This window comes from Panicum virgatum, chromosome 3K (assembly GCF_016808335.1).
Source record: "Panicum virgatum strain AP13 chromosome 3K, P.virgatum_v5, whole genome shotgun sequence".
Taxonomy (NCBI): domain Eukaryota; kingdom Viridiplantae; phylum Streptophyta; class Magnoliopsida; order Poales; family Poaceae; genus Panicum; species Panicum virgatum.
In genome coordinates this window covers 59,512,908-59,584,658 of record NC_053138.1, presented here as the reverse complement: position 1 = coordinate 59,584,658, position 71,751 = coordinate 59,512,908, and the positions used below count along the sequence as shown (strand labels likewise).

Below are 71,751 nucleotides of genomic sequence, written 5' to 3'. Positions count from 1 at the left end.
AGATATAGAGGATATTGTAAAGGCAAGAAGTGCAAGTGGAGAATATATGTATCACAACTGCAGGATGAAAGGATATGGCAGATTAAGAAGATGCCTAACAAGCACTATTGCAAGAGCACAAGTAAAGTTGAGAACAATTGCATGGCTAATCAATTCTGGGTTAGGGATAGAGTAATCCAATGGTTGAGGCAAGATCCCACAATTGGAGCTTCTACTTTGAAGACCAAGTTGGAGGAGAAGTACTTGATCAAGTTGTCATACTGGATTGTCTACAATGGTAGGAGATTAGCCCTTGATGAGATCTTGGGCAAATGGGAGGACAGTTTTGACTATGCTTTTGCATTCAAGGTGGAGATAGAGAGAAAGGCCCCTGGCAGCATAGTAGAGATAGATTGTGAAAAGGTTGGGTCCAAGATGAGATTTAGCAGGATGTTTGTTGCTTTGAGGCCATGTATTGATGGATTCAAAAATGGGTGCAAACCATATTTGGGCATTGACTCCACTGCTCTTACTGGAAGGTGGAAGGGGCAGCTAGCTGCAGCTATAGGCATTGATGGACATAACTGGATGTTCCCCGTGGCATATGGTGTATTTGGGTCAGAGACACAAGATAATTGGGGCTGGTTCATGAACAAGCTTGCAATGGCAATTGGATCCCACCTGGACTTGTCATTTCAACTGATGCTGGAAAAGGCATTGACATAGCAGTGACAAAAGTCTTTACCAATGGAGTAGAGCATAGGGAATGCATGAGGCATCTGTACAAAAATTTTAAGAAGAGATATCGTGGAAAGGTCTTTGAGAAGAACCTATGGCCAGCTGCGAGAGCTTACAGGAAGGACATATTTGACAATCACTATAACATCATGAAGGCATCATCTACAAAAGCAATGAAATGGATTGAGGACAATCACAAGAACTTATGGGCAAGATGTTACTTCTCTACAGCTAGCAAGTGTGACTATGTGACCAATAATATTGCTGAAGCCTTCAATAACTGGATAAAACACGAGAAAGAACTGCCTGTGATAGAGCTGATGGATACAATTAGGCAAAAAAAATCATGGAGAAGTTCTATCAGCAAGAACTCTAGCCATGAAGTTAAATAGTAAAGTGCTGCCACACATAATAAAGGCTCTCAATGCAAAGAGTAGAGGACTGGTTGGATATTCAATCCATAAAGGACTTGGTCACATGGCTGAGATAAGTGGTGTTTATAGGGATTTGACATCTTGGAGACACACTGTTAATCTGGAAACAAGAACTTACACCTGCAAGAGATGGCAGCTCACTGGACTCCCATGTAATCATGCAATCAGTTTGATATGCTCTTATAGGGGTCTAGAGTTGGAGGATTATGTCGACAGCTGTTACTTTGTGTCAAAGTTCAAATCAGCATATGAAGGTTGGATGGAACCAATACCAGATAAGAGCATGTGGCCTCAAGTACAACTAGAATTCAAGTTGTGGCCTCCAGTACTCAAGAGGGCAGCAGGTAGACCAAGGAGTAGGAGAATAAAATCAGTTGCTGAGGGTGGCAGCAGGAAAAGAAAGAAATGCAAGAGATGCGGTAAGTTAGGACACATGCAAAAAACCTGCAATGAGACGGTGTATGACTCAGATGATCCACCTCCTGCACAACCAAAACCAAAGAGGGCCAAGAAGGAGAAGGTACCAGCCAGCACAAGTACACCTAAAAATAAGAGGGCCAAGAAGGAAAAAGTACCAGCCAGCACAAGCACACCTAAAAGCAAGAGGACCAAGAAGGAAAAAGTACCAGCCAGCACAAGCACACCTAAAAGCAAGAGGACCAAGAAGGAAAAAGTATCAGCCAGCCCAAGCACATCATTGAAGCTGCAACATGCACCAACAGCACCATCTAGTCCATTTGATCTAAACTATAGTCCTGGGGCACTAACTAGAAGGTAAACATCTATACTTTTTTTTTTAATATCAACACCTGGACTTAATTTTTTCTCTAATCTTTGTTTTCTTTCACAGCCGAGCTAGGAAAATTATAGTGGAGGAGGCTGAGGTGCATGGAAGAATGGCCCTGGACCATCTCATGAATGTATGATGTGTGTGGTTATTTGTGTGGTGTAAACTGACTAGTCTAAAGCTTTTTAACATGCCAAATTGATGTAATTTGTGACATGTTAACATCTTTTGACATGCCAAATTGATATAATTTGTGACATGTTATTGTGCCTACAAATATTGTCTTGAATATTGTGGCTGCACGTCTGTTCTATGGCTACATATATTGTCTTGAATATTGTCAATTATGCTACATATATTGTCTTCAATATTGATACTACATATATTGTCTTTGGAAGGCTCACGTATGCTACATGGCTTTCGAAGGCTCCCTTAAACTGCTAAGGGTATTTTGATCTTTCCACATGATGTTCTCGCACCTCTCAGCAAGCAAAAGAGTTGTTTAATGGGGGTGGTGTGCTACACACAAAATGAGTCATTCAGAGTGTGCTACAGACTAATTCAAGGAGTATAGTGTGCAGCGCACAAAATCATGTTTTCGAAGTGTCCCACGGATAAATTTCCCAGCAAAATATGCATGGATGATGGTGCAACTTGCATTATTGACTGTCTTGTTTGAATGACCTCTCTTCATCACCTGCTCCATATATATATTTCTCTCCATCCTTTTTCAAAACTTGAGTCATGAAATTTCGCCGGCCGTCTCGCACACAGAATGTGCAGTAGTATTGCTGCAGTGCCAGTGCTTGCAGTGGCTATAGCTAGCCGCTAGGTGGTGCAGTGCGGGTACGGGACACACAGAGGCATATGCAGGGGTGCGGCGCGGCTCCAAACGCAAGCCGCCAACCCCCCGGCCGGGGGGCTCGGGATCGGAGGCCGGCCGCTAGCATAGCATGCAGCTGCCTGCGTCGTCCTCATCGGCGCCGGCGTGCATGGCGGCCGGTGCGAGAGCCGAGACAGAGAGGTGGTAGGTGTGGACAAAGGAATACCACTACCAGCTCACACTCAGCCCTGTTTAGTTCTTTATCTGTAAACGCAAAAACACCGTAAACGCATTATTTTGCGAATTTTTTTACTAATTTAAAGTACTAAATAAAGTCTATTTACAAAACTTTTTGCATTGATGGGCTGTAAATCGCGAGACGATTCTAATGAGTCTACTTAATCCATAATTTGCAACAGGGATGCTACAGTAACCATCCGCTAGTTATTAATTAATTATGGATTAATTAACATCATTAGATTTGTCTCGCGATTTACAACCCATCTATGCAAAAAGTTTTGTAAATAGACTTCATTTAGTACTTCAAATGACCAAGATTTCTTTGCAAATTTTTTTTGCAAAATGAACTAAACAGGCCCTCACTCTCTTGAGCCAATCATCAGCCAGCATGTCAGGCTCACCCGCAGGGTGTCGTTGCCCGCCCGCAGGTCTACCCAACAGGGACAAGAAAACAACAAGAAGAAAACAACTGACACCTGGAAACCCCAAAATGTTTGATTTTGAAATTAGCTCCGTTCCATCCATCCATCCAGGCCCAGCTCCCGGCTTCCCTCCAACTGTCCTGTTCCCGTTCCTGTACACGGAAAGGGACAGCACAGTCACGTGGGCCGCATGGGCACCTGGCTGCTGGCTGGGCCGTGGGCCGTGGAATTCAGTCAGGAGCAGGTCTGGCCGGACAATTTTTTTTCTTTGGAAAAGATTGTGGGGGCACGCTGATTTACGGTCTCACGGTCGATCTTTCGACCATTCTCATTTTTTCTTTTTTCAGTAATTTTTTTGTTGTTTTCAGATAAAATTTTGCAGATAATTTTTTCAAGGAAAAAATTGGTGAGAGTCGAAAAAAATTGTTGAGAAAAAATTGAAATAGATATTTTTTTGAGAAAAAAGATTGAAGAATTTTTTTTTGCATTCAAAATAAAAAAAATCCGGGTCAAAAAGTAATGTAAAAAATTTTCCCATCAAAAATAGAAAAAAGTTTTGTAAAAAACTTTTGCAACCAAAAAGAAAAAAAAGCACCGCTACCTCGCGGAGCTCGCCGTCGCCGCTGGGGGCGAGCAGCCATTGGAGCTCGCCGCAGCCACCTCCGGGCTCATCCTGGGGAGCCCGCCGCCGGGCCGCCTCCACCCAACTACGCCGCCGCTGCCCGCGCCTGCGCCCCCGCCCCGCCGCCGTCGCTCCGCCCAGACGCTACGGATTAGTAGATGCAGCAGCGAAAAGAGAAAGAGAGAGCGGTAGACGAAAGAGAAGAGAGAGGACGCAAGGAGTCAGGAGAAAGATAGGGTCTGCCGCCGGAGGTGGGTTCACCACGTGAATCACTGGACTGGAAATTGACCGTGATATTGTTTGCGAACGGGCAACCGTAAAACCAACACCGGGAAGATTAACACTGGGAAGATTGTGGCCGGACAGATTTCGGGCCTGAGGGGAGGTGGGCCGGTGGCCTACCTAGGGGAAGGGGAGGGACGATGGGTTGGGCCAGTTCGGCTCAGAATGGGCAGGACCATGGTAAGGGAGGGAGAAAAGAGATTTTGGGCCCAAATTTCAAATGGGTTCCGATCCAGAATTGATTTCGGACATACATTTATTTACCACTACCGTTTAAGCTTTTTTGTTCTTCCAGATGTGAAACCTAAACGAGTTTGAATGAAACGAAAAACAAAATGTTTTTTTCTTCAAACGTAAATATTGTGCAGGCAACATGCATGCGGCAACAACTGTGACAACCTACGTCCTTCCACCCACTCTTTTTGTTTACAAAATAAAATATCGTATGATTTATATTATAACCTCAGTTGTCGCTTCCGACTGACCGTTACAGATGCATTTTACTCGCACAAATGTACCGTCGGTTCCAAAAATGGCTACCCGCAAAAGAAAAAAAAAGTTACCAAAAATGGCTGTAGAGTGCTCCTCCCAGTCATCCATGTTATATTAAAAGTAATGATATCATAATTTATTCTGTGAATGACAGCTAGTACATGGGTTTCCTCTGCATTTTATTTTGGACTGAAGATTAATACTTTGTACCTTAATGATTGACACTGCTAGAAAACAAGTCTTAGGTCCACCCCAGGTACGAAGATGAACCGGTACCTATGGTAGCATAGGTACCGGTTCATCTTCGTACCGGTACTTTTGGGGTGGATGGAATTTATGGATGAGCCTTAGGTACCGGTTGGTATTATCAACCGGTACCTAAGGCTCATCATAGGTACCGGGTGGTAACTTTTACATTGGTACCGGGTGGTACCACCAACCAGTACTAATAGACGAGCCTTAGGTACCGGTTGATATTACCAACCGGTACTTTAGAAGCCTTAGGTACTGGTTTGTATTACCAACCGGTACCTTAGGCTCATACATGAGTTACTTTAAAAGAAAAATATCTCCTTCTCAATCAGAACTGCTGTGTAGTTGAGATGGTAAAGGAGCAGCACGAGAGGCTAGAGGTCGTGGGTTCAAATCCCATCCAAAAAATATTTTGCGTGATTTAAGAGGCCATAGGCCAATGGAAGCCTAAGGCACCGGTTGAAAAACCCGGTGTCTTAAGGCGAGGCCATTGGTCGCGGTTGCGGGGCACCGGTTGGGAAACCGGTGCCTTTGGCCCTTCTCAGCCGGTGTCCAAGGCCCGTTTTCTAGTAGTGCGAAAAGCAATTTAAGAGGCCATAGGCCAATGGAAGCCTAAGGCACCGGTTGAAAAACCCGGTGTCTTAAGGCGAGGCCATTGGTCGCGGTTGCGGGGCACCGGTTGGGAAACCGGTGCCTTTGGCCCTTCTCAGCCGGTGTCCAAAGCCCGTTTTCTAGTAGTGCGAAAAGCAATTGACATCAGCCTTAACATAAATAGGTCATACTACGCGACGTATTTTTTCAAGTTCCTTTCGTTTTTTGTGCATATATTTTTTTTCTCTTGATGCGATCTACACAGTGACTTAGAGGTAGTTGAGTTGACATGGATGTGGCATGTGAGCTTACAACGACTATGTATATATGTAACTATGTAAGAGTAAGATGCATGCATCATTATTGTCTGTTCAAAGCCATATATATTCTAGGGATCAAAAGGTAGATGTGATCAGCTGAATGGCCCTCTATTGAAGATGCACATGCATGCCACTCGCAGTGATAATATTGTATAAGACGTGGAGAAATATATACAAGTCCTATTGTTGTGATGCGATCTGATGACCGATTGGCAGGTAGTTCAGATCACATGGTTGTGGCTTTTGAGGTGCATTGTCTGAACAGATCTGAACTGAACAAAAGTTAGGGTTCCATGTTTTTTTTAAGTTAGGAAAAAAAAAGGACTCTACTTGCTTGGACCATTGCAAGTGGGCTTTGTGCTCTATCATGCTGTTGGCCGCATCGGGCGGAGGCCAGCTCTCGACTTGTCTATTGAACGTGTATATTTTTTTACTGAAAATAGTCCGATCTCGAACATTCACATGTAAATATTTACGACCACAAAAAACACATATGGCCATAAAACCAGAAGCTTACATAAGTACTTAGACTCCAAATCTCCAATCGAGAAACAGAAAAAAAGAAATAAGATAGAAAGTATGAAAGACAAAGCTTCAAATTTCTTTTACGTCATTTCTTCAACCTTGCTTTGGTCCTTATGCAGTAACAAAAATCTCACATCAACTGTCTTCTTAGAAACTCTTAATGTAAGGATCGGCGATGGTCCGGTGCCGTCCGGTCATCTTGCGATCTAGAAACTGCACTAAGGGCCCCTTTGGCATAGATTCAGCTTCACCTCAATTAGCTTCTGAAGCAGCTTTCTTGGTGAAGCAGCTTCTCTGGTGAAGCTAAAGCTGTTTTGAAAAAAATATTTGGAGAAATAGCTTATTCCTGTTGGCTGCAAAAGAAGCTCGTTGAAGCCACGATTTCCAAGCTTCTCCACCGCAGTGTATTTTGGGGTGGGCTTTATGGTGTGCTTCTTGAGAGAAGCCGTTTAAAATATACCCCTTTGGCATAGCTTCATGTGAAGCGGTCCATGAAGCCTCCCAAGAAGCTATGCCAAAGGGGCCCTAAGTCGATCTGTACTACACACACACAGATCAGGCGTTGCCACTGGCCCACTGCTCCAAGCCGACCAAGGTGTCGTCATCAAGGACTCCAAGACGACACCTCAAGAGGAAAGCAACATTAAGATGCCGCCGCCGCCCGAACCAGTGCGTCGGTTCTTTGGTTTTCACCTGGATTTGTCTAGGTAGGTTGAGGTCCTCACGGTATTGCCTTCAAGAAGGAAAACGATGTCCATTGTTAGAGCAAATAATGCAACGGAAACCGGCCCGGCCCGCTATACTCACAGCCGATGCCCTACCAGGCCTAGGTCCACTGGAGCCCAACCAACCAGGGCATATGGTCTAACTCAACCCAAAAGAATAGCTTAATGGGTGAGGATTGCCCCACCTTATATATTGTGCTCCCGGTCATCAATTTCTGATGTGGGACTAAATCTAACAATCTCCCCCATCACACATCAGGCCCAACTCTTCCATCATATACAACCTGTGTGATCTTCCACGCATCATGTGTGACCTTCCGGAGATGTTCTTTGGCTCCCCCATCACCACCATGACCTGGAGATATTCCAGATTTTCCATTTTTTGGCTCTAATACCACTTGTTAGAGCGATAGTGGGCCGGACTAGTTTTTGCTGCGCTATCCCTCTAACAAGTGATACAAAGTATGACCCAAACTGTATCTCTAACCTACCAAATTACAATTCAAGTCCAGTCCTAACCAAACTGTACGCATATCCAACAAACTCCACCTTGGCGAATATGCACGCCACCTTGAAGCCGTCCATGCTCGAACCTCCCTGTACAGAACTTGAGTCATCTCCCTTTGTTGCTACCTTAGAACAGCCCGACGAGGTTGATTCCGCCATCTCACCAACCTTCGGACAGAGCACCGCCGCTGTTGCAATGACATCCATGACTCCACCTTCAACAATGCTTTCCATCAGTTTGTATTGGTGTGCACTTGATTTCTCACCAACTATGACTGTCTTGCCTTCTCACATGACTCTCAAGGTCCTCTTATCAGGCGCATCTGATACAACCATCTTTCATCATGCAATAGCCCAAGCGAAATTAGATTCCTCTATAGCCCCGGCACATGCTTGAAACCCTTAAGTAGCATCTCATATCCATCACACATATTGAATTTGATATCGCCCATTCCTATGATACGATAACCCGAATCATTTCCCAAGTGAGCAAGACCACCATCCTTCTTAATGTATGACGAGAACCACTCCTTCTTTGGTGGTGTATGAAATAATGAGCTTGCTGAATCCAACAATCAGTCAATCATGCTTCACAAGACGTTTCACTTGATATATCGTGAGAACATCACCATCACTATCCGAGTCATCTTAATTTTTGGCAATCATCACACTTGCGGTTCGTCCACCCTTCTTCATTTTCGGACACTCAGCCTTTTTATGTCCCCATCCCTTCCACTTATAGCACTGCGTCCCCATTTTCTTCATGTTGCCCTTCTTATCTTCATCATTGTGATTATCTTTGACTACAAAAGTACCTTTTTATGTTCCCATCCCTTCCACTTATAGCACTGCGGCCCTGTTTTCTTCCTGTTGCCCTTCTTATCTTCAGCATTGTGATTACCCCTGACTACAAAAGTACCTCCAAAAGAATCTTTAGATAAATTGTTCTTCCTCCTTTGCTCATGACTGAGTAAAGCAGTAAAAATTTCATCCACCTTAACATCCTCCTTGCCATATGTCAGTGTAGTAACCAAGTGCTTATAATACCTCGGCAACGAATACAAAAGAATAGTAGCCCTGTCTTCATCATCAAACTTCACTTCGACCTTTTCAAGATCATGTGGCCTTCTAGTACTCCACATATGACACGTCATGTGCCTCCATGTTGTAACCCCATGCTCCGTCCCGCCGTCTCCACGTCTGGATGCATCCCTATTGATTGCAGCTCATTGATGGGTGTAAACATACCCATCGCACCTCCTCGTGGATCTGCTCCCTAAACATACCCATCGCACCTTTTCGTGGATCTACTCCTCGAATTTGGCTCTGGTACCACTTGTTAGAGCGACAGCGCCGAGCCAACGCCTATTAGGCCTAGGTCCACCGGAACCCAACCAACCAATATCTAGGGTCTAATTCAACTCAAAAAATTAGCCTAATGGGTGAAGACTGCCTCACCTTATATGTTGTGCTCTCCAACTATCAATTTTCGATGTGGGACTAAATCTAACACTCATAGTGTCGTCATCATCTGTAGTCGAGGACCAAACTAGACTTTCACCCTGAGAGGTTGTACAATAAGAAGCAGTGCACGATGACCGGTGACCACAGTAGCTCCACCAGCATGTCCATAGGGCGCCCAACACATCCCAAGCGGGAGGGAGGCGATCGGAGGCATGACCCCACGGCAGCCACCGGTGGCCACGATAACATCCATGTGTGCCAAGCCATGGCCTAAGCGCTAGCTTGCCGTAGCTCTACGATGGAGGAACTGGCCTCGCTCACCAGCAGGCTTGCGCGGCTGCGTTTTGCTGCCTGGATTGAGTGTGTGCGCCCGCACATCCCGGTAGCACTGTGCCCAACTCCGGCGGCGAGGCAAACGCCGGATCCAACCGCTATCGCTCACGACTTGTGGCAGAACCGCCCGACATAAACCGGCTTAAGTGCGCTAACCATCGTTGCAAAGGCAATTAGGTTTAACTCGCACAACAGACGGAGCACATCGGAGGTCTGTCGGGTAAATTCCCGATAAAACCACTTAAACCTGGATCGAACAAAGCAGCATAACTCACGCGAAGGCGAGTCCAGAGATTACAACAATAAACCATAAATTACAACACAGAGTTTAACTTAACAGTAGAATTACAAACCAAGTTCCAAAATTAACAAAGTACTTTTCAAAGCCAACATATAAGACGTTCACCAGAGTCCTTATTTTAGCGGAAAGTAAACACCAGAGCTAACGACGATATGGATGTCTCGAGAAAGCCCGATACAAGACATCACTCATTCTTGTCATCATTGGCCGGGGACGCATCCCACTCCACGGACCAACCAGGCGGAAGATTGCAAGGCCAGGTTAAACTGGCAATCATGTCCTCAAAAGTATTTCCTGAAACAAAATGAGCCACAAGCAAGGCTGAGTATTCTAATACTCAGCAAGGCTTACCCGACTGAGGGTATACTTAGCCCTTTATCTAGACATGCAAAGCTTTTGGCTTGAGGGGTTTGTTTTGCCGAAAAGCAGTAGAGAGTAGATTCTTAATTTCATATTTTAGCTTTCAGGTTCTAGTTCAATTAACCATTCTAGGTGAGCATCTATCCAATAGCATACATGGTGGAAACAATTATCTTTCATCAATCAACCAACCAAATTCATCATCATCATCATCTTCCACTTCTTACTCTATGTGGCAAAAGGGTTAAGCAGTCTCAATAACCGGTGAGAAACGGACGATTCGAATCGAATTTGTTAACCTGGCCAGGCAGACCTAAACACACGTCACGTGGTTACTCACAGAGTCACACGTGCAACTTTTCCCTTCAATTCCCGCTTCACGGAATAGGCCCACCGCCCTCAAGTACAGCAGTACGACGACTCTGTACTCGCCATTAGCTAGATGTGAACGAGTTCAAGACGGTGGGGAGTATATTCCGGTTGTGGTTCAATCCAGTACTTAACCTTACCGATTACCATATTCTCGGCATGTGATTAGTACGTTCAAACGCTTAACCACCACTACCACACACTGCGGCCTTATCACTTTTCACTAAACAGACGGGGCATCCAGAGTATCACGACCCCGCCCGTAGACCTTATAGTGGTAGCAAGTAGTAAACAATCAATTTCTATAATTTCTCGCGAGTGACCGGAAATCACTCGACTTCTACCGAACCATTAGCATAGCTAACTAGCGACCTACACATACTAGTGTTCAAGCATTGGTACCTAGGATCATGCAACTAAGATTTCAGTCAAATCCTGTAACTTAAATGCACAAGTAGATAGGAACAATAATAAGTTGCATAATTTAAAATAGAAGGACATGCTCCGGGGCTTGCCTTCCTGGGCGTAGCTGGATCTGGGCTCTTCCGAACTCGGGTTCGGGTCTTCAGTAACTTCAGTTAGATTCACCTGAGCTTCACGCTGCTCACTCTCGGACTCGAGCACCAGCTCGTATGATCCGTTAGTGAGAGTAGTAGTATCTATATGAGATGCACATGGGTGAGTTGTGATGATAACAACTTATAACTTGCTTCACTATAACATTGTAATTCAAACAAAACCCAAAGTTAAAGAGTGAAACACTTCCATTCATATTTTACTGGGCAATCGTTTATAGAGTAGTAACTCAACATATCTAACTACACAAGACATCAAGATCAACGGCACAAGAAAGCTATACTAACTTCCTAAACAAGTGGGAGTAGTTTCATATAGCAATTAAATCATGGTTGGTTAATAAATCAACAACTCAGCACACATACAGTAGTAAATTCAACAAAAATTACATCAAACAGAATGTAAACAGAACTAGCTATCTTGCAAAACTCATCCCAAAACTTGTAGCCATTTAACCCGAACAAATCATGTAATCAGACAACTCCTAGAACAAGATTGAATTATACAGGTTAGACCAGAGTATAAAACAATCTCAAACTTTAACAGTAGGTCTAAAAATGGGTGAATTAGCTACTGTGAAATTTTCAGGATTTATTATACAAATAATTAAATAGGAGAAAATAAACAAAACATACATCAGTTTAACAAGATAAATTTTTAGATCCTGTTCTAGTCATGAACTGGGGCTCAAACTCCATGGACAGTCTAAACTATTCAAAAAGAACACTCAGAATTATTTTCATGATTTATTATCAACATAAACTATTTATCATAATTAATATCTACTAAACAAACATTAAATCAAAGAAATAGCTACACAAATCTAAAAATATTGAAACTTGGACAGGGATGCTCATTTAGTATTGGAAATACACAAAAAAAGTTTCATACATATATCTAAGTCATAACATCCAGAAATAAAAAGCAAAATATTTTACTAGATCTAGCCAAGACTACGCTTTCATCTAGTTACAAATGTCAACTGGTGCTCAAATTTTTACACAACACTAAGCATGGCATGTACTACCTACCAGCCAAAAATCAGATACAGACACTGAGTAGAACTCCTAGAATAATTATAGTCTATGAAATCTAATCTTTTTCCTAGATTAAAATACAGACAGAAAATAAACATATGCATATAAAGAAAGTTGTAGATCTTGTTGCAAGGATTCCAAAACATTTGAATTTTCATTTTTACGATTTTTCTACGAATTTCTAGGAATTTTCAAAGTTTGCTGTTTTGAGTTCCAGGCGTTTTTGCACTTGCCCCCCTGGAATTTGGCTTCTTCTCAGGGAAAGTCCCTGGCCGCGAAACAGGAGAGATAGGGCGGCGCCATTTCCGGCGTACAGGGTCGCCGGCGGTAGGGGATTCGAAGGGGAAAAGAAAGAGGGGAGCCAGAGCTACCTTTGGAGGGGCTCAGGGCTCGCGGATGTGGGCTGTGGTGGTCTCGCGGCGGAGAGGGGTGGCCGGCGGCGCACTGAACCGGCGGCGGCGGCGTTCCAGCGGGGACAGGAGGGGGTGGCCGGGTGCAGGAGGTTCAGGGCGGCGATGCGGAGCTGGCTGAGGGGTCTGTGGGGCGCGAGAAAGAGCGGAAGAGGGAGCTCCGCGGGAGCCAAGGGGGCGGCGGCGCAAATGGCGGCGGCGACAGCTCTGGTCGCCGCGGAGGGCTCGGCTCGGCGCGTGGAGCAGGGAGGGGAGTAGAGGGGGAGGTAGAGAGCTCGCTTGTGAAGCAAATGGAAGGGAGAAGAGAGGGCAGAGGGTGATGCGCGGACGGCAGACTCGGCACGGCTTCGTCGTGGCGGCTCGGGGTCGAACCTCGGCGTGCGCGCAAACGGACGGCGACGCGTGGCGATGAGAAGCTTCAGGAGGGCACCAGGAGCGCGGAGAGGGCTGGGGCGTGGCGAGGGCGCGACTCGTGGCCAGCGGCCTCGGCGTCCAGCACCGAACAGGGGAGGGCGAGAGGGGAAAAAAATGAGAGAGAGAAAGAGAGTTGATTGATTCAAAAAAATCACTTTTTTTCTCAAAAATTCCTTTTGAAACTTAGAAAACTTCAAATACGAAAGTTGTAGAGAATTTAAAAACCTGCCACTTTTGTTTCATGAAAAAGTTTATTCGAGCAAAGGTTTAAAAGTTATTTTGAAATTTCCGAAAACTATAAAACAAAACACTTATCATTTCATGTAATTTTTGTCACTTTTACCCCTAAAGTTCAACTGGACATTGATTAATCTTTTCATGGTGAACATGTCTATTCATTTTCATAAGCCTAATTGCATTGGTTTGAAAGTTATTTGAGGTTCCTGACCTAGGCACACATACACACATACACATACATATGTTCTTTTCCAAAAAGAAATGCATAAATTAACTTTTTCTTGTTTATTTAGCATCAAACCACATTTAATATTTCTCGCTTAGCATGTTAAAACTATGAGATGTCACACGACTCACCATCACTGACACCATCATCGCCCTGAGGGCCAGCCTCCATGACTCACCGTCATCGACACCATCGCCGCCCTGAGGGCCAGTCTCCATCTCAGTAGATTGCGCGGCGGCGCAATGAGCGCGCCCTCCGGCGGCTCCACTCTCCCCCAATTCCGTAAAGGGAAATGCCGAATCCAGCCGCTGCCACCCACGATGTGCCGTCGCCATCGCCGTTTTGAGGGTCAAGCCTCCATCTTGAGCAAGCAAATCATGTCAGAGGATGAGAGAAAAAAAGTGGGTTGAAGGTGCCTCGCAGCCACCATCCTCACCGCCGCACGGGCTTTCAGCGGCCGGCTCCCTTGATGGCGTGGCAGGGAGGAGGCACTACTACAAAATAGGCCTTTGTTCCAGGCCATTTGTTCCGGCAGCCTTTGGGCCCGGGACAATAGGTGGTTTTTGTCCCGGGTCCAACGGCTAGCCGGGCCAGCGGGGGGGGGGGACAGGGGTCTTTTGTCCCGGTTGGAGGCACCAACCGGGACAAAAGGATGGCCATTTATCCCGGTTGGTGGCTCCAACCGGGACAAAAAGCCCGCGTAGCCTTTTGTCCCGGTTGGTGGCTGTCTCCAACCGGGACAAAAGGCCTTGGCCCCCTTATCCCCTTCCCTCTCACCCCGCCCGAGCCATTCAGCTCACTTGTTTCTTGCTGTTCTTGGCTCGGGAGAGAGGAGTTCTTGCTCATTTCTTCACCACATTTGTGAAGATCTTTGATTCCCCGTCCATCCATCAGTGCTAAAGGTTTGGGGCTTGTTTTTCTCTTCTTCCTTGGCTTGTATAGCTCATTTCATGCTTTAGAAATAGAGAAAATGTGTAGCTAGCTCATTTCTTGGACATTTAGCTAGATTGCATATGTAGGTGTGATTTTCTTTTAGATTTAGATGAGTATGTGGATAGTAGAAATTTTTAGAATGAGTGTAGACACTTCATGTGATGTACTTGTATATATGACCATATTGTGGATAGTTGATTTTTGTATTCATGAATGAATTAATGAAATGAGTATATTAGAATTTTTTTGTATTATGAATGGATTATTTTGACACTCTTGTGATGTATTTATTCAGGCTCACATTGAAACCATCTAGAAGCTAAAAGAATCTTTATTTCGAAACAAGTATACGTCGTTAATCTCCATCCAATGGTGATGGCACTACCTTTCGGGGATACACGATGCGCTATAAGGACGTCGCGAATTGGTTGGTCGCATCACCAGCACTTCCGATTGATAAGAAGACAACATTTGACGCAGTCAGCATGACCGTTGTTGTACTGAGAGCATATCAACGAGCACGCTGCCTGTGCCAAGTGCTGTGCCTATTAATCGTAAATGTTGGTGCTGCGACTGGCCGATTGGTGACATCCTTGTACCGCACCGTGTCCCCCCGAAAGGCAGTGTCATCACCGCAGGGTTGAGGTTATTGACATATACATTTTCAGAAATAAAGGTTTATTTCTCATTCAAGAAAGCGCATTATACTGTTCTTCAACAATCATTCTTGGTTGACCCATATAACGAGGAACACAAGAAAATTCTGCTCTCCAATTTCCCGGAAAAGTCTCAGGCATGGATTACACGTGAGCACATGAACACTTTCTGCAGCTGGTTGCGGAAGCATCTAATGCATAACATGGATATAAGTGAACAACTATTCTTATTGGCTAGGGGACCATCTTGGAATATCTTAACATACCAAGGGTACGAGATAAATGGAAACACATTTTATACGATAGCCCAAGATAAAAAGAATACCAACCAAAATAGCGGTGTTCGTATGGATGCCACGGACAATAATGGAAAAAAAGGACACATATTACGGCTACATTGAAGAGATATGGGAGCTGGATTACGGTCCCAATTTCAAGGTGCCTCTATTTCGTTGCCAATGGGTTAAGCTATCTGGAGGAGGGGTAACAAAAGATGAGTATGGGATGACAATAGTTGGTCTCAACAATCTTGGGTATAGAGACGAGCTATTTGTCCTAGCCCAGGATGTCGCTCAGGTTTTCTACATTAAGGACATGTCCAGCAAGCCAAAGAAGGGGATAAACAAGCAAAAGGATGAGCCTAAGCGACACATAGTTCTGTCAGGAAAGAGAAACATTGTTGGAGTGGAGGACAAGACAGACTTGTCAAAAGAATATAATAATTTTTTTGACATTCCACCTTTCGAAGTAAATGCTGATCCATGCATTCTGCTAGCCAATGATGATGCTCCATACTTGCGCCGTGATCATAATCAAGGGACATTTGTGAGCGCCGAGCTCCCCCGTCCCGAGCGCCGAGCTCCGCCATCCCCGAGCGCCGAGGTCCGCCGTCCCCGAGCGCCGCCCAGAGCTCCGCCGCCCCACCGCGACGTCGTCCCCGATCTCCGCCGCCCCGAGCCCCCACCCCGAGCGCCGACGTCGTCCCTCCTCCCCGCTCGCGCCTGTCATCCACCGCCGTGCCGTTTGCGCCGTCGTCGTCCTCGACCTCCGTCTCGCCCGTGCGCCGCCCCGAGCTCGCCGTCCCGACCTCGCCCCGAGCTGCATTAGGTGAAAACGGCACCGACCGTGGGCCGTTGCCGCCCCAGCCCCCAAACCCTAAATTTTGTGCAAATTTTAGTGAATTAGGTGTTAATTTTATTTATTATATATTAAGTAGAATTCAATTATTAGAATTAGGTGCAAATTTTGTGCAAATATTATTAGAATTCAATTTTGGATACATTATTTGAATTCAATTATAGATATATTAGTAGAATTCAATTATGGAAATATTATTAGAATTCAATTTTGGATATATTATTAGAATTCAATTTTGGATATATTATTAGAATTCAATTTTGGATATATTATTAGAATTCAATTTTGGATATATTATTAGCGACAAATTATGGATATATTATTAGAGAGAATTTAGAGAGAAATTGAGAAGGAAATATAGAATTAGAGAGATTTTCTATTATGATGTATTCATTATTTTATTATGTCATTCAAAGACTTTGCGTGAGTACATAAGCGTTCATCACAACAAGCAAATGATATTATTTCCTTACAACTTTGCGTGAGTGATTCCTTCCGTCTAACTCTTTCTATTCTGTAATCGAATTGTTTAAACCTTAACTACCAAGAACTGCCTCTGTATAATCTTGCAGTGAACACTGGGTCCTAATTGTCATAATTCCCGAGAAGAGCCTACTCATGGTTATGGACTCATTGAGGAGACCTCCAGAACAATACGAAAATCTTCTTAACATGATGAAAAAGTAATTCTACCACTACTCAGTCGATGACCGATAATTTGAATCACTTTGTTACTTGACTATAATTGTTCTAATCATGCACAGGATTTGGATAGAATTCGCTAAAAATCATCCAGGCAAATTTGACAAGGAATTGAAGTTCAAGACAGATTTTGCGGTATGCACTTGGATGATTCGTTGCACGATTCATTAGTTTTATTATATATTCATGCAAATACCTGATAATTTCTTCTCTCTTAAAGTGTATGAGGCAGAAACAAGGCACTAATTTATGCGCATACTATGTATGCGAGAACATCCATGGTCTGGTAGGTCCTCCAAAGGGCTGGACAGATTGGGAGAAGGAAGTAAGTAAAAAACTTATTAATATTTGAACTCGTATTTTAATTAGTCGAAATTAATTATCCCCTTTTTTCCATAGGTCGAGGAGATGCGCGATAAACTCATACTGGAGGAAAAGATTATGGCGATTCAAGAACAATTCTCCGGATTTATTGTGGAGCAAGTCCTTGATCTAAAAGGCGAATTCTACTATGATGGAATATTTAATATTGAAAATCGCAACAAATATGATAATATACGCGTATATATGTAATTAAGAACGAATATACCTATGCAAATATATATATGTGTGTATTTATTAAATTTCTATTTATGAGTATGTATGTATTATATATATAAGCACTCCAATAATATATATGTATATATATATTTATATAATATTGGTCCTAGATATTTTCATATGTAAAGAAATTCACATGTATAGATATGTGTATACATATATATAAGTGAATTAATTTATATATGAAAACTATCTAGGACAAATATTATATAAGTAACTATATATATATGTATATATTAGTGGAGATCATACACACTGAATTCCAATACATAAGTTTAATTGAAATGCAAAAGTATAATTGAAATAGAAAAAGAATTGAGAAAAGGAAAACATGAAAAAAGGGAACTTTTGTCCCGATTGGTAACACCAACCGGGACAAAAGGGTGCGCCAGCCACGTGGGCGCTGGCAGCACCTTTTGTCCCGGTTGGTGTTACCAACCGGGACAAAAGGTCCTCTTTTGTCCCGGTTGCCAGACCCGGGACAAAAGAACACCCCCTTTTGTCCTGGACTGGCGTTCCCGGTTGGGAAACCGGGACAACAGGTGTTTCCCAACCGGGACAAATCAACGTTTTTGTAGTAGTGAGGGTGGGGACCGTACCGGTGGGTTTGCGCCCGTGTTGCTCGATAGAGGCGGTGCGATGGAGATGAAGATGGATGTGACATGCAGTTTAGTTAGTATCATAAGATGGGAAGAAAAACTTTATCTATTCCAAGAAAACAAAAATAAAAATAAGGACTTGATCTACATTATTGTGTAGTGTTGGCGTCACAGGAGCGCAATAATTTTGGATGTCTCCATGTCACCAACAAGGCCCTGTTATTTTGTCTCCTCTGCAAAAAAAATTGACTTGCTAATTAAAATCGTGGCAAAAAATTGTCTTTGGCTGCCATTTGTTTTACTTGAAAACTTGAAGATGCTCACCTTGTTAGGAACGCAGCTTTAACCCTCTTTCGTTAGTAAAGGTACGAATCTCTGCATTTAATTTGTAGTACATGACCAAATTGATTTCTACATGCCTTCTCTGCATTTGTAAGTTCTGTATATTTTTGTTGCCAATGTAATCGAGATCCATGCATATTTCTAATTCAAATTTTGTATATGCTCGATCATTGCACGCGAGTTTTGTTTTCTATCTTGTTGCTAGCATCGGCCACAATAATTAACACTAATAAAAAACGGTTTCTGCAGACACCTCAATTTTTTAGCACCAAATGCCAGTTGTTGCCATTCAACTCACTACCTTTGTTCCATGCATAAATTAACTAACTCGGCCTCGCCCCATCGAGAACAAAGAGTGACGACGTAATGTTTTTTTTATTATGTATCACATGCGAGCGAGCAACATGTGAGGTGGCTCCATTATTATCAGACATAGATCTCCGGTAACCCATAAGAAAGCTATCCGTAAAAAGAAAGTAGTCGGATTCCGATTAGAATTTCTCTATAAAATTTTACTAGGACTCCACCATGTAATTCTACTAGGACTCCTACCTTATTACTGACTAGTATCCCATCCCATAGAGTAAATAAAGAAGGGTAGGAGTAACTAGATCGGTAGAGAGCCAACATGCAATAAAACTACCAAGCGCAAAGCACAATATACAACACCCCAGATAGGACGTAGGATATTTCACTATTCTGGCGGCCCTAATCTATTTAAATCCGTGTTTGTATCCTCGTGTTTACCTTCAAGTTCTAAATCCGGCAGTCCTCACCAAATAATCTCTGCATTTGCCGTGTGCCAAAGAGTTTGCCGTGTGCAATTTCTCGGGCACACGGCAAAAAGCAATTTTGTCGAGTGTCTACAAATAAACACACGGCAAACACGTGGCACACGGCAAATCATGCTTTGTTGTGTGATTTACTTTGGCACACGGCAAAGTTATGTGTTTGCCGTGTGCTTTTTTTTAGCACACGGCAAAGTATTAAATTTGCCGTGTGCTTTTTTTGCACACGGAAAAATAATAATAAGAAATTCCTTCTCTCACCTCGAAACTTTTTCTACTCTTCACATATGACATGTGGTACTTGATGTTAAATTTTGATATATTTTTGTATTAATTTACTATATTTAATTAATTAATTGCATTTCAAGGAATTTTTTGAATCAAGTTGAATTTGAAGTGCAAGTGATTCAAATAATAGAATAAAATAAGTGAAAAATGGTATTCATGTTATTTAATCTAGTTTGAGGTCTTACCCATCAAATGAAAAGAAATTTGGAACATCTTGTGTTGAAAACATGACCACGAACGTGTGTCCGGATGATTTTAAAATTCTAAAAAAAACAAATAAAGTCTAAAATTTATGTGATTTGTCAATATCTCATGATACCATACGTGAAGGCTGTGGTAAAAATTTGAGTGGATTTCACAATTTTGTCACATACGATGCTTACAAATGGAAACATCTATGAAGAACCAGAGAGTTGAGAAGGATGCGGTTAGATTTGAAGTGAAAGTTACGATCCAATTTGGGTTGACTTCAAAAAAATTTCTATAGCCAGCAGACAACTTAGATTGTCTCATGTAAAATTTTGGTTATTTTTTGGAGCTATTTGATAATTTTAGATTTTTTGCAATTAAACAATATCATGTGATATATATTGAAATTGAGTTATAACTGCATGAAATAATGGATTTTTTCATAGAATCATCAAACATGAATTGTTGAGTCACTTTAGCAAGGTACAAATTGTGACAAAGTTATGTAAACATAAAATTGTGGAACAAATTGAATGGTACAAAAATTGAAGCAGGTAAAAAAATATTTCGAACACGCTTTGCCGTGTACCAGATCAAAGACACATGGCAAAGTAGATCAAGGCACACGGCAAATAGCCAAGCTTTGCCGTGTGCCCTAGATCTGGCACACGGCAAAGTTGAATTCAAATTTCGTAAACGACCTCAGATGGAGAAACTATCAAAATGAAAGTTGTAGATCTCGAAATGTTATAAAACTTTGTAGTTGACAACTTTTTGATTTGAATTCTTTTAGGGCCTCAAACAAGCAATTTACCCTCGATTTAGTATAATATGTGGGGAAAGAAAATGGAGTATACACATCTGAATGCCTTACAATTCAAACAGAAAAGAAATTCGCATTATAATAAATGTCAAATAGGGGTGTTTACGAGATGAATGTATGAAGTAGAAAAGTGATGACCAAACAGAAGCCATGCTGCTTTTTGTCATTCCTTTATTTTCTGACACTTTTTTGCTTTGTATTTACTCTATAGTGTTTTCCCTTATTTTTGTTTTGGTCCGTAAACTCTCTAGTGAGCTATGGGTTCTTATATTTTGCATGTGTTTTGCTCACTTATATAGTTTATGCATGCCAAACCGCCAAGTCTTAGAACCAACGAATACATACATACATTACAACTTACTAATTATAGTTCTTGTTTTTACTTTACTTATCAAAATATATATTAGGTTCTCACAAACCGATTTCTATTGATTTCTGAAAATAAGGCTAGTTGCCAAAAATAATGTGTGTCACTGCACCAAAAGGGTCCATATCAACGAGATCTTCTACCGGCTAACCAAAACTAATTGACAAGTTACATACTTCATAAAACAATAAGCCCTCCAAAACAACTACTTGCAGAACCATCACCTGCTTTTGATAAAAAAGCATGTGTGTGTGTGCGCGCGGCAATACTATTGTACACCCACCTCCTATTACTAGCAAAAATAATCGTTAAAATACTGAACTAAATTTACCAAATTACTGAACAATGTTCAGTAATAGATTGCCGATTGCTGAACTACTAAAAATTTGTTTAGTAGCCTCTTGCAAGGAAGAGCGATGGCGAGCGGTGGCTCCGACTTCCGACAACGAAGATGACCGGGGTGCTTCTTGCAAGGACATGGATGTATTTATGCTCATTTTAGCTATATATTCATTTATTTGTGTAACCCATCCTTTTTCATCATCTTTCAATAAGAAATCCAAGCACACTCCTCTTCTTGTTCTAGACAGCTTTTGGTGTGTTTTAGTATAGAAGGAACTAAGACAACGTATGCTATGCAAACCACCTTCGTATGCAAACTATGGAAACTCCCATCTGGACCACCGGATCAAGATCCAAGGGGCATGAGGAGGGGGGTAATTTTCCAAAAATCAGGTTGTTATTCAAATCCAAAATTTCCAAAACAAATGAAATATGGAGCATTACAAGCAAAATTTTATTGCATTCTAGTAGTACAATCAGATTAAAGGAAAACACAAGACCCAAATTAAAACAAGCTGTTAGCCCTACATATATATAGCAGCGCACAGCAGCATCCATCTCCTTATTAAAAGCGTGACAATAGTTAATAATAATAACTAATAGATGCATATGTGATCCGGTCACATACTCGCATGCATGATATGCAACCCGGCCCGGACCAGCAGCCCAGTACGTCTAGCCCTCTTACCGCGGGCATGCCGCCCCAAATGCTGCGACGCTCTCGGTGATGAGCTTGCTCCACTGGGTGTTGGGATCGTCGGTGGCGAACTTGGACCACGTCGGCGTGGAGTACTCGTAGCGGCTGTGCGTGATGCGCTGGTACTCCTGGATGTCCTGGTTCTTCTTGATATCCTCCGTGTCGCGGAGGTCGACGGTGAAGATGTCGCCGTAGGGCCTGACGGAGTGCAGGAAATGCGGCATCGAGATGGGATCAGCAGAAACCCCGGCGATGTCGGAGGCAACGACAATGCTCCGCATGTCCGGGCTAAACACCGGGTGGGTCACGTTCCCGGCGACGGTGTCCGAGCTCCTCATCACCCGCACAACCACCGTGGGGTCCGTGGCATTCGCAAGGTAGATGGCGAAGAAGCCCGGGTCGAGGAGGTCCATCTCCGGTGCGCCGGCCGGCTTGTCGCGGGTGGAGGAGAAGACGATCCAGTCTCCTCTTGGTGACCAGCTGCAGTGGGTGTCGGTCCATGGCCCGTTCGTCAGCCGTGTCACCGTGCCTTCGCCCAACTCCCCCTCATCCGAGTCCTCCATGATGTACAAGTTCTTGTGCTTCTTCTCCCCTCCACCCCTCGTCGACCGGAACACGAACTTGGTCCCTTCCGGGTTGCTGGATGGGAAGGCGTACGTTGTTGAAACCGCCATCGGTGAGGCGCGACACCCTCTGGGTGGTGTGCCGCTCGGACACATGGGAGATGGCATAGATCTCCAGGGGCTGGGAGGCACTGAAGGATGGCCCTATGCAGACGTAGAGGGTGTCCTTGTCTGGGTTCTGGTTCCACACTATCGAGAAGATACTGTTCGAGCTTCTTCTCTGCACAAATAAATCACATTAGTTTTCTTTTGTCACATACATATATATGATTGTACATAGTTTTAGTCTTTTGTTTCCTGTTAGTTGTTAGTTTTTGTATGCTTGGATGAGGTATATACCTCATGGATTTTGTGCATCCCCTGGCTGTCGACAAGGTAGACAGTTCTGAAGTCATTGTCAATGAAGGCGAGCTTGGAGCCGTCCTTGGAGACGGTTGGGAAGACACCGGATACCCTGAATAGCCCCACATCCTTGTGCGACTCTGGAGACTGTATCTTGTGAAACTTCTTGGTGACGTTACTATATCCACTCTGCATGCACGTGCCCATGACAATGTTTTAGAGCTGATGCCCGGAATAATCAGCAAGGAGGCAAATAATTAAATTCGGCTATTCTATTAATTAATTACCTTGAGAAGCTCCTCCGTTGTTGTGCAGCGATGGTAGCCAACGCGGCTGCCGCCATCCAGGATGAAGGAGTCGTAGTGATCGGCCTCCGGGTTGACGTTCTGGGTGATCTTCACCGGCCGGTCAGGGCCGTCGTTGACGTCGAAGATCTCGATGTGCCGGCACTGCACCTCCCCGCGGTGGTCGTTCGTCGGCCCGGTGTTCTGGCGGATGGTGGCGACGGCGACCCTGGTGGCGCTGATGGCCGCCGGCGTCACGGCGTCGAAGGCCTCCGGCATCACCCGGGTGGTCTGCCCCGTGGCCATGTCGTACCGGAACACGCCCCATTTCGTCCGGACGGCGCCGCTGGGGAGCTTGGTGTCGATGCCGCGGTGGAAGAAGATGACCTTGTCGCTGCCCCAGCACGGCCAGCCGCCGTCCCTGATCAGGATCCTCGGCCGCAGACCTCCCTGCGCCGCCCTGTCCACGTTAATCACCACAATGTTATTTTTTTTCGCGACCGTACCTGAGCATGTTTTTAATTAAGAAGAAAAGAGAAGTATTACACAAGAGTCGGTTTTAGAATCAAAACCGACACAGAACACTCCGAAAAACATGACTACATGATCCCCGTTGCGCGACCCGAAAGCCTACCTAGCCTACAAACCGCCAATTCAAGGCACCTAAAACCAGCTTGAAGCCAAGCGTCAATCTCATCATACACCCAAGTGAGTATGTCATCGATTGTAGGCACTCGTCGATTTCATCATGACGATGTCGGTCTTGAGGCGCTCGATCTCGCCCGTCCATTGGTTGAACCGGAAGTTGGCCACCGCCACCATCTCCCCCAACGGCGACACCGCCGGGCTCAAATCATACTGATCTGCCAGGGCTCAAATAAATCACCGGAATTTATTGTTTATGATCGCATCGATCATCAGACAGGTTGAGTGAGGCGCGTAATCCATGGCGATCGATCGGCTTAAGTTAATTACATAATTTACATTATATTACCTGGTGGAGTGAGGCGCTCGCCGCTCGGTCTTGCCGTCGGCCAGGTTGGTCTTGTACACGACGGTCCACGGGGTGCGCCGCGCTCTGGGGGGCTCCTTGGTGGAGACGTAGACGAGCGAGTGGCCGACGGCTCGGCCGCCCTCCGTGAAGCCGCCGGCGATGCAGCCGCTGTCCTCCATGCGCGCGCCGCCGAAGGTCCCGGCGCCGTAGATTTCGGCCAGGCTTAGCACCACCACGTTCCTCGCCGCCGCGTCGCCGCCGCGACCCTTGGAGTGCAGAGCCACGCACAGCGTCTCGAGGCCATCGTCCCTCTCGGAGACGAAGACCAGGCCGGTGACGCGGCCCGCGACCGCGTCCTCTGGCGTGGCGCCGCACCTGGAGGCCAGCTCGGGGTTCTTCTTGCCCAGGAACACGAGGAGCTCCTTGAGCGCCGCCGGCGGGACGGGGCGTCCGTTCTGGTTGTAGGAGGCGCCATCGGTGAGGAGCTCCTCGCTGTTAGCCGACAATGGCAGCGGAGGAATGGGGCACGAGAAGATGTCCAGCGGTATGGACGGCCTGTAGGTCGTGAAGAAACTGATGCTGCCGCGGCTTTCGCCCATTGCGATGGGAGCCAAAATGAAGAAGGAAACTAGCTTCTTCACTCGATGGACCGGCCTCTCGATCTGCTATAATAAGGTTTATTTGTCGTTTGTCCAATTGACGCTCGGATAGATGCTGTATTTATGATGTGACCGGCCAGCACGGCCAATAGATTAGCACGGTTAGTCAGTGACAGTAGAAGCAACCAACTTCGTTCTGCCAGTCTGAAAACTACCCAAGAGAACATGAGGAATGTTGAGCACTCTATTCTGCTTGTGATGAGTGAATTGTCAACCGTGCGGTGTGATCGTGTGCTTGGTCTTTGGATTGCAGGTACACGGGTGTCGAGTGTCGACGGGGAGCTGTCGTGGAGGTGCTGTGGCCGATGGACCGTGCGGTGGACGACGGTGAAGGGCAGCCGGGACCGGAGCTCGGACCGGGCGGCAGCTGTGACGTCCACTCCTGGATCGAGGGCACAAGTGGCGACGGAAGGCGGGTTTCTTAGTTTCAGCCACAAAACCAAGGAGACGGACGGCGGTTGAAGACGCCAAGTTGTGGAGGCACGGGCGTCGGTCACGGGACTGACGGAGGCAACGGGCGTCGACGGCGTCTAGGGCCTCGCTGCGGGCGAGGAGGTGACGGGCGTCGGGCGGCGTCTAGGACCGTCAGAAGGCCGAGGCGGGAACGGCGTCTAGGGCCACGGCGTGGAGGTGGGAATCTTCCCGCGCGTGAGGTTTTGGCGGTTTTCTCAAAACCGACCACCTACCCGGGTTTCGCGGACCCTCTAAAACCGCGGACCTGATCTTCATCAAGATGACAGCATCGCGGAGAAGACTTCGTTTCGAAGAAAGAACCTCGGCCGTCGGATGAGATCGTGTACATGGGGTGCTGCAGGCCAACCGGTCTGACCGGTCCCTGGCACCGGTCTGACCGGTCTCACCAACCGGTCTGACCGGTCCCGCGGGTATAAATACCCCTTCACTTGTATTAGATTATTGCGGCTTTTGTAATCTGTTCGTGGACTCTTCTGTTCTCCAGGCCGCCGCCCCTGCGTCTCCCTCCCTCTGTTCTTCTCTTTAGAGTAGGATTTGATTATGGATTTGTGAGACTTTGTATTGGATTTGATTGGGAAAGGAGGCCCCATCCTCCTTGTGGCCTCTGGGCTTTTGAATCAATCCAATTCTGTTCCTCTTGTGCTTTTTGTGATGGATTTTCGTTTCGATTTTGATGCACTTGATTGCGACGGTTCGTAGAGCTCTTTGGAGTGATTCCCGTGCTTCTAGCTTCGTGCCAAACCCTCTGGAATCGCGAGCTCTTCAGAATTGAAGTTTTTGAGTTGTTGAGAAAACCCCAATCCTTCTTGATCTCCCCTCAAATTCTCAAGATTCGTTGATCTTTAGGACGAGATCTTTTGGGGATATGTTCACGGGGTAGGAGCGAAGCAATCCCCCAAGTTTCATCGATTTTCGTGGTCGTTTGGTCGAGATTCACCGTTTGAATCAAAGTTTTTCGGGATTTTCTGGGTGCCACCGGTCAGACCGGTAGGCAAGACCGGTCAGACCGGTCTGCTTGCCTTTGGACAGTCACGACCAGTCAGACCGGTCCAGTGCACCGGTCAGACTGGTCCATGCAGAGAGGTCTACTGTTTTTCCAATTTGCTTCGTGGTTTCGCTCGCACGTTCGATGCCTTTTGTGTTGGTTTAACTTTTCCATAACTATTCCAAACTTTGGTCAGAACGCTTGAGGCTTGGGTGATTTTCGAGATATAGGCCGACGGTTTGAATTTCGGAAGAAATTTTGATTGGCTCCCATTCACCCCCTCTCTGATCGCCGGCTTCGGTCCCTCAGAACAACCTATCCACGAAGGAAACGCACTCATCACACGTATATGGAGGTACATGGAGCAGCTAATAACACATCAACCAAATAAACAGTAGATTAATGTGGAAAACCCCCAGGTCGGTGTAAAAGTCATAAGAGCCTCGGTAGCACCTCAGATCAAGTCCTGAATTCGGCTTCCTGTGGGGAGTGAATATTCTAGAATTTAACAGTGTTGTGCTTTCAGTGGTAGGCAAAGTTTTTGTTAACAGCGAGACGCCTATGGTGACTTGGACAATCTCAAGAATTTGCTGGCTCAGTCTTCGAAAATGCTTATACGGGTAGGGTTTGCATATGTTCGTTCATAAGGGTGAGTGTTGCGTGCATTGTAAGTGTCTGAGTTGTACTGTGTAATCTCAAAAAAAAACTACATAGGATCACCATCCAAGATCCATACACTATTAGCTTAATAAGATTATGGATCTAAATAAGCTTCAACTCGTCTCTTACCTTAGAAATTAGCAGCGAGGTTTTCCACCTCACTCATCGGTGATGAATTTTAGTGATGTGAAAATCTGCGGCGGTCAATGATAAGCTTCGTTCTAGAATCATTATTATACTTGTATTATTGTAGTTTTAGGCGTAGTATGCGTGATGAAGAAATCAACTTGGTCATGTACAACTGCAGGGATTCACACCTCATTCCAAACGGAGGGTAAGTGCCGTTCCTAATAATTAAGGAGCCATCCTAAATTTTAGCAAGTCCAAATTGTAGGAAACAAAATAGCAGGGCCTAGTTAGATGACATGCATGAAGCACCCAAAAATTATTACCTTCTCTACAATTATTATGCTGTAATTAATTAGTTAGCACGGCATACATGAAGATCAAGTTTTGTCTTTTTTCTTTTTGTTTTCTATCTATTTCTTGTTGTAAGCTCACGTGCCACACCCATCATGACATCATGTGATCTAACGCATCACATTACAAATGAACCAGAAGTACAGCCTAAGATCAAGTCCTTTTCCTTTTGGAAAAAGATCAAGTCCTTCTTCGCATCTTATGCTACTAATAAATAGGATGTCACATGCATGCATGCATGTAGCATGCATTATATTGCACGTTCAGGCGGTCCGCAGCGGGGGGGGGGGGGGGGGGGGGGGGGGGGGGGGCGGTAAAAGAAATGCAACCTCACATACAGTGTGATTTTACAGTAAAAAAGCCTGCAGCGGTGTGCGCTATCCCGCTCTGTAAGATCCAGAGTCGCCTTCCGCGCGCTACTTCCAGAGCTGGCGCAGGTGGCGCGGTATCGGCTAACGCGGCGCGGGACCTGCGCAGATGCGCGCCATCCAACCGCCGGGGAGCTGCTGACGCCGCCGCCCGCCATGGAGCTTGGGACGGAAGGGAGTTTCGCCGGAGCACCACCATGGATGCCGGATCGAGACTCGGGATTCCGATCTGGGTGCAGGGAAGGGGAGAGGGGTACGGGGAAGAGAGGTCCGCGCCGGAGGAGTGGACCGTGGAAGGGGCTGGACCTCATGGCCCTGTGCTCGAGCTGCTGCGGGAGGACCTCCATGGCCCGACCTCCAGCCGCCACCGACGTGCCCCGCCCAGATCTAGCCGCCACCGCCGTGCCTCGCTGCCGAGCCGGCGCAGCCGAATCGAGGGGGCCGGAGAGGGAGGGGCTGGCCGGGAGGGAGGAATGGGCAGCGCGCAGAGGTGCTCGCCGGCCGCCCCTGCTCCGCGCCCCGCCCAGGCCATGGATACTGCTCGATGCTGACATTGCACGTTCACACTCTTGCAGTCTTAGCTTATACATTATTAACTTGCAGCATGCATGTGATTCGTAGGCAAGCTAGCATTATTGATCGATCTATCAGAGTTGATTGATCCATCCGTCTAGATAAAACTTGTTTATAAATATAGCAGGAAATCCATGCAAGCATGGTCTGTCTCAGCATTGTCCTAAGAAATTTGTAGATACTTAAACTTGCAGAGTGCATGTGACGCTGGTCTCGGGACAGCTAGATTCGTTGATTGCAGCAATATAATGGGCGCCCATCTTCTCTGGTGGACTGTGATAGATCATGCATGTGCGTCTTTACTTTGGCTAGCTTGGATTCTGATCATTTTTTAAATTTTTATATGGGTGTGTGGCATTTGAGTTTACAATACGCGGGCATTGCAAGTGCATGGCCTGATGGAGTAATGTAGGGTTTGATGCTTCCACTACTAGAAAAGAGGCGCACCGGTTGTAGAGGGCCTAAGGTACCAGTTCAAAAACCGGTACCCCGAAACTGGGACCTTTGGCCATTGTTATCAGTACCGGGTAAAAAAATCGGTGCCTAAGGCTCTCTTTGGTAGTATTTTTGTCAAAAATCGTTGGTCGGGATTCCAACCTAGGATCTCTTGCCTCACATATACCTTTCTTATCATCTCACCTACACATCACTTCTAATGGGGAAGAGAGATATTTTTCTTTTGAAGTAACCTATGGATGAGCCTAAGGTACCGTTACCTAAGGCTCATCCATAGGCACCGGTTGGTGGTACTACCCGGTACTAATGTAAAAGTTACCACCCGGTACCTATGGAGAGCCTTTGGTACCGGTTGGTATTACCAACCGGTACCTCAAGCTCATCCATAAATTCCATCCATCCCAAAGGTACCGGTATGTAGATGAACTAGTACCTATGCTACATACCAGTACTTTTGGGGTGGACCTTTGGCTTGTTTTTTAACAGTGGATCTAATGCAATAATAGAGTTGGATCATTGCAAGGCTTTGTTTTCTATCTTTGTTGTCAGTTGACCACAAAGATAGAAAACAAAGCCAGCTTGCAATAATGATCCAACCATAGTCCTAAGTTATAGAAAGCATCAAACCCATGACGACATCGACAATGCACACCTGCAATACAATGCTTATTATACTCACCACACGGCGCGTACCCATGTGAAAATGTACATGCCTGTCACTTGGTGATTAGATGGCATCACAAAGTACAAAATAAACTAATCCAAAATGACTAGATGGCATAACCATACAAACAGTTTGTTTAAGACCCTACATAAAAAAAGGAGATATGAAAAATAGGACTTGATAGTCATCTACATAAAAAAAGGAGATATGAAAAATAGGACTTGATGAGCATCTACATATAAAAAAAGGAGAGATGAAAAACAATACTTGATAGGCATCATACTCATTAGTCGGTCTTTCTTATAACTTTCATGTCACATGCATGTTTTTCGTATAAATTTCAAGTCACTTGCATGGGCATCTTGAGTAGAGACATGCCGACCATTAAGCTGTGTATAACAATAATATATCCTGACAAGGCCGATCCATAGAACAGGACTTTGATCGGACAATTATACATCATCGAGACTCGTAGTAAGCTCAGTTGACTCATCCATGTGAACAACCTGTAAATCACTGATTAGATCATATATAAAAGCAATCTGATTAAGTAGATCGCATCAAATGACAAACTGAATGACCGAACAGGCGACCAGAGGGGGGTGAATGAGAGCCTCAAATCGATCTGTCATGCATGATAATTTTTTTAGATAATGGAAAGAAACAGCTCCAGCTTCATTGAAACCTCAAAGTGGTGGAATCAGTGCACACAATGATTACATGTAGTAGCTAAATGCTACACACGCCCACGAGAACTGTTTATGACACTAACAGTAACTTATAAACCAATCTGCAATCAAAAACTGGAAGGGCAAAACCACAAATAATAGGTATATAAAGCCTGCCATATTTGCATAGCGGAAATCAAAAGAAAGGTTTTGGACAGTTTCTACACAAATATAGAAACTGAAGGTCTTGTCAACATTCCAATTCTTCTAGCTAGTTTGTGTCCCATCCTTTAGCTTAAAATGTCCTAATCTAATGAACTGGCCTTTCCCACCCATGGCGTGAGGGTGAGGCTGATTCTTTTTTGAGGAGAAGAGTGAGGAGGTTAATTCAAACATGAGAATCCCCATCTTTCTTGGTGACCTGAACTAATGTTTTATTCTGAGATTTTTTTGCCATATATATACCACCATCCTCACTACAATGTTTGAAAAGTCAGACATTTATTTTGTGTATCTAAATCTTATATCCCAAATCCTCCATAATCCTTAGGTTCACAAGGGATGGTCACTTTACTAATCTGTCTTTTTTCTTGTGCAGATCATTTTGTTAGTAAAACATTGATTTATAATACTCTATTTCTTGAGCACTCCTCTTGGTGTTTTTCTTAAGAAAGAAAGAGGGCACAAAACACAGGTAAACCTACGAAACCTTTAAATAAAATGGAGAAAAGAAATGTAACGGTCATCCACACAAGAAATCCTAATACTATCCTTCACCGTGTGTAATAATTTTTTTGGAAAAAGTTCTTATGATTTGTCAGATCAGTTCAATATCATTCATATTTTGATGGTTGTGGAGATGATGATGGTATCTGCAATGATGATGGGGTTGCTGATGATGATGGGGCTGGTGGATTCCGAGATGATGATGTCGACTGTCCCATGAATGGTGATTGTAGTGGCGATCACTACCAGAATCTGAAATTGCCTTGGCGGCCAAAAACCACCAAGGAATATACTAAAACCGCCAAGGAAATAGTTCTTGGCGGCCAACCGCCAAGCAATATGCGCCAAGAACAGAGAGCCAAGGAAACTCGATTTTCTTGGCAGCCGGCAGTCAAAAAATCTCATTCTTGGCGGTATGTTCCAGCCGCCAAGTTAATAGTTTTTCTTGGCAGATTTGAAGCGGGCTATAAACATGGTAACTAATTGTTTGTACATATAATCAAACATGTGTAATAAAAGATTATACTTCACTTTCAGATAAAAAATAACTTTTATTCATCTTATGGTGAGCAAAAAAGTGGCTATGAAGATGCCATCTCAAACAAACACCAAACATCAAGCAAGAGATAGTCTTTTGTTTAAATTTGAATATTATTAAAAATAAGAAATAAAACTAGATTGTAAAGTATACAAATACTTGAGTTTCATACTTGATTAAGTGAACAAGTTTGGATATTGTATATGTTTGAGTGAACTTAACAAGTTTAAGTGTTATGAGTCCAAAAGTCAACTCAAACAATTTATACGATACGAGTTTAAATAAACATAACAAGGGCCATATGTGTGTTAGTGATGAACTCAACAAAACATGAAGACTATGTCATATATATTTAATTGAAAGCAAGTATATCATATATGTTGAGTCAAAATAGGTACTTAACAAGCATACGCTATATCTTCTAAGTGAAAAGTACATAACAAGCGTGTATTGTATATTTTAATAAGTGAAAACGAGTATTAACAACCACTACCTTGGCCACCTAACCGCCAAGAAAATTGCATATTACTTGGCAATTTAGTCAAATAGCCAAGAAAATTGCATATTACTTGGCAGTTTAGTCAAACAGCCAAGGAAATGGCACATTTACTTGGCGGTTTAATCCAACAGCCAAGAAAATTGCATGTTTACTTGGTGGTTTAACTGAACTGCCAAGAAAAATGCATGTTTTCATTACAGTTTTGTCGAACCGCCAAGGTATATATTTTTCTTGGCTGTTTAGTAAGACCGCCAAGAAAATATTATATTCCTTGGCGGCTCTATTTCAGCCGCCAAGGTAATTCCGGTTTGGGGCAGTGGATGAACTTGATGATGGTAATTTTCTCAGCCAGTTGTTGCGCCACACCTCACGATGCCGTTGGGCAGCAAACGGGTCACCCGTACCCATACCCAGTAATCATCCGCATCCAAATTTTCCATCCCCAAATAACGAGGGTAATACCCGATGGGTATGGATAACCAATAGATAAACATATTAGATTTTGCCTCCAGAAGAATCGAGAATCAAATGAACAGCGGAGATTTTGCCTCCACGAGAATCAAGAACAAAATGAGCGAGCATGCAGCGGCATTATGGCGGGTCACCAGCGCAAGCATGAGAACTGAGAAGGTGGCCCCCGGCCTTCATGCGGCGCGCGAGCGAGAGGTCACCTCCTAGCACCTGTTCTTGGTGATTTAGTGTTCTAAACGGGTATATAGTTAAGTGGATAATTACCCTCTAATACCCTACCCATATCCATATATATATACATATATATGTATATATATGTATATATATATGGATAATCCATACCCTCCCCAAATAATATGGGTATGGATTTGGATACAGATAATGGTTAACCACCGGCATCTTGAGCCACACCAAAGTGGAGGTGTTGGTTGCTAGTGCTAGGGGGTTAGCAAACTTACTTCGAGACGTTGAGAAAATCAGCAGAGAAAAATATGTGTGAGCAATCGAAAGGATGCCTGAAACACTGGACTGTGCTTTGTTTCATACTTGAGCTCTTGACTCTAAAGGCTAAGCATGGTTGGTCGGATGGTAGTTTCAACGATCTATTGCTGCGTATCTTGCCTTGGTTGCTTTCAAAGCCAAATAAAGTATCATCCAACACATACCGAGCAAAGAAGCTTGTGAGCTCGTTCACGATGGGTATGGAAAGAATTCGTGCATATCCAAATCATTGTATTTTGTATCGTTGGGATACATTCAAAGACTTGAAAAAATGCCATGTATGTTCTACAAGTCGGTAAAAAAATATTGGTTACTGTAGTGATGCCAATCAAGATCCAACCGATGTGAATAAAAGGAACGTGGCGAAGAATAGTGGTGCCTCTATTGAGCCAGACGACAGTACTTTTGATATTTATGAGAAGCAGAGCAGAATTCCTGCCATGATTATGTGGTACCTCCCAGTTTCCGATCGCCTGAGGCATTTCTTCTCAAACCCTAAATAAAGGATTTTTATGCGGTGACCACAAATAGATTTTTAGGGACGGCTGGGGGTTGACCAGACCCTACAAATATATTTCCAAGGGCATGTGAGGGGGTTGTCTGCCCCTGAAAATGAGTTTTCAAGGACATTACGGTACCCGCCCTTGAAGAAAGGCATTTTTAGCTGCGAAAACTATAGTAACGGGCCGGGTGTGCTACCCGCTTCTAAAAATGTGTTTTAACCCGTCTCTAAAAATATTTTTTGTAGTAGTGTCATATTATTGCTATCTGCTTCTGATTTCTCAGCAGGCTGAATGTTGGCCTGTTGGGTCATCCCTGAAACTTGTTTCGGTACCTCCCCCTGTTTTCTCTTCGACTATCACTGTATGAACGTATGGTATTTCCGTTTTGTAATGGAAATGGGGGTTTACTCAGTTCGAAAAATTCTCGCAATTGGTTGCATTGCATGCAGCCTTTGTCTTTCCCTTGATCGATGCGACGATGATGTTTGTTGCCTAAGTCTCATCGAGTCAGAGTATTAGCAGCATCTTGGTCCTTTCTTTTCAAAGCCTTGATTAACGAATTGTTCTAGTGATGAGATTCCAATCCCGTCACATGCGACATGTGAGGTAGGTGCAGTGTGTGATGTGTGTGTGAGAGAGAGAGAGCTTTCATTATTATTAATTACCTAGTGGGGTCTGTGGATCCAGGGCAGCAGGCTATCTATTGCTTGTGACGTTTGTGTATATATAGGGGTGACCCCTCTTCTTTGTGATGGGCAGGCAGCAAGATCTAGCTAGCTAGCTATTTGGTCCTGCTATCTCCCTCTTCTTTCTTCTCCCAGGCTTCCCCAGCTGTCGTCTCCTCCCTTCTCACCTCGTAGCGATGGCAGCTCCAGCGGATAATGCAGGTACTTCACATCATATCTATCCTCCCTCGTCACGCGCACAAGCACATAAAATTAATGCAAGCATTGATGCCTCCTCGATCTATCTATTTTGTGACGGCGTGCAGGGAAGAAGAAGGGGGCATTGGACGTGGTACAAGAGAACATGGCGATCTATCTATTATGTTGTGTACGCATTTGATTGCACCACCTCGACCCCTGACTGGAACAGGGTTAATCAGGTTTACTGGCTGGTACAAGAGAAGCTCGCAAACTTCCCCGGCAGCTGCCTCAGCTACCTCTACGTCTGGACGGCCTCCAACAGGTACACGACGGAGAAGAGAGTGGTTGGCGTCAAGAACATCTTGCCCGAGTCCACGGTCGGCTGCACCAAGAACATGGCGTCCGGCCTCCCGGAGGCGCATAGGCTTATCGGCCTCTCATCCGACAACCCGAACGGCATCATCCTGCTCTTCTCCGATGGGTCGCCCAACAACAAGGGTGATTTCTTCGATAAGGCCGAGGACTACGTCTCCACAGTGCCCGTCCACACCTTTACTCTCGGCTCGGATGCATATAACCAGGTAATTTATATATATATATATATATATATATATATATATATATATATATATATATATATATATATATATATATAACAAATGCACATACCCTTGTTGTTATAACAAATGCACAGACCCTCTGCCGGACTCGCCAACCAACCACAGCTCAATCCCGCCACCCACCAGGAAGCGGCATGCAGAGAATATTTTATTGATTTGGATAAAAAAATACAATATCTCTTATACCGTAGCTCCGATTTCAGATCTATTTGCATCAGGTCGTTGGAAAAAATGTGCTTAACAAACCGAGATCCATGAAGACTATATTTGATAAACTTTTTTTTAAGTATGTAATTGCAACATCACGATACTTTGAGTTGCTATCATAGCTACATTACAATTGCAACTTGGCTGCAGCGTAGTTAGCACTAGTTGCGACCACTTAGAACCTTGTTTTTGCACAATTGCAACTGGTTTCAACTAGTTACAACCTAGTTGCAAGTCTAGTTAGTGAACGTTGCAACAAGGTGCATTCTATGTACCAAATACACTTATACCCTGCAATTGTAACTGAGAGACTACATCAATTGCAACAGGAAGAATAGACCAACTGCAATTAGACGGAACTAATTGCAACTGGACACAAACCGGTTGCAACTCGGACAGATTTGGTTGCAACTCGGACTGACCCGGTTGCAACTAGACGCGAACTGTTACAATTGGACACAATCCAGTTGCAACTAGAACAGTCACAGTAGTTGCAACTAAGAGGATGGGTGCATTCTCTATACAGAATGCACCCAGGTACATTATACCATAACTATATATATATAAAACACGCTTTAATCATTTGAGAACCTAGCTAATAAGTACATATATAACAAGAAGAGTATTGTGCTATTATCAGGGTCTCTGCACCATGGCGGCAAATTCTCCAGGCGGGTCGTTCAACTCCGTCCCTATTCCGGACAAGCGGGACCCGGCATCGCCCTTGTCGCTGCTGCTGGATGGCATCCTTAGTGGAAAAATCGACGACGATGACAAGCCTCCCACTTCAAATTCAGGTACTACTATACCTGTGTGTTGTGCGTGAGGCGATTTTGTTTGATTGATCGATCAGTGTACATTATTTAATTTATAATTATTTTCACACATCTATACAATGACAGGGAACAGTACCAAGAACCTGGTGACCATCGAGCAGTCCAAGTACTTCAAGGAGGATGCGTCGCTTGAGGAGGACACCGTGACAGTGGAGGTGGAGATCAAAGCAACCAAGTCCACCGCCGTGAGGGAGGGGCTGGACCTGGTGGCCGTGCTCGACGTGAGCAGCCGCATGGCCAATGGAAAGATCGACAAAAGTTGTAGTTCAATGAAAGTTAATTTAGTGACGATTTCACATTTCAATGCATGGGCAAATGTTTATAGAGTAGTAAACATAACTACGTTTATTCATGAATGGGTGGGGTTTTGGGTTTTCATTTTTAATTTCAACACATAGCATGCTTTCATTCTTTCTTAACAACACAACTACTAAAGAGCTAGTGATGAAACACTAAAGTAACTCAGATCCAAACTTGAACATTCATGGTATAAATTTCAGCATCTACCATAGAGCAAAATCTATAACTATTCATGCAAATGGATTACTCTAGTTGCTTCATCTTTTTGTACAGAATGTTCAACATGGGTTCTGGTGCTACAAATTTTATACAAGCAACTTCAAAGCATAAACTCAGTACTGAAATTTTTCCAGATTTTATACACTTATACAGCAGAGGTGATAAAAAGAATAAAAACAGCAATCCATTAACAAAGATTAATTCTACAGAAAGTTTTACTAAGGATTTGGTTCTCAAATTTTTACCAGAGACTAGTAATGAGTTAGACATACTCCAGAAAATTTTTCAAGATTTAACTCACTATGATAAATTAGTTATTCAGTTAACTTAGCATGAGTTTGCATAAATTTCTCAAGATGCATTTGACCAGTATTGCATTTGAACTTTTTATTAAAGGTAGAACATACTCTGAACAAGATCATGCCCAAAAATTATGACCAGAAACATTGTAGATTACTCAAAACAAAAATAGTAAACCTAGCCCTAAGATGCTAAGCATGATCATTCGACAAAGCCAAACTCAGTAACTGCAGCTCAAAATTTTTAGACAGGAACACAGAGCTAAAAAGAGACTCCAGAAATAAATATAGATTTTTCTGAGCATAAGAACTATATATGAGGAATTAAGTTGATTAAACAAGCATAAATCATGATATATAGCAAATGAAGTCTAATAAATCTGAAATTTAGGAATTAACAGTGTTTTAGTTTTACATGCACGCAGTAAACATTCCAGAGTAAGTTCATGTGCATATTTTCCAGAATTAAATCGAGAAAGCTAACAACAGATTAGAGAATCTTGATTGTTCTAACATGATAACTATTTTGGTTTGGTGTCATCTTTTTACTGTGATCTTAGCATCCCATTAGTGATAACATATCCAAAAATCAAGGTCATTTGATGAGCAGAACTTCATGAACATGCATAAGGTGGTTTTCTTAATCTTTTCCCTAGATTAAATTCGGTTGAGTTTCTGTAAATGTTAATGTTACAAAATTTGTAGATTTTGTTACAAAGATTCCAGATCAGTTGAGTTTGCATTTTTCGTATTTTTCTGTGATTTGTTTCGCATTTTAGAAGTTCACTGGTATACACTGGATTACTTGCAGAAACACCCTTAAACGAAAAAAACAAATTACAACCGGGTCCTTCGCCGGCCTTCTCCGCCGTGGCATCTTGCCGGTGGTGTTCTGCGGTGCAGGGCTTACCGGGGCTGCCACGGGGAGGCGCGTAGGAGGGAAAGGATCGAGGAACACCTACCCTGGTCGACGTTCGAGGGTTTGGTGCACGGGTTTGAGCTCGTCGGCGTTGATGGCGGGTCGGTTGTTCGGTTCGCCGGCGCTGGAGGCGAAGGAGGGCTCGGGGTAGGGGAACAAGGTGCGCACGAGCACCGCGTGAGCTCGTGGATGCTTCTGGGGTAGCTGTCGGGCTTGGTCTCCTTCGGAGCTGGCCGGTCCGCGGTGAGCCCGAGCTCGCCGGCGGCGGCGCAAGAGGGGAACGGCGTCGGGAGGGGGTTTGGGTTCGATTCCGCACGCGTGGAGTGTAACTAGGAGGTGGAGAAGCTTCTGCGGTGGTCGGAGGGGGCAATGTGGGGCTGGGCTAGCCGGCCCGCGCGAGCTGGATCTCGGCGGCCATGGCGGAGCGGCGGGAGGAGGAAGAAGGGGGAGAAGGGGCGCGACGGTGGAGCTCTGGGGGTCTTTATAGGCCATAGAGCTCCTGGGCGAGGGGTGCAGCGACTGGGGGAGGTCGATTTGGGTCAGGGGCGCAGACGGCGAGCGGGCGGAGCGGCAGCGGCGCGGCGCATGGCGGAGGGTGTCGTGGCGGCACGGCGAGCGGCCTGGGACGCGTGTGCGCGTGAGGAGATGCCAAGGGGCGGGCCAGGTGGCGCTGAGAGACTCCCTGGGTCCATTTGGCCGCGGGCGCGCGGTGGACGAAGTCCACCGGCGGCGTACGGCGGGCGGCGGGCGAAACAGAGCCAGCCGGGAGAGAGAGATGGAGATGGGGGCTCTTTTGCGATTTCTGAAATTTCCAGGGACCTCTCGGTAAACTAAAATTATCTCCTAATTGGAGAGCTCAAATGGAAAAGTGTTGAATACCACTTTTGCATAACTTTTCAAGATCTACAACTTTTGTGTTATGCAAATTTTCATTTGAAACTCACATTTTGAACTATTGGTACATTTGCATATTTGCACAAAAGGACTTTAGTTTTATTCAGTTTTTGAATTGATTTTGGCTGAAGTTCAATTGAGCACATGTCAATTGAAACACCTCCCATGAGCCAACTAAATTTTTTTGCATATTTTTGAATTAACTTTTGAATAGCTTTTCACCCTTTTTCTTTCTCCTTTCATTTCTTATGCAATAACTGATCTTTTATTTGAACCCTTCTCTTGAATTATTTTCCCAAATTTTCTTTTAACTTTAACTAAGGTGTATTGATTGGATTTAAAAGTATTGACACCTGAGGTGTCACAAACACCTGAAGGATGCTGAGGATAGATCGGTGAACCAACTTGCAGCGCCTTACGGCCGTGAAAGAATGATTTATAGTGTTAGAGGTGCAGGTGGTACAAATATAGGAGGAGAGAGTCATGGAGGACGCCATTACAAAGTGGACCTCAGATCTGACGAGTGCACTTGCATGACAGCATAGATGTTACACCTTCCATGCTCGCACCTAATAACAGCATGTAGAGCTCGAGGACTTTGTTTCAAAAGCCCCACTTATTTGAGCCCGTACTACGGTCGGTCTAACACAATCAACATATGGGAGTCCAGTTTTCAGCCTTATCTCGATCCGTCCCAATGGGCCGAGTACAAGTGACTAGAGTACGTGCCGGATGCGTCGCTATTGAAACCTAAAAAAGGAAGGAGGCGGAAGAAAAGGCTCAAAGGTGACATGGACGAGTTGCAAGGTCGGGCTAGTGCGGACTATGGTACCGGTGATTTCGATGAGGACAGGAGCCAGAACCGTTGCTCCAGGTGCAATAGATTTTGTTCTCAGTGCAAGTGTAAGAAGAAAAAAAAATCTAAACGAAAAAGAACGTCCACAACAAGCATTAGAAAGAGGACTAGGCATATCACACGGAGAGAGGTACAGTAGTTTGTGCTTAGCACAAATATTAATATATACATACAGTGTTTTGCTTATCATTATTATTTGGGTTTGTCTTGGTCTTTATTTTTGTCTTATACTCATGAAGTTTTGATTCATCATTGTAGGATGGCGCACCCCACGTTCCCCCTACTGGAGACGTTGTATGACTCCAAGCACCGAGCACACGTCCTAGTTGACCGTGCCGAGGTTAGTGTTACTGTTTCTCAATAGTTCAATTTAATTTTTTAGCTACCTGTAACGACTCATTTCTTCCCATATTAGGTGTTGGCGCCCCTCCGCGCAGTACTCACTCCCCCTTCGGTGGGATGAGCGTTATGTGCCGTACCTTCGGCGGGCTGGGATGCTTCCTCTTGCTCGAGTGGTGTGTGCGGGCCTCCCAGTGATGGATGCGCCTCTGCTAACTATTTTTGTGGACCGTTGGAGGCCGGAGACACATTCTTTTCATTTACCTTGCGGGGAGGTCAACATCACTTTGCAAGATGCGGCGATGATTTTTGGGTTGCCTTTAGAGGGAATTGCAGTGACCGGCATTATACAGATTGATGGCTGGAGAGATATGGTAGAAGCACTGATTGGGATTCGGCCTCCAGAACCACCTGAGGGGGTCAAGGACAGGAAGACCTCAAGGGTTAGCTTGGCTTGGTTGAGGCAGAATTTTAACCATTGTCCTCAAGGAGCACCGCAGGGGGTTGTAGAGCGGTATGCTCGCGTATGGTTGTGGCACCTGTTTGGAGGTTTTCTGTTTCCTGATGGTTCGGGAAACACGATTTCATGGATGATACTTCCAATTGTGGGCCAGCAGTGGGAGAACATTGCTCAGTATAGTTGGGGGTCGGCAACTTTAGCTTGGATGTACTGGCAGCTTTGTGACGCATGTCGGCGGATTGCTAATGATTCAAACCTAGGAGGTTGTGCATACCTCCTGCAAATCTGGATTTGGGAGCGCTTTCCAGTAGGCCGGCCGTACCGAGGCGAACTAGAGGTATTAATTAGCGTTGCAATCTCACTTTTCATTGGCGGGACATTAAATGATTTTTGGATAACCATAATTTTCCTCCTTTTGCAGCCGTGGCCACACCATGATGAGGACTTCAGGCCCACCGTTGCTTACTGTTGGAAGAACGTGGGAGCTGTAAGAGGGGATCCTGCACGCCGCTACATGCGTTACATGGACGACCTAGACTGCCTCACTCAAAATCAGGTTATAACCTTCATACCGTTCGGTAAATAAATGCTTCTATCTACATGAATTCTAATGCGTACGTGGTATGTAGATCTTCTGGACACCGTACAGTAGGGCCGAGCTGGACGAGTTGGAACTGAGTGATATTTGCACACGCGATGCCGAACTGTGGAGGACTTGCGTGCCTTTGATTTTTTCTTTGTAGTCGAGATGCACTTGCCGCACCGTGTCTAGAGACAACAGTTCGGCAGATTGCAAGACTTCCCTTCGGAGGGAATTTCGACGTCCCAATCTTTGCATAGGTACATTTTATGCCTTCAAATTCATTTCTCTTTACCAATATTATTTCACTAATACACCGCTCTTATGTCAGTATTGACAGGAAGAAACAGTACACTGAGAATGATTGGCGTGTCAAACACGCAAAGCCACTGGCACAGTGGGAACAAAGGCAAAGGATGCATCCGGAAAGTGGACCGGCACATAGGCACAACCATTACAAGGAGTACCTTTCTTCATTCAGTGGCTAGAGTTTCAGTCAAGCCACCACAATCCACTGAACCTATAGAAGACCACGCGGACACCGAAGATGATGATGACATCATCGATGCGTACGATGATATCACTCGAGGAGGAGTTCAGCCCGAACGGGGCCCTTTGCAGAACTACATGGTACATCACGCTCTTTGTTTGACATTTCCTTACATTTGCACATTTTCAATTATTTTTTGACTAACTGAATTGAAATAGGCACAACAACTTGGATGCCTCGCTAACGAGGCTGGCGTGGCAATGGCTCATGCAAACGAAGGAGACAATGCCGAGGGGCACTTTAGGGCATTTGTCGAGGTTACTATCTTTTCTTGAATCCGAATGTAACTGGTTATCTCAAATATAGTTGAATGGGTAATGACTCACATATTGCTCTTTGATACAGAGAGTCCGTTGGAGCTGCAGGCGGATGGCCGGTAGGCTCAATTGCATGGCTCGGCCAGACGAGGCGTTTGGTCCAGAGGCCTCTGGTGCGCGAACTTCAAGTGCACATGGCCCCACTTCCAGCATACGGACACCGATTCACTACGGTGCCGCAACCGCTACAACTCCTGGGCATTCCGGTTCCAGAAGCCGTTCAAGGACCACTTCCAGGACTGGTTCACGTGCCTTGTCAAGGGGCAAAGCTATCCAGTCATCCGAAGGCAGTGAAGAGTCCGACTGCCAAGGTGACTCAGAAGATGAGGACCCAAGCTTTCAGGTGCTTAGGATGTCGCAGATGTTTGATGCTCCCCTAGGAACGCAGACTCAGGGTGAATCGAGTCAGGTAAGCATGTGCAATTGAAATGTTCTAACTTAGAGGTGATACTGCATCATTATAAAGGAAACGTGGTATTTTACACATTTTTGGTCTTGAACATGCCTCCATGTTATATTTTTTGTGCAGGCACCTGAGGATGCACCCGCTTCTCCTCCGCGTCGCCGACAAAGGCGTTCTCATGACCACACCGACGTTGGTAGCGCGAACGTGCTCGCAACAGTTCCTGGAAGGCAATGGCGGCCCACCGACCCTTTCAGCCCTGCCGAGCTTGGACGGCACCGTAGATGAAGGAGCACCGACACTTTGTTCCTAGATGTATTGTAAAAATGCTACCTAGAACCTATTAGTGCATGTCATGAACTATTTGTGCTTGTCATGGACCACTTTAGTTTGAGATGGACAAGATCCTTGTAATGGACTACTGTTGGTTGTAATGGACTATGTGCTTGTGTGCTGACGGCTCTATATCTCTTTATTGGTTGGTTTGAAATTATGTTGGTACAAGCCCCTCTTGCTGCAACAAGTTTTATTTTTATGGGGTGGGGCAGTTTTGGTTCGGTTATTGAACCATTAGCAGCTTGAGGACCAGCAGCAGAAGCAAGCAGCAGCGAGAGAGCAGCAGAAGCAAGGCAGAGCAGCAAAATTCTGTGCATGTCGCGCCACTTCGGATGGCGCTACAAAGCTAATCTGTCGCGCCACTGAGAGTGGCGCAACCAAAAGGACCTGCCACGCCACCAAGTGAAAAATGCAGTCCTTACTGGGCTTGGGCACACAATGGCGCGATAGAGTGGGCTTGTCGCGCCAACACCACTGGCACGACAGATGCCAAGCCGGTGATGACGTGGCCCTCCCTGTCGCGCCATGCGGGCTGGCGCGACAAGGCCATTATCCATATACCTCGCCGGCCTCTTCACCCCCCCTCCCTTTCTTTCCCTCACTCCTCCCCGACCAGAGCAACAGCAGGTCGTCGCCGCCGGCCGCCTGTAACATCCCAGTTTTCATCATGATTAAGGGGGAGTGTTGAAATTTATAATGCAAACTTCTAGAAGGTTCTATAAAAATAAGGATAAACCATGGCGTAATTTTGTTCACCATGACAAGGTTCTAGAATGTTCCACAAGAATCATAAGGAGACAAGAAGTTTGGATATTTTCTTGCCATGGTAAAATTTAGAATTTTCTAGAATTAGATATTTATAGGGAACTTAGATATTTGTAGGGAACCTCCTAGAGTGTGACAAGTGTCACTCATCCAAGAGGGTATGGGTGCCTATATAAGGAGGGTGCCACCCCTTGCCATACTACTCCACTCCATCCCACACACATCCAAGGGCATGGTAGAAGTGAGCATAGGTAGAGTGTGCTAGGTGTGTGTTCCTTTGTTGCTTCAATAAGGTAAGCGTCTTTATAAGTGTTAGTCTCCCGGTTAAATTTAAGTACTTAGTGTGTAAGTTGTGATCCATCGAAGGTTGGCTCTGCCACCCGGGATCACAAAAGGGTCTGGGCTTCATCGAAGGTTGGCTCTGCCACCCGAAAGCCAGCTTCATCTGTTGGTAGGCTCTGCCTCCCGGAAGCAAAAGGCGGCTCTGCCGTCAAAAGGACCCGGTACACTAAGTAACTAGAAGCTAACCGACTCTGAAGTGAGTTGGTGTAGATCCTCAACTTAGTAGGGTCACCTCAATTTCCAACAATCACTAAAATAAAACTTATGTTGCAATTAAACTAGTAACGTAAAATAATACTAACGTTATACGAGGTATTACATAACTACTAGGTAAACTATTTTATACTCTTGCCTTGCGTTAGTACATTCGTTCCCTTCAGTAACCAGCATACGCATGCTTGCACCCACGACAAAAATCATCTCGTTTCCATAAAAGCCTCTCAAGTCACCGTACCATGCCATAATTCCCAGACAATCATGACAGCGCCTACCTCCTTTGCCATAACTTCATCATTCCCTGGAAGCCACAGAATACCCACACCATTGACCTTGAAAAGACCCGTCATGGCAGCACCCACCTCGCTAAAAAAATCGGGGTCGCCACGAACAGTGCCGGCCGAGATTTTTTTCCGCCGAACCGCCTCACCCGCTCGCTCTCGCTCGCGCACGCGCGACACGCCGGCCCCACGATGGAACCGCGCACTGCCGCCGGCATCACGCCGTGTCGCCCACCTCCGCGTCCCTACCTCGCCCACGCCGCTGCAGCGCCCTCGCCGGCTTTGCCGCCTCGGCGCTCACGCCTTTAGTGCTGCCACTGTTCGCGTTGACGACGAGCTGCCGCAGCCCACGCCGTCGCCCGTCCCTGCGCAACGCTGCTACTTCTCTCCTCGCCTATAAAAGGAGCGAGGCCGTGACGAGCCCCGTCACCAGCCAAGCACACCGAGCCGCTTCGCTCCACAAGCTGAACCACTCCTCCTGAGCCCAGCTCACTCACGAAACGAAGCTCCAACAATTGATCCTCTTCCTCGAGCTATTCCGCGCCAAGGTGAGATGGCAGGCAGCTCCCCCGACCATTAACTCCACTAACAAAGGCCCAAAACACCCCCAGGCCGTGAGCACTTAATCCAAATCATTCTACCAATCAATACTGTAAACTCAAAATCTCCTTCATATCAACTCCTTTTCACGTAACTCTTTTTCCTCCTATTTTCATCTCCATTTGAGCTTATTGCTTGCTTGTGTTTGTTTGCCGGTTGTGCCGTTCTCGCCCGTAGATCACGGAGTGACCGAGGAGGAGCCCGCCAAGGAGCCAGAAGACCCGTACCATGAGCAGGAAGCCGCCGCCGCCGACGCGTACGCAAGCGAAGGCAAGTTTCATCGACCCCTACGTGAGCGGTTGCATCCATGTGAGGACGGTTAGCTGTAGCCTAGGTCTAGGATCGATTACATATACCAGTACTTGAGTGATTGAGTGTGCTCATGCATGCATCTGAGTAGTCATGCATATCCAGAACTGAGAATAGGATACGAAGGGATCTGGCTAAGACCAGGGCAGCTGGGTATGCTGGAGCCGGCGCTACCGTGGTGGTAGACTGGCAGGCGAGTGATACCGTGGTGGTAGGCTCGAGTTGACATGTTGAGGGATGGTTGCTGCCCTGGTGAACCATAAGGACCGAGTTGTTTTGACATCTCACCTAGCTTACTTTAGTACGACCACAGGTTCCGGTATGGGCCGGACTTAGCCTAATCCCACTGGTTAGCCTGACGGTCGCAGGGATGGTTTACGGGTATAGACCATTGGGGTCAGAGCCCGAGGGTTTGTGCGGCCAGACTGGGGCGTGACCACGGCTGGGTATCGGCTATGTCGGTTGTCCGTTCGGGCAGCCGAGCGTGTGGGTACAGTGTACAACCTCTGCAGAGTGTATAATCCATTCGAATGGTCCGTGTCCACGGTATGGACAGGCTACGGTGTGGTCCTGACAACTAGTGAGCTACCTATTGTGGGTTGTGTCAGGAAGAGTAGCATACCATTAGCTGCATTATTAGTAGAATGTGCTTATTATGTGTCGTGCATGTCATTTCCCCTCCCGTAGGGTGAGGTGGAGCTTGCTGAGTACTTTTGTACTCACCGCTGTTGATTTTTCTCCAGAGAATCCTGACTTTGTGCCAGAAGACTACGAATAGATCGTGTCCGCACCCAAGCTAATCGAGTGGAGCCGTAATGGATGAAGAGCTAGTCCTGCATGTCGTTATGCTAGTTGTTATCCTATGGTTGTTCTGTGTAGCTTTGCGTTGTCACTTTACTCCTCATGTACGTGTTAAATAAAGCTCTAGATGACTCTGGACTCCACTTGATGTAACATGTATTATGCCGGAGACCTTATTCGGTAATTAATACATGGTTTAGCCTTGATCTTCGGGTCGGGGCGCTTCAGGTGGTATCAGAGCCATGCTTGGCTGTAGGACGCGAACCGGTAGTAAACGATGACCGTAGGAGCCCTAGGATGGTCAATCCTTGAAAATATATTACTCCTTAAACTTTATCCTTGTTATGCTAACCCTACCCTTGAAAATCAGATGGCGGATGACTGGACCACCACCTACTGCATCAACGAAGATGGATTCCCCAGGGTGCTATATGCTGCCACGGTGCGACTTGGTATTCCGGAACGACCGGAGTACGTGGGTCGCGAGTTCGCGGAGCATGGCACCGAAAGTTGTGAGGTCACTATCCATATTGGTGCCAGTGATAAGTACTTGGAGATGCAATCCTGGAGCGTCACCGCCACTGGAGCCCGTATGCCTGACACCATTCAACTTGCAGCTCGCAAGGAGCTGCGGTACCTGTGCCAGATGTTGAATGGCACTTGGGTTCCACTCCCATGAAGTACTTTCCACCGCTGGACCGTAGCCGTCCTGCTTGGGCGGCGAGGATCCGCAACCTGGAGAGCCCCGCAGGGACAGAGAAGAACCCCACAGTTGTCGCTATGTCTGGCTATTTGCTTAGCCTCGATGATTTGTGCGACCAACTGCATCAGCGTGTGAGAGATTTAATCCAGCGTGCTGAGGAAGCGGAGTCCCGTTGGCGTAGGGCTAAACTGGCCGTAGCCCAGGCAGAAGCCCGAGCAGCCGAAGCTGAAAGCTGCCTTGCCATGGCCGAAGAGAACCTTAGGGAGCAGGCAGATCGCCACAGTCAGCTCCTTAGGGGTGTCTACCTAGTGGACCGTGCCAAGCGCAAGGAACGCCATCCCAGGACTGCCGCGGAGCTGCCAATCCTAGAGGGAATTCCGCTATGTTCCTCGTCCCAACCACGCAGGAGGATTTGTGAATCAGTGCCGCCCACGCCTCCCACATCTCCCCGAGATCCCGGAAACAGTGACCCCGAAGACCGTGTTGTAGGGTTCAGTAGTCGAGTCATCCCGGCCGACCCTTAAAAGTCGAGCCGCGTTATTGTAATCCGTCGTGTCATGTATCCCTGCTTGTTTGAATGAATGCTTGTGTGGTGCTTGAATGATTTGTTTGTGTGCATTGTGCGGTACAAAATATTTTATATATACAAATATACCCCAGCATTATACTAGGGGAGTCACCTAATCTTGCCCTCCTTGATCGTAGATGTCTCGTCGCTCGAGCCGAGTCCAGGGACTCCATGCTCAGGAAGACGGTGACGAGGTCAACCCGAGAAACCAAGCCCCTCTGAATGTAGCCCCAGAAGCACTAGAAAATGGACAACTACCGCCGCTACCTCCCCGGGCCCCAGCACCCATTGACTTGGCAGCCATACTGCAGCAGCAGAACCAACTCCTTCAAGTTCTTGTGACCACTCTCACAGCTCAACCTCAAGGCAATCTTGGCAACAATAGACCTGCAATGCAACATAATGGCAATGGCAGCAGAATTGCAGATTTCAACCGCTTGCAGCCACCTAAGTTTGGAGGATCTGATAACCCGATCGAGGCAGATGATTGGCTGCGAGAAATTGAAATGAAGCTTGAAGTGGTCCATGCAGATGATAGAGACAAGGTTTTGCTCGCAGTACAGCAGTTAAAGGGACCAGCCCTTGCTTGGTGGCAGAGTTACCGGGAAATAAATGAAAACGCTAATGAGATGGTATGGGCTGACTTTGTCAAGATCTTCAGAGAACATCACATTCCCAGCAGTGTTATGAAGCTCAAGAGGGATGAGTTCAGAAAGCTTCGTCATGGTGGTATGACTGTGACAGAGTATCTTCATAAGTTCCCAGAGTTGTCTCGTTATGCACCAGAGGATATCAATGATGACGAGAAGAAGCAAGAAGCCTTTCTTGGTGGGCTTAACCCTGAAATCAGGACCTTGGTTGAAGTCACCACCCACAGTGACTTTAATGCTATGGTCAACAGGGCCATCACCATTGAGAGAAATAGGAAGGCAGAGCTTAGTGAGCGCAAACATCGGTTTGAAAGCAAGAAGCCCCAGCAGTTGGAGAAGTTCCAGAGGACCCAGTATCCGGCTCACTCAGGCCCAAGGAGCCAGGGTGCCTTTTCATTCAAAGCGCAGCCCGGTTCTTTCCAGAAGCCCACTCAGTCAGCTCCTGCTATGAAGACCCAGAGTACCTTCCGCACCCAACAGACTGGCGGAAGTCAAGTAACCAATGTGAAGACCTGTTTCCACTGCCGCGAAGCTGGACACTACAAGGCAAACTGTCCGTATCTCAATCAGCCCGCCCCTTCTATTTTCTCCAACTCTGTTCAAGGACCAAAGCAGCCGACTGGAGCCAACCATGCAACACCAGCTAAGAGCTAGCAACAGTCCTTCGGCAAGGCAAAAGTGAATCATGTGAATGCTGAAGAAGCAGAGGATGCACCAGGAGTGATTCTCGGTGAGTTTCTGGTCCAATCAGCTCTAGCCTCAGTGCTTTTTGATTCTGGAGCATCGCATTCCTTTATATCCTCCCACTTTGTGGAAAAGCATGACATACCTACTATAGCCCTTAAGAGGCCACTAATAACCCGTTCCCCTAGAGGTCATATACCTTGCCACTTAGGTGTCTTAGATATCCCTATAAACCTAAGTGGGGTAGTATTCCTTGCCGACCTAGTAGTCCTTACTTCCAAAGGGATAGATGTCATACTCGGTATGGACTGGCTCACCAAGCACCGCGGAAACATAGCCTGTGCTGAGAGAGCAGTGACAGTCACCAACCGCCAAGGGTTAACAGTCACATGCCAAATCCAGCCTAGCCTGTCAGACTCCATGGTGAACCACATCCAAGCAGAATCCCCCGAAGATGTGCTAGTAATTCGGGGATTCGCAGATGTGTTTCCAGATGAATTACCTGGTATGCCACTGGAAAGAGATATAGAGTTCACTATTGACTTAGTCCCTGGAACCAAGCCTATAGCAAAGAATGCCAATCGGTTAGCAGCCCCAGAGCTTGCCGAGTTGAAGAAGCAGCTTGAAGAGCTTCAACAAAAGGGATTTATTAGACCTGCTGCTTCTCCATGGGGAGCCCCAGTGCTCTTTGTGAAGAAGAAAGATGGAAGCCTGAGACTTTGTGTGGACTACCGTGATCTGAATGCAGTCACCATCAAGAACAAGTACCCTTTGCCTCGGATTGATGACTTGTTTGATCAGCTGAAGGGAGCTAAGTTCTTCTCCAAGATAGATCTAAGGTCAGGTTATCATCAGCTCAGAGTGCGACAAGAGGACATCTCCAAGACAGCCTTCAGGACCCGTTATGGCCAGTATGAGTTCACAGTGATGCCTTTTGGTCTGACTAATGCCCCTGCCTTTTTCATGACCCTCATGAATAAGGTGTTTATGGAGGAGTTAGATCGATTTGTCGTAGTATTCATAGACGACATACTGGTCTACTCTAAGAGTGCTGAGGAGCATGGACAACATCTCCGAATTGTGTTGGGAAAGCTCAGAAAACACCAGTTGTATGCCAAGTTTAGTAAGTGTGAATTCTGGTTGCAGAGAGTCAGTTTTCTGGGTCATGTCTTAACAGCTGAAAGTGTTGAAGTGGACCCAGAAAAGGTCAAGGCAGTATCAGAATGGAAGCAACCGACCTCAGCCTCGGAGATCAGGAGTTTCTTGGGTTTAGCCGGCTATTACCGGAGATTCATCGAAGGTTTCTCTAAGATAGCCCGGCCTATGACCGAGTTGTTCCGGAAGGACACGAAGTTTGTCTGGTCTGAAGCTTGCGAGAGAAGTTTTCAAGAGTTAAAGAGGCGACTAACTTCTGCCCCAGTGCTAGTCTTGCCAGATAATCAGAAGAGCTTTGTCATTTATTGCGATGCATCCCGACAAGGATTGGGTTGTGTGCTTATGCAAGAAGGAAGAGTTGTAGCTTATGCCTCAAGACAGTTGAGAACACATGAGCAGAACTACCCCACCCATGACTTGGAGTTAGCCGCAGTGGTGCATTCTCTCAAGATTTGGAGACATTATCTGATCGGGGAACAAGTGTGAAATCTACACGGATCACAAGAGCCTGAAGTACATTTTCACCCAGTCAGACCTCAACCTTAGACAGAGAAGATGGTTGGAGTTGATCAAAGACTATGATTTGGAAATTCATTACCACCCTGGAAAAGCTAATGTGGTGGCTGATGCGCTCAGTCGTAAAGCATATTGCCATCACTTAGTCACACAAGCCCCAGAGCTGAGTGAATAAATGAGGAAGTTGAACCTAAGGGTTGTATGCCGCTCTTGCAACTATAACCTTAGTGTCCATCCCGTCCTGGATGACCAGATAAAGGAGGCTCAGATGGAGGATAAAAGATTGGTATGGATTAAAGGTCGCAATAGTGAAGGCAAAGCCCCAGATTTCAGAGTAGATAAAGACGGAGTCTTGTGGTTCAAGAAGAGATTATGTGTGCCTAAGCAAGGCCATTTCCGCAGGACCATCTTGGATGAAGCCCATAACTCAGCCTATTCCATTCACCCTGGCACTACGAAAATGTACCTGGACCTTAAGGAGAAGTATTGGTGGAATGGTATGAAGGGAGATATCGCTCGATTCGTCGCTCATTGTGATGTGTGCAAAAGAGTCAAGGCAGAGCATCAGAAGCCTAGTGGATTACTTCAGCCATTGCCGATTCCAGTATGGAAATGGGATGAAGTTAGTATGGATTTTATCACCGGTCTACCAAGGACCCAGAGTGGTCATGACTCAGTTTGGGTAATTGTTGATCGACTCACTAAAGTAGCTCACTTCATCCCAGTGCGTACCACTTATGGAGGTGATAAATTAGCCAAATTATATATTGAGCGTATTGTGAAGTTGCATGGAGTACCTAAGAGGATTGTGTCAGATAGAGGCACCCAGTTCACTTCGAGATTCTGGAGTAGGTTACATGAAGCACTTGGTACAAAGTTGGACTTCAGTTCAGCCTATCATCCTCAGACTGATGGCCAGACCGAAAGAGTTAATCAGATCCTTGAAGACATGCTAAGAGCCTGTGTTCTTACTTATGGCAAAAATTGGGAAGACAGTTTGCCATATGCAGAGTTCTCTTACAACAACAGCTTCCAGTCAAGCTTAAAGATGTCGCCGTTTGAAGCCCTCTACGGGAGGAAGTGTCGCACACCTCTCATGTGGACCGAAGTTGGTGACCGCATTATTGAGGGCCCAGATTTTATTAAAGAAGCAGAAGACAAGATAGCAGAAATCAGAGAGAATCTAAAGGCAGCTCAATCCCGCCAGAAAAGCTACGCCGATAAAAGAAGACGTACTCTCAGCTTCGAAGTTGGAGACTATGTGTACCTTAAAGTTTCCCTAATTCGCGGCACACGCAGATTCCAGGTACGAGGAAAGTTGGCTCCACGTTACATTGGACCTTTCCCAATTATCAAGAAAGTGGGAGCGGTAGCCTATAAACTTCAGTTGCCAGCAGAGATGTCAGATGTATACGATGTATTTCATGTGTCTCAACTCAGAAAGTGCCTGCGAGTACCAGAAGAACAAGTGGCCCCAGAGACAATCGACCTGCAGGATGATCTCAGATATCAAAAGGTACCAGTAAAAATTCTGGACACTGTGACGCGAAGAACCCGCAACTCAGAAGTCAGGATTTGCCGAGTTCAGTGGAGCAGGCATTCGGAAGCAGAAGCAACTTGGGAGAGAGAAGACGCGCTCCGAGCCGAGTTTCCCAGTCTCCTTAGTGGTGAAGCTGAATCTCGGGGACGAGATTCAACCTAAGTGGGGTAGGTTTGTAACATACCAGTTTCATCATGATTAAGGGGGAGTGTTGAAATTTATAATGCAAACTTCTAGAAGGTTCTATAAAAATAAGGATAAACCATGGCGTAATTTTGTTCACCATGACAAGGTTCTAGAATGTTCCACAAGAATTATAAGGAGACAAGAAGCTTGGATATTTTCTTGCCATGGTAAAATTTAGAATTTTCTAGAATTAGATATTTATAGGGAACTTAGATATTTGTAGGGAACCTCCTAGAGTGTGACAAGTGTCACTCATCCAAGAGGGTATGGGTGACTATATAAGGAGGGTGCCACCCCTTGCCATACTACTCCACTCCATCCCACACACATCCAAGGGCATGGTAGAAGTGAGCATAGGTAGAGTGTGCTAGGTGTGTGTTCCTTTGTTGCTTCAATAAGGTAAGCGTCTTTATAAGTGTTAGTCTCCCGGTTAAATTTAAGTACTTAGTGTGTAAGTTGTGATCCATCGAAGGTTGGCTCTGCCACCCGGGATCACAAAAGGGTCTGGGCTTCATCGAAGGTTGGCTCTGCCACCCGAAAGCCAGCTTCATCTGTTGGTAGGCTCTGCCTCCCGGAAGCAAAAGGCGGCTCTACCGTCAAAAGGACCCGGTACACTAAGTAACTAGAAGCTAACCGACTCTGAAGTGAGTTGGTGTAGATCCTCAACTTAGTAGGGTCACCTCAATTTCCAACAATCACTAAAATAAAACTTATGTTGCAATTAAACTAGTAACGTAAAATAATACTAACGTTATACGAGGTATTACATAACTACTAGGTAAACTATTTTATACTCTTGCCTTGCGTTAGTACATTCGTTCCCTCCAGTAACCAGCTTACGCATGCTTGCACCCACGACAAAAATCATCTCGTTTCCATAAAAGCCTCTCAAGTCACCGTACCATGCCATAATTCCCAGACAATCATGACAGCGCCTACCTCCTTTGCCATAACTTCATCATTCCCTGGAAGCCACAGAATACCCACACCATTGACCTTGAAAAGACCCGTCATGGCAGCACCCACCTCGCTAAAAAAATCGGGGTCGCCACGAACAGTGCCGGCCGAGATTTTTTTCCGCCGAACCGCCTCACCCGCTCGCTCTCGCTCGCGCACGCGCGACACGCCGGCCCCGCGACGGAACCGCGCACTGCCGCCGGCATCACGCCGTGTCGCCCACCCCCGCGTTCCTACCTCGCCCACGCCGCTGCAGCGCCCTCGCCGGCTTTGCCGCCTCGGCGCTCACGCCTTTAGTGCTGCCACTGTTCGCGTTGACGACGAGCTGCCGCAGCCCACGCCGTCGCCCGTCCCTGCGCAACGCTGCTACTTCTCTCCTCGCCTATAAAAGGAGCGAGGCCGTGACAAGCCCCGTCACCAGCCAAGCACACCGAGCCGCTTCGCTCCACAAGCTGAACCACTCCTCCCGAGCCCAGCTCACTCACGAAACGAAGCTCCAACAATTGATCCTCTTCCTCGAGCTGTTCCGCGCCAAGGTGAGATGGCAGGCAGCTCCCCCGACCATTAACTCCACTAACAAAGGCCCAAAACACCCCCAGGCCGTGAGCACTTAATCCAAATCATTCTACCAATCAATACTGTAAACTCAAAATCTCCTTCATATCAACTCCTTTTCACGTAACTCTTTTTCCTCCTATTTTCATCTCCATTTGAGCTTATTGCTTGCTTGTGTTTGTTTGCCGGTTGTGCCGTTCTCGCCCGTAGATCACGGAGTGACCGAGGAGGAGCCCGCCAAGGAGCCAGAAGACCCGTACCACGAGCAGGAAGCCGCCGCCGCCGACGCGTACGCAAGCGAAGGCAAGTTTCATCGACCCCTACGTGAGCGGTTGCATCCATGTGAGGACGGTTAGCTGTTGCCTGGGTCTAGGATCAATTACATATACCAGTACTTGAGTGATTGAGTGTGCTCATGCATGCATCTGAGTAGTCATGCATATCCAGAACTGAGAATAGGATACGAAGGGATCTGGCTAAGACCAGTGCAGCTGGGTATGCTGGAGCCGGCGCTACCGTGGTGGTAGACTGGCAGGCGAGTGCTACCGTGGTGGTAGGCTCGAGTTGACATGTTGAGGGATGGTTGCTGCCCTGGTAAACCATAAGGACCGAGTTGTTTTGACATCTCACCTAGCTTACTTTAGTACGACCACAGGTTCCGGTATGGGCCGGACTTAGCCTAATCCCACTGGTTAGCCTGACGGTCGCAGGGATGGTTTACGGGTATAGACCATTGGGGTCAGGGCCCGAGGGTTTGTGCGGCCGGACTGGGGCGTGACCACGGCTGGGTGTCGGCTATGTCGGTTGTCCGTTCGGGCATCCGAGCGTGTGGGTACAGTGTACGACCTCTGCAGAGTGTATAATCTATTCGAATGGTCCGTGTCCACGGTATGGACAGGCTACGGTGTGGTCCTGACAACTAGTGAGCTACCTATTGTGGGTTGTGTCAGGAAGAGTAGCATACCATTAGCTACATTATTAGTAGAATGTGCTTATTATGTGTCGTGCATGTCATTTCCCCTCCCGTAGGGTGAGGTGGAGCTTCCTGAGTACTTTTGTACTCACCCCTGTTGATTTTTCTCCAGAGGATCCTGACTTTGTGCCAGAAGACTACGAATAGATCGTGTCCGCACCCAAGCTGATCGAGTGGAGCCGTAATGGATGAAGAGCTAGTCCTGCATGTCGTTATGCTAGTTGTTATCCTATGGTTGTTCTGTGTAGCTTTGTGTTGTCACTTTACTCCTCATGTACGTGTTAAATAAAGCTCTGTATGACTCTGGACTCCACTTGATGTAACATGTATTATGCTGGAGACCTTATTCGGTAATTAATACATGGTTTAGCCTTGATCTTCGGGTCGGGGCGCTTCACCGCCCCACCCCCCAGATCCCTCCAAATCCGGCCTTTTGGGTGGGGGAAAGTTGGGGGAAACGTTCCCCACCCTTCCCCGAAGGTATTGCTCCTATTTTTTCCTCCTTTAACCGTGCACATTTGTAGATATTAGGGATTCTTGGTGATTAGGGATTCTTGATTTTTTCGTCCTTTAACTGTGCACATTTATGTTTGATATTTTCCTCCTTTAACCGTGCACATTTGTAGATATTAGGGATTCTTGGTGATAGAGGGATTAGGTTGCGCTGTGAAAACAACATTGAATATGCTCGAAGAGATAGTGAATAGTGAATAGGATTTGTTTTTTCATCCACAAATGCTTCATATAGAAATTGTAGCATGCCCTTTTTCTTGTCAAGTAATTATTTCTTTAGCCTTAGGTGATCGAGGTTGTGCGGTCGTGTGCAAGACATGTTTATAAATATGTTCAACTCAGTTATTTGTGCCAGTTATTCTACCAACTCAGTTATTTTGTTCTTGGGACTCAGTTATCCTTGTCTGACCACTCAGTTATTCTGGTATGCGGCCTCAGCTAGCCCCCCCTCCCAAGTGCCTCCTCCAAATTTAAGACCGCGGTGAGGCCACTTCCACCTACAACAACATCAGCAAACCCAGATCCACAGGTGAAATTTGTCTGTGTTTGCTTTGGTGGAGCCATTGAAATATCAAAATTCTCACCAAATCCTATGACAATACGGAAGAAATAAAACAAGCTAATCAGAGTCGCCTTCAATCAAAAGCTCTCCCCAACCATCATCATCATCATCTCCATCATCTTTGACTACAGCTTTCCCCTTTCTCACCTCAATTTGGGACACTATGACCTCTACTTCCGCTGCATTCATTGCCCACCACTCGTCATCATCTCCATCATCAGGAACATGGTCATGCTCAGAAACACTCTTCCCTTTGTCATGGGCAGGTAAGTCTCCTACAATTGACTTCATTGCCTCCATTTGAGTACCTCTAACACCCAAAACCTCCGTGCTCGCGGATGACACATGCTTCTCAAAGTTGGGCACCTTGTGTGGCAGATCAGCAACTAGGGCCTGCATTGCCTCCATCTGAGCCTCCTGAGCTAAATCCTCCATCTTTTCCATTTCTTCAATCCTCTTGTTAGCCTCCAATTTCTGAAAATATTCTTCCCAAGAACCATTTCGGTATTTAGCTTCCGTATCAACAGTAAAACCTTTCTTTTCTCTTTCCTCCCTTAACCTCTGGCTCTCCATCTCCTCCTCCTTCTTCTTCTTTTCATAATTTGCCAAAAGCTCCCTATCTGTGAGGGGCCGTGGGTACTTGCTTCGGTTCCTCCTCCAATAAACAATGCAATTCTTAAGAGTTGCCTTTTCTGCTGCCTTCTTTCCATACTCACGCCGTAGGTCTTGGAGTACAGTCCCTGACAGAAATGACTCAAGGGGCAAAGTAACTTGGTAATCCTTCCTTATCTTCAGTTTTCTATTTATAGTGTCTCTAGATTTCGGCTATTTTGTTCTGCCCAATTGCAACATTAGCTCATACCGGCCTTGGAACCACTCCCAATCACATGTCTTTCCCTCCTAAAAAATTATTAAGAGCCAAACATTCAGAAATGTTAATATACCAAGTACTAGCACAATGATATAATCATAAGGAGTTTCAACTTTGTTGTTAATATACGAACCCAATACTCTCCGTAACTATTGCCACAGTAATATCCGTAGCCAAGCTCAGAAGGAACTACGCCTTTTGTGGCCATAATACCACACTTGCATCGAAAACTAGGAGTAGTTGTACATGGCCATGGCTTCTTCCCACTCTCAAATTCTCGCACTTCCTCTTCTGTCGGCTAATGAGATCTAGGACCATAAATATACTCATTGAAGTCACATGCCGGACATCCATCCTGCATGACACATAACATTAGCGATCATCTACTCCTGCAAAATTAAAGAATCAATGCTACGCTACATGACACTTACTCTAGTCTTTAGCGAGCATCTAAAAAAGAGAGTGAACTTTGGAGGGACACCAATATTAGGCCTTTGAAGTTTGGCACGAACACTGCAATGACATTTGGGAGGATTGTTCACACAATATATAGCAGCTTCTTGCTTCTCTTCCTCTGTCATAGGTGGTGGATTTGGTGGGGGAGGGACCCATCGTCTAAACTCATTGTACGCCCACGACTCTGACCGATAATAAGGGAACAACCGAATTCTAGGATCAAACTTATCCGGACCATCGATCCACTGAAAGAAAAAGCAGTGGCAAGGATTCAATGAATCATTCCACTTGCATATGTAGAATGCTCTACCGGCCGTCTTGGGATGCCTCGATTGCTTCACCTCTGCCAGCTGATTGCCCGGTTCACAACGACAGAATGGAACTGGAAGGGCATGAGGGACTAGGTCATCCTCATCACACTCGGATGGGTATTGTCCACCACCAAGCAGCTTGTACCGGGCATCGCTCATTGCCATGTGCACTGCAGATATATAAATTCAATTGCCATGTGAAATAAAAAAAACTTATGGAAACAAAAACAAAATAATTATGGAAACAAAGTATATACTAATTAAGCACAATATACCTGCGCTCAAAATATAATATGTACATTCCTAAAACTATGGAATAAAATTACATGTAACTCATATTAACATCCCCACTACTCAAACCTAGAAATCATATTAATCGATGCATGCACGTACTACCTCACGTCCAAATCGAGAGCAGAGTACCATCTAAGTATCATCTAAAATTCTAATCATGATAAAACTATCAACAACACCACCATTTTTCATATCAAGAACCTAACCCTAATAAGAAAACCACAAATAACTACTAATGCACACGGTTAAACGATGAGATATTAGGGGCAATACCTTCGGGGAAGGGTGGGGAACAATTCCACGTACTTTTTCCCCTCAAAAAATCCGATTTTGGGGGGGATCTAGGGGGGTGGCGGCGGCCGGCGGCGACCCTGGACGCGCTGTGGTCGGGGTGGAGCGAGGGAAGGAAAGGGAGGGTGGGGGAGAAGGGGCCGGTGTCCCAGTACATTGGCCTTGTCGCGCCACATGCACTGGTGCAACAGAGGCTATCTGTCACGCCATGCGGGCTGGCGCGACCAAACGGGCTACGCCGCGCCGCGTCGGCGATGACGTGGCTCTCCTTGTCGCGCCATATGTACTGGTGCGACAGAGGCTATCTGTCGCGCCATGCGGGCTGGCGCGACTAAACGGGCTACGCCCTGCAAATAAAAATCAATACGAGTTAAACTTAAAATATTATTAAAAAAAAGTTAAAAATAAAAAATCCAGTTGAGGGAGGATTAATGGCGCGACCCGCATCGCGAGAAGCCACCGCCCGCCGGGACTTGAGCGCCCGAGCCCAAACGGTCTTCTCCGTGGGGCCCGCCTGTCAGCCAGAGATACTCCCTCCCCAAAATTCCAAATCGCACTCCCCCTGGCCCCTGCCCGGGAGCAGCAGCAGCCAGCAGCAGCTCGCGCCCCGCCGCCGTCGCGGCGACCTCCGCCATACGCCTCCTCCTCCCACCTCTCAAGGTGCGCTTGTGGCCCATCGATTCCCCGGGGGAGGAGTTCGATTCATTCGGGGGGGGGGGGGGGGGGGGGGGGGTTTCGGGACATCGACGCCGCCGCCCCCTCCGCCTCCACCATCCAGCATCCCCCGAAGCCGCCGCCGCCGCCTGCCCGCCCGCCTCCCAACCCGTTGTTCCGGGCTCCGAGGATTCTCGCGCCGCGCTGGATGGCGAGGGAGCTCGGCAGCGGCGCGTTCTGGCGCACCCCGGCGCGGGCTCCCGCCCCGAGGCTCGGGGGCGACGAAAACGCCCCGCCGCCGGGCGCTTCGGATGCCCCCGCCCCAGCGGAGCCCGGCGCCGCCTCCCGGCCTCCCCTCCGCGCCATCCAGCCGCCGCGGCAGCCCCGGTGGGCGGTGCCGACGCCAAAGAGAGGTCTGTGGGCGGCTAGACCTTCGAGCAAGACGCCGGCGCGGTGCGGCGCAGCGAGCACTCCCCTTGGGCCCACCAAGAGCCTGCGGAAGCCGGCGTCGAGGTCGGGGTTCTCGACGGCGGGGGCCGGGGCCAGTTCTGCCGAGGTGCCGCCTTCCAAGGTCCGAGATGCCATCTTGTTCTGGGAGGAGAATCGCAATCTGCAGGTGAAATACATCTACTGCTATTGTCCATGTTCCTTTTTTGTAGTTTTTAATTGAGTTTAGGCTGCACGGTACTGCTTTCAACTCATACATGACCTTAGTTCGCTTGAAAGATTACAGAAAATCCTATTGATATGAATGTCAGTACAACTGCTAGGGATTTGGGGGGCTATAGCAAGATTAGAATCAAACATGCAAGTGCATTGCACATTCATCATCCTTCATATTCATCATCCTTCATATTCATCAACTGCTATCCTCCTTTTCCATTATCCCTGCAGATGGCACCTTGAATTCCTTCTTAGTTTGATTTTTGCACATGGAGATGCCGCATTGCATCAGTTAAGTCCCAAGTCAACGTAACCCAATTAAAAGAAACTTGGCTGACCTTGGAGTGGCTTTTTAATTAAGAAGAAATAGGCACCCATATTCGCCTCAACACTAGGACTTGAACTTGGGTGGTCGGGGCATTCAGGCACACCCTCGACCAACGGAGTTAGGCTTAGTTCCTGTCAGCAACTCAGCATAACCCAATAACTTCTCATTGCGCAATAGCTTCCAAATTTATATACACTCTTCCACTGCGCTGATGATGAAAATGAGATTGCTTTTAACATTATGCTGTTTGATTTTGTGGACAGAATGTTTCGCCAACATTGCAGCAACATGACTCTCAACCACCTGCAAAGGTAGCATACTGCTCTGAGGAGGGTTTCATGAGGAACTCAGATATATTAAGCCTGCAGCTGGAGCTGGACATAATTAAAACAATTCTTGTGGAAGAGATAAAAGCACGAGCAGAAATTGAAGTCAGGACATCTGCTTTAGGTGATGAGCTGAAAGCAGCAAATTTACATATCCTTGAAGCTTACAGGCAGAAGGAAGACAAAGAAATGGAACTGAACAGTGCAAAGTCTGTTATCGATGCTCTTGAATCACAGCAGATTATTTTGATTAATGAAGTAGATGAACTGAAGAAGAATTCTCGCAGTTCTGCTGAGCAAGAAAAGGATGAAGCCTGTAGGCAAGTTGAGATGGAATGTGCTGAGGTGATTATATCCTTACAAAAAGACCTATCATCAGCCCGACAGCAGCTAGATGCCAGTAAAAAAAACGAGCTGTTGGTTAAACAAAGCCTTGGTGAATTTGATAAAATAGAGCTTTTGTTGGACGAGTCCATCAAAACACTCGTGCAGAAGGAGGTTCTTGAACAAAACTATGTTCCTTTGCTAAGGGGGATGGAAGAAGAGATTAGTCGGCTACAGTCACAGCTAGACCAGTCAGACAGATGCTACAAAGTTAGACTGAAAGAACTGCAAATAAAGATGGAAGAAGTGGATGACAGGGCTTCGGCAACACTTGTCTCATGGAATAAAGAAAGAGAGGTAACCGTTTGAAAGGCAATTAGGCTTGCCCATTGAAGTTTTGGTCTTTCAAAGAGTTCTTTTTTTTCTCTGAACAACAAATTATATCCTTTTCTTTTCATTTTGTTTTGCCTAAAGAATCACTTGTCTCTGTCCAGTGAGGAAGGATTCTGTATGCTTGTCTTCTGCTTATAGGAATGCGGTTTTAATGTGCAAAATGTGACAGCCAGATGACAGCAAGTTTTGATGCTTTTTAGATTTTGTAGTAAAATGATGACCTCTTTGGCTAGTCTGGTTTTGTCCCATACTCCCATTGATTTGAACCTTATTCACCATGTTCCCTTGCTTTCGTACAAAGTTGTCAAAGAACTCAATGGTACTTATTGCATATATGCATTCTCTGGTCACTTTACTGAAGCTCCAAACTTTCCACTGTTGTCCAAAAGCAAAAGTAAACCTACTAATACTGTTTGTATTCTTTTTTCTGAATAATCATTTCTGTTCTTTTCATTTTGCAGATAGCGGAACAAAGGAAGGCATATGCTGAAGAGAAGAATGAAGAAGTCAAGCTGTTGGAGCGGTCAATTGAGGATCTTGAGATTACTGTATGCACATTGGAAAAAAAGGTGAGTCTGCCACTCCTGTTTTGTTAGTGTCAATTAGTCCTTTTTTCCCCATGCTTTCTGAAACAACGATTTCTTGCTATTTCTCCCAAGATGGACATCATGAAGGAAGAAGTAGAACATCAAAGAAGGCAGCGAGGAAAAATAGAAGTGGAGCTGCAGATTGTCAGGCAACAATTGGGAGATGTGCCATCCTCTGGGAAAGCAAGAAGCTTCTTGGAAGATGGAATAATTGATTTAGCTGACTCAACTAGGTTTGCATGGTTGTGAATTTTGTTACCAATCATCTATGTAAATAGCTGCAAGGCAACAGTGTAACACTCACCTTTAATCTCTTTCAGGCACCAGAATGATATGAATAGTGAGCTACTGGGTGCTCAGGAGAGTAGAATATTTCAGAGAGAGGTTTCTGTTGAGTCAGCTCCTCAAGTGGAGCACCCGAAGGAACCTTTTTCAGATGACTGCATGCAAGAGTCTGACCAGTCAGATGTAGAGATGGAAAAAGCACGATTATCAGATATGGATAATTGGTCAGATAACTCAAAGTTTGAGCGCCCTTGTGCAAGTGAGGAGTTGGAGCAGAACAGTGCAAGTAAGCAGCCTGAGTTATTTGGCAATGGTGCAGATAGTGATCAGCCCCTGCCTGCTTTTGATTCAGAGCAAGTGCGACCAACAGCTGTGGAGCCAGTGATTGAAGTTCTGAAGGAGAATGAGTTGCCTCCAGTTTCCACAGTGCGGCCCAATGATCCTGTGAACTACATGAGGGCCCCTTCTGATGAGCTGAAGAGGCTCAGAAGCAGGAACCACTATGAGGGTCATAGGACAGCAACAGATAGGAGATTCTGGTCCATAGAGCAGCAGGACTTATATACCTCCATATACAGTAAGGCCAAATTGTTTGGTATGAAGTGGATAGACTGGGAACATATTGATAGCATAGATCAGTTTGCTTGTGTCAGGGAGCAATGTGCCCATCTGGGGCTTGAGCAGATCATGAGTTACTGTTGTGATTGGAACAGTGAGCTGATTAGGCAGTTTTACTCTACAGTTCACATCAGTGCCGACAAGAGCTCTATGACTTGGATGGCAGATGGTAGGAGGATCACCACCAACAAGAAAGCATGGGAAGAGAGGTTTGGCATTCCTGGCGGTGTTCACACTGAGATTCACTCGCAGTTTTTGCTTGATGATGATGACAAGAAGATCCTGTACACAGCTGCAGAATTCACACTTGGCCAAATCAGTGGCCTCTCTCCTTTGGCTAGCATAGCCAATAAGATTATTAGGACGACCATCTATCCGAAGTCTGGAAATACACTTCACGCACATAATTGGAACGTCCTATATCACATTGTGGAGCAGCATCCATTTGACATAATTGCTTTGATCTTTGGTGAGATAGAATTGTTTATTTCGGATCGCAATCGCACTAAGGACCTGCTGTTATATGCACCATACATCATGGGGATGATTATGAGAGCATTTGAATACGACGGACCTAGAGAATCCAGGCACCAGTCCTACAAACCCAGGCATTCCTACAAGCTGAAACGAACAAAAAAAGCTAGTCGTCCACCAGCACATACAGTACCTGCAACCTTTGAGCAACCTCCTTCAACATTTCAGCCAGAGGTTGAGGCAGCCGGACCATCCCTTCAGGCTACTACTCCAACACTGTCTCCGACTCCAGCAGTTTCTTCTGAGCAGGCCAGCAGGATGCGTGTTGACAACTTCGGTGTCTCAGCTCAACCAGCTCTTGTGAGTTCAACTCCTTTTAGTCAGCCAGTTCTTGTGAGGCGAAGTCCTTTTAGTCGCTTTCCTTGGTATCAAATGGAGAAGTGATGGATATAGGTGTGACCGTCTTAGTAGGGCACGGTGGCTATATATCCTGCACTCAGTATCTCAGTTATTTTGTGTGCGTATATATATCTTGGATTTCCCTGTACATTTCTTGTATAAGGAAAGACCTTTGAGAAGCTTATCCCGTGTCATGCTGATTGAGACTTGAGAAATTAGCATTATGATGACAAGCACCCAGTGTTGATGATGTTTTAGCATTGACCCTTGAATCTTGCAAATACTACAGCTTTGATCTTCGTTCAGTTTGTTTAGAGTTTTTGTTAACTTGCTCAATGGTAAATAATGTCGTTCTGCAGTCTTGTGTTTGCATTGGTTCAATCTGTCAAGTTTTCAGTTGTGCGGACATGAAGAATGTCCATGTACATTGTCTTCATGCTATATGATCATTTCTCATGGAAATGTGACTCTGAAGTCTGAAACTTGTGGTTCTGAATACTCGATGTTACAGATGCCAAGTTCATGTATACGTACAGGACATAAATTTCTCTTAAGTGGATACAAGTTTGAGGTGCAACTAGATGTAATAGCGAACCGGTGATGTTGGGGACTCTCCTGTGATAGCATTCAGTAGTCTTGGCACCGGAGGCATGTCGAGCTCAGAAAGGCCCTCAAGAAACTTCACCACCTCAGGCATGGTCGGCCGGTCGAACTCGCTGTCCTGAATGCACCAGCACGCAACCTTGCAAACTCTCTCAACCTCCTCCAGATTCGCGTCGCCGTGCAAATTCGCATCCACCAGGCTCCCAATCTCTCCGCTCAGCAGCTTGCGCGCAGCTCGCAAAGGGAAAAAGCTCGAGTAGTCACCATCCTCGGTGTATTCCTGACTCGAGTTCCTCCTCCCGGAAGTGATCTCAAACAGGACCATCCCGTAGCTGTAAACATCCACTTTCGATGTGACCGCGGCTCCGCTAATCCATTCGGGTGCAAGGTATCCAATAGTTCCTCGCATCGTGGTGACGGCATGGCTGAATTCTCTCCCTAAAACCTTTGCCATCCCGAAATCCGCAATCTTCGGTGCGAAAGACGCGTCGAGAAGTATGTTTTCTGGCTTGATGTCGCAGTGGATGATGCAATCCCGGCAACCGGTGTGCAGGTAGGCCAGGCCTCTGGCAACTCCAATGGCTATTTGGAACCTGAGGCTCCAATCCAAAACCCTATCATTGTTAGCGTTGAACAAGTGCACGTCAAGGGAGTGGTTTGGCATGTACTCGTACACGAGCAGCCTCTTGTCGCCCTCGCAGCAGAACCCGATCAGCTTGACTAGATTGATGTGCTGGATGATCCCAACCGAGCTCACCTCGGCTCTGAACTGCTTCTCTCCCTGACGGGCGCCGTCGAGCCTCTTCACCGCCAAGGCCAAGGACGAGTCGCTCAGGTGCCCCTTGAACACGGAGCCGAAACCGCCGCCCCCCAACTTCTCCGAGAAGTTTTTCGTCGCGTGTTGGAGATCGGCGTATCGGAACGCGATGATCCCAATGCCACCCTGAGCATTTTCAGTTGCCTTCTTCCTCCCTTTTGTCTTCCAGATCACCAGGCCAAGGATTATCAGGAGGCCCAAGAAGGCGGCAGCGCTTGCCGCAGCGATGCCGAATCCAATCTTCTTCTTCTTCCTCCCGACATCCGGCACATCTTTTGCAGCGAGGCGGATGTAAAGCACATCCCCATTTCCATCAGAAGAAGAAGAAGCATCAGGTTGCTGCTGCTGCTGCGTGACAACACTGTACAACTTGCCATGCCAGACGGAGCAGCCTCCTTCCCCGTAGGAGTAGGCGGTGCAGGAGCAGTTGGCCAGGCAGACCTGTGCGCAACCATCCCGACTCGCAGCAGCCTGCACGCTCACCGCGCCATGGGGCAGCGACCTGACGAGCTGCTGCACGGCGTAGAACTTGTCCGTGACACAGTCCAGCGGCGTGTTCCTGGCGCACCCGTGCCTCCGGTCCCGGAGGGCCCAGTCCCGGGGCGAGCTCACGGCGAAGCCCTCCAGGCAGCCGCAGGCCGGCTCCGCCGCCGCGTCGCCGTCGCCGTCGCCGTCACCGCAGACGGCGAACGGCCCGCACACCGCGTGCACGTCGCACGGCCGGAGCGGCTGCCGGTAGTGGACCAGCCACTCCTGCCGGTCCTCCATCCACGTCCCCACCAGGCCCTGCCCGAAGACGTCCAGCTTGGTGAGCACGAGCGCCGCCTCGTCGCGCAGCGTGTAGGTGAAGTACACCTCGCGCTCGTCGTCGACAAACTTGAAGGTCGGCAGGGCGACGCCGATCATCTCCGGCGCCAGGCTGAAGTAGTGGCCGTTCCACTCGCCGGTGGACTGGATCGCGACGGTGGAGTTCCACGCGAGGTAGCCGACGCCGCTGGGGTCGAGGCCGAGGGTGTAGAGGCCGGGGGCCTGGTTGAGGAGGATCCTCCGCGAGACGAGGCGGCGGTTGAGGCCGGTGAGCTTGTTCCAGCCGATCTTGGCGCCGGGAAAGAAGGTGTCCGTGGGGTAGTCGAAGCTCTGCCAGAAGACGGCGGACGCGTTGGCGGCGCTCCGGAGGACGAGGTTGCCGTCGTCGAGGAGCACGGCGGCGGTGGCGTTGGTCGTGGTGTTGGCGCGGGTGGACCAGATGACGGACCCGGTGGCGCGGTCCAGGATGACCAGGTTGCCGTCGCCGGCGATGGCGAGCTCCGGCGGGGTGGGGTCGACGACGGGGCTCTCGCCGTTGGCGCTCCAGAGCGGGGTCAGCTTGGGGACCTTGTTGAACCAGATGCCGAGGTAGGTGTTGGGGCTGCTGTAGCCGGGGGACACGCTGCTGTCGTTCATCTTGAAGAAGCCCAGCGCGAACTTGCTGTTGTTGGAGACGAGCCGGCCGCCGGCGGCGAGCCCGTTGCCGGGGGACACCGTGTCCGTGGCGGCGGAGCACGGCGGCGCGCTCAGGGGGAGGAGGACTCCGGCAAGAAGGACGACCTGGAGGAGAGGCATGGCGAGGATTAACAACTGATTGATTGATACAAAACTACAGCTACTCTAGTTGTTTGGGAATATATATATGCATGCCACCGCTGCTCTTGATCAGTCCAGCTCGCAGGTCAACGCGATGCACATCTCCATCACAGTCTGTTCCGTCTAATGATATCTTGCGTTATCCTTGAACTTGAACTTGAACTTGAACAGGTTCGAGAAAACATGATGATAGCTAACTTGTTAGCTGAATAATCTTCATGGGTTAAGCAGCTCTGCTTGACGAAAAACGGTATGCAATTTTTTGTTTACAGCATGCCGATTCATTATGAGAGAGTATTCCTTTATATTATTATAAGAGATCTTCTTTAAACGAACAATCTTAAAACTTTACAAATGATGGTGTGCTATCTTTATGCTAGAAACGCGGCCGGGGTGAAACGGCCCCCACCGTATTTCATTAAGAGGAAGCGACCACGGCTTTTCCGACCGCGAAAAAACCCTCCGAACCCTGGCTCATGTCCACAAGGGCCATGCCTTGCACGAGCACAATGAAGGGAATTTTTTTCCCCTGCACTGACACCGGAAAATTTGCCCCAGCGGGAATCGAACCCGGCCGGCGGACAGGGGGCGCTACTCAGCGCTGCTCGCTAGTCGACCGGCAGGCCATTCGCATGATCCGTTTGAGTACGTGTAACACCCAGGAAAAACCGCGGACGGTCCGATAGGGATCGGTGGACGGTCCGCTAGGGATCGGCGGACGGTCCGCTAGGGATCGGCGGACGGTCCGCCAGAGTAACGCCCAGATATTTATCCTGGTTGTGGGACCCGTCTGTCATATCTTCTCTTCTCCTCCTCACGACGACCAGAGGCGAGCTCCACTCGAGCGCTTGCGCCGCCGTCGCCCCCTTCCGTCGATCTCCCTCCTTCGGCCACCATACTTCGATTCCTCACGCGAGAACCTTCCCCGGCACCTCCTCCACCTTCCCCAACCCCCAACCCGGCTTCTCCCTGGCCGGAATCGCCCAACCACCGCCGGTCACCATTGGAGGTGCTTGAAGCTTTGCTCCACCGTCGATCCGCTTCTCCGGTCATCCTCCGCCCGAACCGACCGCGGGAATGGATTCATGGTGAGTCACTTGTGCCCCCTGGCCTCTTTCCCCCTCCCGTTGTGCGCCGCCGGCGCCGGTGAACCGCCGTCGCCGCCGCCGCCGTGCTTACTGCCGCCTGTCGGGTGGTCTGCAAAAGTGAGTCGTGGACGGTCCGCCTAGGAGGGCCGGACAGTCCGTCGGTCAGGTTAGAAGTTGTCCAGAGATGATGTTGTCTTTGGTGTTTTCGTAGGATTGAACTGCGGAAGGTCCGCTATTGGAAAGCGGACAGTCCGCCGTAGAAATCAAAATTTGTCCAGAGACGATGTTGTCTCTGGTGAGGTTCGCAGGGTTGAACTGCGGACGGTCCGCTATTGGATAGCGGACAGTCCGCCGTATAGTCTAGAATTTTGTCTAGAGACGTTATCGTCTCTGGTGGAATTGGCAGAGTGAACTGCGGACGGTCCGCCAAGGAGGGCCGGACGGTCCGCAGTAGAGATTAAAATTTTGTCCCGAGGCGTCATTGCCTCTGGTAGTATTGCAGAGTTAAACTGCGGACAGTCCGCTATGTTGGAACGGACGATCCGCCGTATAGATTGAAATTTGTCCAGAGCGGTAGTTGGTTCTGGTGGGTCGGCAGAGTTGTACTGCGGACGGTCTGCCACTTGGGCGCGGACAGTCCGCAGGGCATTCCAATTGAAGTATAATAGTTGCATCCTTGAGCTGCACTCAAATATTTCATGTGCATTCGTGTAGCATCCGCCGTTGAGGACGTCGTGTTCGAGGTGATTGCGGCACCGCAGGAGCAGCCGGAGCAAGCCCAGGAGGAGAGGCGTGAGAACCCGGCCCAAGACCCATCTAACCCTAGCTCTGAGCAGTAGACTGAAGGCAAGCCCCGGTGCACATCCTATTAATTCAAATTTTAACACCTAGATATATATTTATTATTTGTGCATTATGTTTAGGAGTTGTTTGAAACCCTAGTTGCATGAACCCTAGGTTTCCTTGAGTTATACTAGTATGTATAGGACGATAGATAAGCTATGCTAAATAGAGTTCGGTAGAAGTCGAGTAATTTTTGGTTACTCGCGAGATATATGTTGTTTTTATGTTTCCATATATGAGTTACTCATCTTGGGATGGAAGTCTTAGAATGAAAGAAAGAATAGAATCTGAGACCGGGTGGGAGAGGTGTAGTTCCACCTATGTCGGTTAAGGACCGAGCCGTTGTCGGCCCTGCTGATCATATTTGAACTGTACTAATCGCATGCCGGGAGTAGGAGGTAGTCGAAACCGGTAAGCCTAGTACTGTCTCGCTTTGAAAGTACAGAACTTCATCACCACACCTTAGGGCGAGTCGAGTAGTCGCGGAGAAACGGGATACATATGTTTACTTTTGGTGGTTTCTCGTTGAGCTCGGCTGACTATATGTAGGTGGGGAGGTTCTGTAGTTCGAGGCGGGAAGGGGAAGGGTTGGTGCGTGTAGTCCGATGGGGCATATGCGTGCCGTGTTGGTTAGGTCCACCTTGCAAGGTTAAATCGAATCGATTCGCCGTCAGTCGCTCTCGGACATGGGCACCTTGATCACTGCGTCACAGCGTAGTATCGAGTGGGAGTATGTATGGCATATGATTATATTCACTTGGAATGTTAGTATATGCTTTATCATGTTTGCTCTAGATATGCCAAATTTAGATGATGGTCAAGATATATAGAATGATGAGCTAAAATATGGAAATAAGGATTCACCTTAGTCGCTTTTTCCGCAAAACTAACCACTAGCCAAAAACTTTGTATGTCTAGATATGTGGACTAAGTTATACCCACTGGTCGAGTAAGTCTTGCTGAGTATTAGTTGCTCAGGGCTTTTGTTGAAACATTACTGCAGGACACGCAGACGTAGACTTTTGTCCCTGCTGCGCTAAGTTCATCCGCCGGGATGCAGAGGGATGGGAGGTTGTGGAGCCAGACATTTAGTTAGGGATCTCCCTAGGGTACACTTTTAGGTAGTTGTAGGCCCCTTTTCTCTAGTTGAACCCGGATTTCAGTAATGCAAAGTTTATAAATTATGTATTTATTCAAACTTGGTTTGTAAAACTTAAGGTAAAGTCTTATGAATATTTGTTGTTTTTTTTTTATTTTCTGTCGAGTTTATACCATCTGCGCTCACCTTCGCGTGGGACTATCGGTGTTGTTTCGATCGGGATGTGGGTTGAGAAAGGATCGCCAAATTAAACTGTTAAGCTAATGCGCCCGATCTGTTCAAATGACGGCCATTATGCTTAATTAGAGTTTTAATTTGGCGGTGCTGTCACAGCTGGTATTAGAGCTGAAATGCACCGAGGGTGGTATGGGCATGACTAATTTCAATGTTTTTCAAAAGTATACAAAATTTTATTAGAAAGAACGTAGGGCGAGCATGCATCTCATGTTATAGTGTTTTTGACGTTTTTCCGTAGAAGTTGATGGGGGTGTGAGTTTAAGGTCTTAGGGACCTTTGTAGGTGACGTTCGGGTCGTAAGATTTTATAGGCGCGGCGCAAATGTGTTGTGAAAGCATGTCGGTCGGACCGGAGAACACTGTCTGGTAGTTCAAATGTGTTGCGCGGACAGTCCGGTCATGACACGCGGACGGTCCGCCGTCCATTAAGGAAAAATTACACAGAACCATTCGAAACTGAGTCAGGTTGACATTTTGTAAAGCGGACGGTCCGCAGACGCTCAACGGACGATCTGGTTAGTTGGATTATTGTAAAGCGGACGGTTCGCCCTGGTATACCGGACGGTCCGCCATACATTTTTTGGCTGGACTAGGGCAGATCGGTCAGACCGACTGGTTGAGCCGATCGAACCGCCTGGCCCCGCCTGGAAGCATTACACTGAATTGTTTTTAAAGTTATACATTCTTTCACTTAGGCCCAGTTTAAGGAAGCATTCAAGGCGCATCACGTTCCAGCGGGAGTGATCAGGAGGAAGCTCACGGAGTTCTTGGCCCTAAAGCAGGGCAACAACAGTGTGATGCAATATGCCCAGAATTTCAACACACTCTCACAGTACGCTGGGTACCACGTGGACACGGATGAGAAGAAGCAGGCGTGTTTCAGGCAGGGGCTTAGCAGTAAGCTCCAGGATCGCCTGGCGATGTTCAAATTCAACACTTCTAGTGAGCTAGTCAATGGTGCTATCGTTCAGGAGGACACCCACCTAGCTCATAAAGCAGAAAAGAAGAGAAAGTCACCGGCAGTGGGGTCTTCTAGCAGTTCTCCTCAGAGGCTCCGCCTGGTGCAGTCGAGCCCACAGCGTGTCCCCTTTCAGCACCAGCCACCGCAGCAGTGGGGATATAGGCCCCCTTAGTACACTCAGCCACATGGGACAGTCAGGCCTCCTGCCCCTCAGCAGAATGAGCAGAAGGTCTGGGTGCAGCAGCCGGGGGTGCGCCCCAATTTGTCTCCGTGCTACAACTGTGGGCAGCCGGGGCACTTTGCCCGGAACTGCCCGATGCCACCAAAGTAGGCCCAGCAATCCGGTCAGCAGAGCCAGAAGCAGAATGTGGCTCATTTCAAGCCGGGGCAAGTGCACTACACCACCCTCGAGGGTATTCCTGAGGGAGCTCCAATGATGACGGGTACGTTCTCAGTTAACGATCACCCTGTCACAGTATTATTTGATTCTGGGGCGTCTCATACTTTCATTAGCAAAGAGTGTGCAGTTAGACTTGGGCTGGAAATAGAAAATATGTCGGTTCCCTATAGTATTCATTCACCTGGAGGGCAATTACTAACCAACCAAACAGTCAAGCAAGTGCCTTTACGGCTTCAAGGAAAAAAAATTTGTCACTCATTTAATTGTGTTACCAACACAGAAGGTGGATATTATCCTTAGTATGAATTGGATGAAATTTCATGGGATCCTTCTGGACACTTTGTCATATTCTGTGCATATAAATTCTCATCTCCATGGTTCTATGACCCTATCTCTAAGGGACCATGAGTTAATTACTCCAACTATGAGTCACACCGAGGGCAAGACTTTGGCTGACATACCAGTGGTATGTGAGTACCCGAATGTTTTTCTGGAGGAATTATTCAGCATGCCACCGGATCACAATGTTGAATTTGCAATTGAATTGCAACCGGGAACGACACCCATTTCCCGAAGACCTTATCCGATGCCACCCAATGAACTGGTGGAATTAAAGAAGCAATTGCAAGAGCTGCTCGACAAAGGCTATATTCGTCCTAGCACTTCGCCCTGGGGCTGTCCAGCACTTTTTGTTAAAAAGAAGGATCAAAGCCTCAGATTGTGTGTGGACTATAGACTTCTGAATGCCGTCACAATCAAGAATAAATATCCACTTCCCCGGATTGATATTTTGTTTGATCAGCTATTCGGGACCAAAGTATTTTCCAAGATTGATCTCCGCTTGGGTTATCACCATATCAAAATCCGAGCCGAAAATATTCCTAAGACGGCTTTCTCTACCAGATATGGACTTTATGAATATCTGGTGATGTCCTTCAGGTTAACAAACGCTCCGACACATTTCATGTATCTCATGAACTCAGTATTTATGCCCAAGCTAGATAAGTTTGTCGTGGTTTTCATCGACGACATTCTTATATTTTCTAAGAATGAAGAAGAGCATGCTGAGCATCTTCGCATTGTCCTTCAGCGTCTCAGGGAGCACAAGTTATACGCCAAATTCAGCAAGTGTGAATTTTGGCTCAAAAAGGTGCAATTTCTAGGTCATGTCATCTCGGAGGATGGTATTTCTGTCGACCCCGGTAAAATCCGAGATGTGCTAGATTGGAAGACCCCTGAGACAGTTCCGGAAATTCGAAGTTTTCTTGGGCTAGCAGGATATTATCGCCGGTTTGTACCAGACTTCTCCAAAATTGCTAGGCCCATGATCGAATTGCTTAAGAAAGGGGTGAAGTTTGTTTGGGATGACAAATGTGAATAGGCTTTCCTGACCTTGAGAAAATTATTGACATCGGCCCCTGTCTTGGCTCAGCCGGATGTTACTCGGCCTTTTGATGTTTACTGTGATGCATCAGGTATGAGTCTTGGCCATGTTCCCATTTCTGCCTTTGGCTTAGCCAGATATTGCTCCGC

General features: G+C 46.6%; 3 protein-coding genes, 1 long non-coding RNA gene and 1 pseudogene across 4 annotated transcripts; 3 read left to right on the top strand and 2 right to left on the bottom strand.

The window, feature by feature from the left end:
• The first annotated feature begins 1,584 nt into the window (after positions 1-1,584).
• LOC120701116 (histone H1-I-like) lies at positions 1,585-2,077 on the top strand. The gene is made up of 2 exons (XM_039985273.1): positions 1,585-1,925; positions 2,002-2,077. The coding sequence occupies exons 1-2, from the start codon at positions 1,585-1,587 to the stop codon at positions 2,075-2,077; spliced, it is 417 nt and encodes a 138-aa protein (XP_039841207.1).
• A 19,839-nt stretch (positions 2,078-21,916) lies between these two features.
• Positions 21,917-24,771, bottom strand: LOC120701587 (annotated as a pseudogene).
• Positions 24,772-40,138: 15,367 nt separating this feature from the next.
• On the top strand, positions 40,139-40,935 carry LOC120701586. Its single transcript, XR_005686168.1, has 3 exons — positions 40,139-40,549; positions 40,634-40,768; positions 40,842-40,935. It is a non-coding gene; the product is annotated as an uncharacterized LOC120701586 (long non-coding RNA).
• A 17,301-nt stretch (positions 40,936-58,236) lies between these two features.
• LOC120699960 (kinesin-like protein KIN-12F) lies at positions 58,237-62,862 on the top strand. Its single transcript, XM_039984075.1, has 5 exons — positions 58,237-58,767; positions 59,406-60,149; positions 60,647-60,754; positions 60,845-61,005; positions 61,093-62,862. The coding sequence occupies exons 1-5, from the start codon at positions 58,360-58,362 to the stop codon at positions 62,591-62,593; spliced, it is 2,922 nt and encodes a 973-aa protein (XP_039840009.1). The 5' UTR covers positions 58,237-58,359; the 3' UTR covers positions 62,594-62,862.
• A 148-nt stretch (positions 62,863-63,010) lies between these two features.
• Positions 63,011-65,578, bottom strand: LOC120699961 (G-type lectin S-receptor-like serine/threonine-protein kinase At2g19130). Its single transcript, XM_039984076.1, has one exon. It carries the CDS (start codon positions 65,568-65,570, stop codon positions 63,126-63,128), a length of 2,445 nt encoding a protein of 814 aa, XP_039840010.1. The 5' UTR covers positions 65,571-65,578; the 3' UTR covers positions 63,011-63,125.
• Positions 65,579-71,751: the final 6,173 nt, after the last annotated feature.

Excerpts from the sequence above, each read along its gene's own strand:
- LOC120699960 (XM_039984075.1), top strand. The coding sequence starts at position 58,360 with ATGGCGAGGGAGCTCGGCAGCGGCGCGTTCTGGCGCACCCCGGCGCGG. Across the intron at positions 58,768-59,405 it reads AGGAGAATCGCAATCTGCAG|AATGTTTCGCCAACATTGCA; the intron begins GTGAAATACATC and ends TTTTGTGGACAG. Across the intron at positions 60,150-60,646 it reads CATGGAATAAAGAAAGAGAG|ATAGCGGAACAAAGGAAGGC; the intron begins GTAACCGTTTGA and ends TTCATTTTGCAG.
- LOC120699961 (XM_039984076.1), bottom strand. The coding sequence starts at position 65,570 with ATGCCTCTCCTCCAGGTCGTCCTTCTTGCCGGAGTCCTCCTCCCCCTG.
- LOC120701116 (XM_039985273.1), top strand. The coding sequence starts at position 1,585 with ATGCAAAAAACCTGCAATGAGACGGTGTATGACTCAGATGATCCACCT. Across the intron at positions 1,926-2,001 it reads CCTGGGGCACTAACTAGAAG|CCGAGCTAGGAAAATTATAG; the intron begins GTAAACATCTAT and ends TTTCTTTCACAG.